We start from the raw sequence: 72,089 nt of genomic DNA on the forward strand, positions 1-72,089 counted from the left end.
GTCAAAGGACCCTTCGCTGAAGAAGATGTATCTTGAATTCATGACGGAATATGTTTCAATGGGCCACATCTCCTCCACCAATGACAAAATTCCGAATACTCCGCACTATTTCATTCCGCACTAACGCGTTCCACGTTCACAAAGTACTTCAACTAAGTTGGAGTAGTTTTCGATGCATCGAGCCGTACTTCCACACAAATAGCGTTTAATGACATCTTGATGGTGGGCCCAACTACTCGACTCTGCTTCGGTTTAGATTGCATATGTTTGCCCTTGCGGACGACGTCAAAAAGTATCTATAAGTAATGGTGGACGAAGCTGACCGAAACTTCCAGCTCATAGTATGGAGACGAGATCCTTCTGAGTCCCTGAAAATCCTAAAGCTAAACACCGTTACATATGGAACTTCGCCAGCACCCTTTTTGGCGATTCGGTGTTTAATGCGGCTAAGAGAAATGGCACAAGCAACTCATCCAAAAGCAGCAAAGGTTATTCAGAATGATTTTTATGTTGACGATTTGTTAACTGTCGCCGGATGCGTTGAGGACCTGCAAAGCCCTTATGACGAAGTTTTCAAGAGGCAGGCTTTGAATTATCAAAGTGGTTTTCAAACTGCCCAGAGTTATCCGCATCTGATAGCGCTGTAATGCCACTTAAGGCAGACTCAGACGTAACTAAGACCCTTGGCGTGGTTTGGTTACCGGTTAAAAATTAGTTTCAATTTCGGTGGGATGACTCTTTCCTGGATTTTCGCGCGACAAAGCGAAATATTTTGTCGGTGATGCTCGACTTTTCGACACACTTGGCTTCTTGTGTCCTTTGGTCACAAAGGCAAAGATTTTGTTGCAGGAACTGTGGCTTCGAAAATTAGATTGGGACATTGGGGCAGTTGCTTACGTCATAGGAGACGTTTAAAGCGACGCTTCTGCAGCTGCCGAAAAATAAGGTTTCGCGACTCGTCAACACAGATCCACAAGTCCCGATTCAAATACATGGTTTCGCTGACGCTTCCATGCGAGCGTATGGAGCGTGCATCTACATTCGGACTCAAACTGCTGAAGGTTTGAAAGTATCTTTATTGACCGCCAAATCGAAAGTAGCTTTCCTCAAGACGAAAACTTTGCCTCGCCTTGAGCTGTGTGCAGCTCACCTTTTAGCAGATCTCTATAATCGTGTCAGGCCCTTGCTAAATTGTCCCACTGAGAATGTTTTCCTGTGGAAATCACTATACACTGGATTAAAACCCATCCCTCGTCGTTGCCGGTTTTTGTTTCGAACCGGGCTGCAGAAATTCAGGAGTGGTCGGAGAAAGCAATTTGGAAACACGTTCCCACGAAAGTCAACCCAGCAGACATAGTGTCCCGAGGATGTGACGTAGAGGAGCTTACAACGTCCAATTGGCCTCTAAATAAACACTTGGAACTGCCGGCTGATGTAATGTCGATGGAGCTACGCAAATCGGCAATAGCTCTCGTAGTCAGCCCAGAGCCAAATTATGTGCTTCAGAAAATAGAGTCCTTTTCGTCGCACCTGAAGTTTTTGAGAGTGTTCGTTGGGTTTTTCGTTTTATTCAAAGGTGCAAAAAGCCCTTTGAAAAAAGTATTTCGCCAAGAGAACTGAATTTCGCTTTTGAGAAAATTGTCGAAGCTATCCAATTTCACAAATTCAGGGACGACATAGTAAAATTCGAAAAAATAAACCGGTAGCAACGAATATTCAAAAGTTAAACCCTTTTCTTCAGGAAAATAAATTATATTGGTGTTCCTCGACAATGTTGGGGGTCGGTTATTGAATGTTCCTATCCCGTACGAAGCCAAATTCCCGTTGTTGCTGTTTAAAAGCTCACAGTTCGTCAGATCCTATGTGACATAGCTTAAGACGTCTGCCGACAAACAGTTCGGCTGAAGGACGTCGTCACTTCAGAGAGGGCGATGTTAGCGCACGTGGCGCTTATATTTGAAGTCACTAGTTGTGGGGCCCCGTCTCTCGCCACCTTAGCATAAGTTAGGTTCTAAGAGAAATTATTTAAATTTATTATTTAGTGATCAATCGAACTTCAGCGTAACCACTTCCATTCGTCGCCGTACTTTCGCAAGAGTTTTTTCACAAGTTACCGCAAAATAAATCATCTCAAACCTCCTGCAGTCACAAGTGCGCGTTTCTTAATACAAAAAGTATTAAATTTTCAACTTCCTTCCTCACACGGCCCTTCGCTGCTCGCTTATATGGCCGTTTCTCTCTGACTCTCCCTGTCCTTGTCTGGTGCTCAGGGCACCACTATCTCTCGCTGCACCTTTACTATGTGCGAATTCGGTGCGTAACTGGTAACTGGTAGGTCACCGCTTGCATGCGTTTATTCTGCTTGATTTTTAACTTGTGGGGAGTAATTCAACTCCTCACACAGCTTTATGATATCTTCTTCCTAATTAAATAATGTTAAATGCGTAAACCTTAACTATTAAACCATTACTATGTACAAAAGAACTAAAAAAAAAATTTAAATTAGGGAAGATACAATTTTATTTTCATTTTTTTTCAGTTTTTCGATATGACCGATTTTGATCAAATTTTAACCGTAATTCCAAAATAATAAGCCATAACAATATACCGAAGAGTTAAAAAAAAAATTGAAAACATCAGTCATAATTTTTTTTTTATTTTTTTCTTATTGTTTCTATATCAGCTTTTGATATAGTTCCGACTTATGGGTTACCTGCAATAGAAAGACAAATTTTGGGAAATACTGCGAGCGATCGAATAAAAACAAATTTTACTACTGCTTATATCCAAATTCTATGAATTCTATGACACCGTCAGCCACTAAGTGCACTGCCAACACAGGCTGGAGGACGCAGAGGCAGAGGAGGCCACTGCATCAACAGCAGCTGCAGGTGCAGCAGCAGCCACCGCAGGAGCAGCAACAACGCCTCCACGCGCACCGAACAGTGAACGGTTACACAGATGTAGACATGTCAAATTATTACAACGAAAACGATAACAATAAGGCAACAAGGATGGCAATACTGGACCCCACTAACGATAAATGCGATCGGGACGTGTTCAGTAGAGTAGCCAGACGAAGGGGATAGGATTGGAGGTTTCAAACATGGGGAAATGTATGGGCGGGAATTTCAAAATCCACGTGGGAAAGTGTCGGGGGAACGAGATGAAATTTTGGGAAAGTTGAAATCTTTCGGGGTCCTGTCCGGGAATCAGGCTAATGCGGCTCGGCCCTGGGAAATTTAGAGGACTTTCAGGACGCTGTCAGGGGGAAGTCTTACAGGAACCGTTTAAGGAAAGTTGAAGACTTTCGGGGAACTATCTGGTGATCACGATGAGAACGAAATCTTCATTTTCATCACGTTTCCGAAGAAAGGGGGAAATGTTAGTCTTGAAACTCCCAACTAATCCGGATGCAGGAGGAGTCAAGGGCAACAGGGTCAAATTGTGAACAATGGACCTTGGACCCGGGCAAAACAGAGACACTGTGAATAACGCTGAACATTAGACGGCAAGGGTAACAAGGTCGAACGGTCAATTGGCGGACTGCGGTCCTGCACAAAGAGATGCACCGTAGGCTAACGATGCGGCAGTGGACCCTGGACCCGATCACTCGATCTGGAGAAGAGGTAAAACGGGACCATCACAGGCTATAAAAGCTCAGCACGAATTACATTAATACTCAATACATTACAGTCGAACAATTAAAATTTTCATATGGTCGCAAGGTATCCTCTTTTTAAATATCTGTTCCTCCAAAGCTTTTAATGTTTTAAATAATACAAGAATTTGTTACTAACAAACAAAAAAATAATAATTGATCGTCTTCGAAAAATAATGCAACTTAGCAATTGTTTCATCGGAGACAGTATATTTACAACAACAAGTGCAATGTCGCCGCCCGCTACTGAGATAACTCGGTCTCCTTTGCCAGCACTATCTTAAGCTGCGCTGCTCCAACGCAGTCATGGAGTTCGCAATACCCTTACCCTTCACCCGACTACATCAGCTTGTGCGCTCACTAATACGGTGCCCTCAATAACAACTGTCGTATCGACTACAACAACAACAACTTCAACATCGACCAACGTGTGGCCGATTTTGGCATCGCGAGCAATACTCGCTACTGCTGCAGAGCTCTCACAATCTACGCTTGTACAGACTGGGATCGATAGGAATGTACAAATAAAAAGAAAACTTAGTCCGCAAAGAGCTAAACAAGAAAATTTGCCTAAACTTACGAAAACTTCAAAAAATACCACTAAGGCAACTTCTGAAAACAAATTTGCCAGCGAGCTCGAAAAAGATGAGGGTCAACCACCCCAAGCCAATAAAATTGTAAAGCCATCACCTATGTACATTAGAGATCAAAATTGTTCAGATCTAATTAATAAACTTAAGCAAAAAATAGGGAAAAACAAGAGGTAAAAAGAGGTAATATATCTGAAATCAAACTCGCATCCTTTTTTTGATGCGAATGTTTCGTTACCGCCCCCCTGCTCCTCGAGACGGGCTCGGAACTCTCTCATGTGGCGATCTGCGCCGACGAAATTGGTGGCGTTGTCGCACCACACCTTCTCCGGAATCCCGCGACGACTCACGAACCATTGAAATGCCAACAAGAACGCATCAGTGGTTAGGTCACACACTAACTCTAAGTGGACCGCTTTGGACGCAGAACAGACGAACAAGGCCAAGTACGACTTGTACGGTGCCTTGCCACGGATACAATACGTTGTGCTGAAGGGACCACAAAAATCAACGCCACAAATATTGAACGGGCGGAGAGCTCGAAGTCTATCTGCTGGCAAGTTCCCCATAATTTGCGTCAAGAGTTGGCGCTTACAGCGAAATCAGCGCATGCACGACCGAACTGTTCGTCGGCAGACTTCTTGAGCATTAACTAGCCATATTTTTTCGAGCAGACGACTTACGAGAGGTCGTGGGCCAGAGTGACAGTTCGTAACGTGCAGGTATGACACATAGGATCTGACGAACTGTGAGGTTTTAGACAGCAACAACGGGAATTTGGCTTCGTACGGGATAGGAGCATTCAATAACCGACTCGTAGCAATGTCGAGGAGCACCGATCTAATTTATTTTCCTGAAGAAAAAGGTTTAACTTTTGAATATTCATTCGGATAATTTTTCCGAATTTTACTTATGTCGTCCCTGAATTCGTGAAATTGGATAGCTTCGACAATTTTATCAAAAGCGAAATCCAGTTCTCTTGGCGAAATACTTTTTTCAAAGGGCTTCGACACCTTTCTGCACCTTTGAATAAAACGAAAAACCCACACGAAAACTCTCAGAAGCTTCAGGTGCGACGAAAAAGACTCTATTTTCTGAAGCACATAATTTGGCTCTGGGCTGACTACGAGAGCTATTGCCGATTTGCGTAGCTCCATCGACATTACATCAGCCGGCAGTTCGAAATGTTTATTTACAGGCCAATTATTTTCTGAGTCTAGCAAGAACGAAGGCCCACCGAACCAAATGGACGTTGTAAGCTCCTCTACGTCACATCCTCGGGACACTATATCTGCTGGGTTGACTTTCGTGGGAACGCGTCTCCAAATTGCTTTCTCCGACCACTCCTGAATTTCTGCAACCCGGTTCGAAACAAAAACCGACAACGACGAGGGATGGGTTTTAATCCAGTGTAAAGTGATCTCGGAGTCTGTCCACAGGAAAACATTCTCAATGGGAGAATTTAGCAATGGCCTGACACGATTATAGAGATCTGCTAAAAGGTGAGCTGCACACAGCTCAAGGCGAGGCAAAGTTTTCGTCTTGAGGGGAGCTACTTTCGATTTGGCGGTCAATAAAGACACTTTCAAACCTTCAGCAGTTTGAGTCCGAATGTAGATGCACGCTCCATACGCTCGCATGGAAGCGTCAGCGAAACCATGTATTTGAATCGGGACTTGTGGATCTGTGTTGACGAATCGCGATACCTTAATTTTAGGCAGCTGCAGAAGCGTCGCTTTAAACGTCTCCCACGACGTGAGCAACTGCATCGGTAGCGACTCGTCCCAATCTAATTTTCGAAGCCACAGTTCCTGCAACATCTTTGCCTTTGCGACCAAAGGACACAAGAGGCCAAGTGTGTCGAAAAGTCGAGCAGTCACTGACAAAAAATTTCACTTTGACGCGCGAAGATCTAGGAAACAGTCATCCAACCAAAATTGAAAGTAATCTTCAACCGGTAACCAAACCACGCCAAGGGTCTTGGTTACGTGTGAGTCTGCCATAAGTGGCATTACAGCGCTATCAGATGCGGATAACTCTGGGCAATTTGAAAACCACTTTGCCTATTCAAAGCCTGCCTCTTGAAAGACCTGAGAAACTTTGTCTCGAAGGCTTTGCAGGTCCTCAACGCATCCGGCGCCAGTCAACAAATCGTCAACATAAAAATCATTCTGAATAACCTTTGCGGCTTTTGGATGAGTTGCTTGCGCCATCTCTCCTAGCCGCATTAAACACCGAATCGCCAAAAAGGGTGCTGGCGAAGTTCCATATGTAACGGTGTTCAACTTAAAGATTTTCAGGGACTCAGAAGGATCTCGTCTCCATACTATGAGCTGGAAGTTACGATCAGCTTCGTCCACCATCACTTGGCGCTACATCTTTTTGACGTCGGCCGCAAGGGCAAACTTATGCAATCTAAACCGAAGCAGAGTCGAGTACAGCTCCTCTTGAATAGTTGGGCCTACCATCAAGATGTCATTCAACGCTACCTGCGTAGAAGTACGGCTCGATGCATCGAAAACTACTCTCAACTTAGTTGAAGTACTTTGTGGCCGTAAAACGCATTGGTGCGGAATGAAATAGTGCGGAGTATTCGGAATTTTGTCATTGGTGGAAGACATGTGGCCCAGTGAAACATATTCCTCCATGAATTCAATATACATCTTCTTCAGCGAAGGGTCCTTTGACAATTTCCTTTCTAGCGACAAAAATCTACGTTTCGCAACTTCGTATGACGAACCAAGAGTATTTGGGTCAGATTTAAACGGCAAACGAACCGAAAATCTACCGGACGACAATCTTTGAGTATTTTTCTCAAAGTGTTGTTGACAGAGTTGTTGCTCAGGAGTATGGACTTTAGCCTTGGGCGGCAAGTCCTCCACAGACCAAAATTTCTGCAGGGTTGTGTCAATTGACTCCAACGCTTCCTCCTGGCAGCTGAGATGTACCATTTTTTCAGCGTTTTTATTATTTTCAGAGGCACATCTGCCTGACACTATCCAGCCGAGAACTGTCTTTTGTAGGATGGGGAATTCAGGCCCCTGCTTTATCTGGCCAATAGATAAAAGTTCAAAGAATGTTTCAGCGCCGATAAGCATATCTATTTTTTGGGGCTTGAAGAAGAATGGATCTGCCAACTGAATATTTTCAGGCACCCTCCACCCGCTGGTGTTCACCGCTTGATCCGGATGATAACCAGAAATATTTTTCATAATCCAAAAATCGGACGACAATTGGCTGTTCCCTATTCGCGACTTCACAATCGTGTGTATTTTTTTTGTGGCTTGGGCATTAGTTCCACCAATGCCTCGCAAGCTCATGCACACGTCCTCTCTTGTAATTTTGATCCTCTGAGCGAGCTCGTCGGTTACAAAGTTTAATTGTGAACCAGAGTCGAGCAACGCTCGAGCTAATACAAACTCGCCGCTTTTTGTTTGGACGCTCACAACAGCAGTTGCAAGAATGACTCGATCCGATGCATTCGCATGCAAAACATGCGAAGTGGATGGAGACTCCTCCATGAGCGTGGGCTGAGAAGGAGGTGGCAACGCGAGATTTGTGTTTGGGGCATATATATGTAGCAAAGTGTGATGTGAGGAATTGCACACTCTACATCTGTTCGATTTGCATTTTTTGACCGTGTGACCCTTTCTTAAACAGTTAATGCATAAGGGTGCTCTTTTAGCGAAATCGAATCTTTGCTGAACTGTCAGGGCTGCGAAGGAAGCGCAGTTTCCAATCTGATGTTCAGCTGAGTTGCAATACATGCATTGAACAGAGTCGTTCCTGGCAGCGACAAACGAAAAACTCCTATTTCCATTCTTCTTAGGGTTAGATTGGGCCTGCTGAACAGTTTTGGGCTTGGAAGCCTCTTCTGCTACCATGTGTTGGTATCGCCTGTTGAGGGCCGCCTCACATTCGCTCCAAAGTGGAAGCGAAGTATAATCTAACTGTTTCTTCCCATTTTCTTTTAGTTCCTGCATCGACCTTGCTCATTACCAGATGTATTAAAATGGCATTAGTAATGCGTCTATCATCCCCAATAGACAGCAAGGAGTCATACAAGGCTGTGACCGTGTCGATGAGGGTTCTCAAGGCTGTAGCTGAAGGCTGGGAAATTTTTTGCAAATTAAAAAGTGTCGATATGTTGTCAAAAAAAATAAGACAATCATTATCGTACACCCGCTTCAGGCTAGCAAGGGCTTTGGGATAATTTTCCGCAGTGACTTGGAAGGCCCTAACTGTTCCTAAAGCGTCTCCAGCTAAACACGAAATTAAATGATTGAATTTTTCAATATCGTGTAAAGTGTCATCTTTGTCAACGAAAGTTTCGAAAAGGCTTATAAAATTTTTAAATTCGGAGTGTTTTCCGCTAAAAGTTGGGAGTGCAACGCTCGGCAGACGGCATTGAGGCGGGCGATTTGCTGGCGGAGCGGATTTCTCGATATTATTTTGTTTGGACTTATTTAAAATTGAAATCAGCAATGACTTTGTCATTACGGCCCTCTCTTCCAACTCTTCGCGGTATACATCTTTTGTATCTTTCACTTCTATTTGGTTTTGCAAAAGTGAAGCATTTTCAATGTGCGTATTTAGAATCTCTAATCGACACTCAAGCTCGACCGGATTTATAGATAATTTAGCTTCTTTTAAGTGGCGATAAGTTCGGTTAATACTTTTCATGCAAACATCTCGTTGATGTTTAAGCTCTTCGATATCCTTAGTTGCCATTGCGTTTATTTGTATTTATTTAGTTGGTATCGAAGAGGTGTTAAATATTTATTTTTATTAAATTATTTATTTTTTTTTTTTTGTTAAATAATAAAATAATATCAACGATCGCACACGGTGTAAGGGAGCTAAGTGCCGAGAGAATTACAGCGAAAAATCTAAATAGGGTTTTTATATTTTTTTTTTATATAAACCCTGCGACAGTATATGCCGCACGCACGCACTGTAGGGGAGTTACCGCTCAAGCTCAAGCGTACCGACAAAACGAACAAACGTTTAGGCAGACCGAAAATTGCACTGCTGCAGCGATCGAGAACAAAAACGACAAAAGATAACTCGAAATAGCGGCAGCGGTGTCGGTGTGCGTGTGTATGTGTACGCGGCTAGCGGTTCTTCCTATGCAGATGCTAACGGAGAATGATACACTGACCGATAACTAAGGGCAACGAATATATAAGCCTGATGCCAAAATGCGCGCAAAATTATGAAAAGCGCGGAAAATTGGAAAAGCGCGGGAAAATTCTGAAAAGCGCGGGAAATGTTCGTACAAACTGCAGCGAAAGTTATTGCCGCTAATTTTCTGAGAGCTTCAATTTTTACAATTTGCACTTTTTTTTTTTTTCAGCTATTTTTATTTATACCCTAAATTGGTGCTCACTACGACGAAAGTTGGGGGAATTAAGTTCGCACTAATTGGGTCGACGACGAGTATTTTATTGCTTGTTCTTTGGCCAAAGCGATTCACATATAATTCGAAATAGATTATGTTTATTGTAGAATTTTGGTTGTTAGTACATGCAAATTTTTATTTCTTGGTTAGAATGCTCACTATCTACCGATTTTTACACGAATGCAAAAAGTTGAAAGATGGGCCAAAACACAATTGACAAAACGCCACAGATTAACTTTCAACTTTTGGCACTCTATACCTGGATGGCCGACTTGATAATTGCAACTTCCTTTTTGTCTTCCATTTGGCGGCAGCAGCAAATTGAGCAATTAAAATTGCCGAAACGTCAGGCGCAACTTCAAGAACGGCAGAAAATTTCCAGCGACGAAATTTTTGAATTTAATTTGTTGGCCGAACCGACACGAATAAATTGGTTGTTGTTGGTATTGTTTATAGTTTTCACCGACAAAAAAAATTAAAACTCGCGAACTCTACTGCTGATCACGTCGGGGTCACCATGAAAAATTTAATACTATTTTGTATTAACAACGCGAAAACTTTGTGAACGCAGTAGTTCGAGACGATTTTAATTTGCGAAAAATTGTGAAACTATGTCGAAAGCGCGACGAAAAGGAGTGGCTACGATGATGTTCGATTGATCACTGACTATTATATTTCAATAATTTCTCTTAGAACCTAACTTATGCTACGGTGGCGAGAGACGGGGCGAATTCGCAAGAGCGAACAGACGAAAGCTTTATTGGCTCCCGCTCTCGCCCTACAACTAGTGATTTAAATACAAGCGCTGAGTGCGCAAACACTCACGGAGGGACCGAAACCCTTATCAAACAGCACATTAGGCATCACCTTCTGGAGGCGTTTGCCTTCAACCACCTACAGGCCACATCCCTACGAATCAACATAACCAGCGGTCCAGTCACCCTATCGGCTGTGTATTGTCCCCCACGATTTAATATATCAGAGAGTGAATTATTTGGCTTTTACAACTCATTGGGTAACTGTATTATAGCTGCAGGTGACTATAATGCGAAACACCACTACTGGGGCTCTCGCCTTATTAACCCCAAAGGATGCCAATTATACAATGCTATTATCAAACCCAGTAATAAGCTAGATTTTTATTCACCAGGTACTCCTACATAGATTTTGCTGTAACTAGGAGAGTGCCATCCAGGCTGATACATGTTGAAACCCTGGCGGAACTGTCATCTGACCACTCGCCTGTTTTACTCTGTCTATCTGAACATCCAAAATTTCTAACATCCAATACAACAAACTGGCTAAAGTATAAAAAATATATAAGCTCACACTTTGAAATCGAACCTAAAATCTCCTGTGAAGCTGATATTGAAAACTCACTCAAACATGTAATGGATGTAAAGTCCTCTGCTGCCAAGCACTCTTCCCCCGAACTTTCAGGCTCATTCCCCCCAAAAACTACACGTACAACTATACAGATCCGGTCGCTCCTTCAAGAAAAGCTGCCACTTCGCCGAGACTGGCAGGCACACCGCTCCCCAGCCACTAAACAAAGGTTTAAAGAAGCTTGTCGAAAGTTGTCTAAAACTTTACTAACTGAAAAGAATCAGACTCAACGTGCGCAACTTTCGCCCACAAGCAACAAATTTCCACTCTGGAGAGCGCACCCAAACATTTAACCACCAATAGAACCCGATTTTCCAATTCGACCACCAAAAGGTGGGTGGGCCCGTAGTGACGAGGAAAAGAACTCTATTCGCCTCTTACTTAAAAAATTTCTTCCAACCGCATCCGCCGACAAACCAATTCGCTTTACCAAACATCTCACCAGCGGAGCCTTCCTCCTCAATAATTCTTGAAACAAGCACAATCATAAAAACCATTGCAGAACAGATGAATCCAAAAAAAGCCCCTGGCCATGATTTAATTTCGCTTAAAATGATAATTGAATTGCCTCTATGCGCAGTCAAAAGCATAACCACCATATTCAACTCAATTCTTAAATGGGGCTATTTTCCCACACAATGGAAAAAGTCTGTTATTACAATGATACCAAAACCAGGCAAAGACAAATCCCAACCTTCGTCCTACAGGCCTTCCGTGCCTATCAAAGCTATTTGAAAAACTGCTTTTGTGCCACCTCAGAACACACCTCCAAAATGACAGAGCGATCCTCCTACATCAGTTCGGCTTCAGGGAAATGCACGGAACTATCGAACAGGTAAACCGCATAACAGCTGAAATACGCACAGCGTTTGAATGCAGGGAATACTGCAATGCCTTATTCCCAGACGTATCTCAAGCCTTCGACCGCGTTTGGATTGACGGTCTGGTTCATAAAATCAAGACTGTCCTACCACAAAACACCCACAAATTACTTTAATCTTACCTTAAAGACAGAGTATTTAATGTCAGATGCAAACACTTCTTCAACGCCAACCACAATATCGAAGCTAGAGTACCCCAAGGAAGTGTGCTCGGACCAATCTTGTATGTACTATACACGGCCGACATTTCCACAAGCAGTCAGACAACTCTATCCACCTTTGCAGATGACACAGCTATAACCAGTCGTTCAAAATGTCCAAAAACAGCAAAAGCGTATTTAAAAAACCACCTGGGGGCCGTAGAAAAATGGCTAGCAGTTTGGCGGATACAAGTAAACGAACTAAAATGCAAAGACATTACGTTTACACTCAATCGGGCAACCTGCCCACATCAAACAACAAAACAAAGTCACATACCTGGGCATCCACTTAGACAGGGCATCCACTCAAAATGTCCAAAAACAGCAACAGCGTATTTAAAAAACCACCTGAAGGCCGTAGAAAAATGGCTAGCAGATTGGCGCATACAAGTAAACGACCAAAAATGCAAAGACATTACGTTTACACTCAATCGGGCAACCTGCCCACATCAAACAACAAAACGAAGTCATATACCTGGGCATCGACTTGACAGGCGGCTTACCTGGAGAAAGCACATTGAAGCGAAGAAGATTTCCATAAAACTCAAGGCCAACAGTTTCCACTGCCTCATCAATTCCCGCTCACCCCTGCCACTGGAACTCATTGTAGTTATTTACAACTCTTGTTTAAAGCCAACTTGGATGAACAGGTCTGAACTCTGGAGAAACGCAAGCAGTAGCAACATAGAAATCATCCAACGAATACAGTCGAAGATACTGCGAACAATAACTGGGGCCCCCTGGTATATTCGCAACGCAAATATCCACAGGGACCTGGATATAAAACCCGTTAAAGAAGAAATTGATGGTAAAGTCTCGAAGTACGAAGCTAGACTATCAATACATCCAAACCAACTAGCAAGGCAGCTCAGGCGGCTCAGTAACCACTCTCGGTTACAGCGCAACGACCGCCCACTCCTGCCCAACTTAGGGCCATTAACCAATTAACAATTACAATACAGTATAGGTTAAGATTTGAATACTTATTGTAAGTCTCTTCTAGAGAAGATTCAATAAACAAATAAAACGTAAAAAAAAAAAAAAATTTCGTAAACTGAATTTGATGGTGCTGAGGGACTGCTTTCCCGTTCCGGTAATCTTTGAAGTGCTGGAAAAGCTGCAAAAAGCGAGATATTTTACAGTGATAAACTTGGAGAATGGCTTCTTCCACGTTGCTATTGAAGAGGACAGCAAGAATTACACAGCATTTATCACCAAATCAGGACTCTACGAATTCAATAAAACACCTTTTGGATTTCGGAACTCGCCGGCTGTTTTATTCACTATGGAAACCACGTATTTCAAGAGCTGATGAACAAGGATGTTCTTTATTTATATATGGATGATATAATAATTCACGCCGAAACTGCAGAACATTGTTTGGAAAAGATGACACTAATTTTCAAAACAGCTGGAGCGTTTGGCTTAAAGATCAAGTGGCAAAAATGTCACTTCTTGCAGGAAAGGATTTACAACATTGGCCACAACATTGGAAATGGAAACCTATGGCCTGGGCAAGAGAAGACGGCAGCAGTCAGTAAATTTCCGGTGCCGAAGAATGTCAGAGTAGTCCAAGCTTGTCTGGGGTTGACTGGATTTTTCCGGAATTTTGTCTTGAACTACTCCCAGATTGCTGACCTGCTGCGAAATTAAGGAATATACCAGAAATCCCGAACGCCAGAAAAAGGGAGCGTGGGGAAGGTGGTAGTTCACCGATCGAGTTGGCGGTCTCTTATGTCGGAATGGTAAGACGGGACGGACGTGTCTCCCGCAGTAATTTTTCGTGTAATCCGAGTAACGCCTCGACCGCGCGACGGCACACGGCAAGTTAATAAGTGGGCTGATCAGTGTTTTGAGGTTAGTATACATAATATTCCTCTCCGGTGTTGCGGACTCGTAGGAGCAAATTAGATAAATAAAATAATCTAGAAAAAAATAAAGAGAAGTGAAAGTGAAATCCCTCGTTTGTGCTTTTTCTATTCGTAGTCGATCAATAGCTTCTCTCCTCGTAGTATTTGTGACCTGTACGAGGACACCGATCGGACTCCAGCCCGCCATTGAGGGATTCACCCAGGATCGACGCACGGCACCTGGATGCCGCCAGTAGACGCCCGCTTACCCGCCGATCTACAAGGGCGAGACACACGGAGCAGCACGGCTCCCACTCAGCATCTGCTCCCCGATGTTGACTCTCATCGCCTGGATAAATCCAGAGGACGTACCACGCGCTGTCCGAGATCTTGGAGGGCCCAGCGGCACGGTGGTTTCGCACGAGCCACCTACAGTCGGCCTCATGGGGAAATTTCTGGAGGGAATTCCTCGACTCCTTCCTACCACCTCGATATTTCGAGCGGTTGGAAACTTTCAAAACTTACTTGATCGAGCTCAGAACCAAGATGCAGCAAGCCGGCTATCGAGAAGAGGAAGAATTGTACCGAGCATACGAAAATATGGCTCCAGAACACCGGCTATACATTAAACGCAGTGAATTCGTGACTTTGACACAGTTGACCCATAAGGCCACGGAATATGAGAGTGTCAAACAACTCGAGACGACTCGACGCGAGCCAAGAGCAACCATGGACAGGAACCAAGAAGAACCTCAACTTCACCGATCGCCGAACCCATTCCGGAATCCGGTGAATACAACGCAGACAGGACACGTGACCCACCAGATGGTCGGTCAAGGAACCTCTCGAGTGGACATACGGCGGGCCTGTAATCGCTGTGGAGAGAACGGACATCACCAAAGGGACTGCCCCAACCGACGTCGGGATTTCTGTTGGGACTGTGGGCGACCAGGAGTTTTAACTATAGAACGCCTCCGCCGGAACCCGGGTGCGGCGGAGACGAACGGAGAAGCAACCCGACCCCAGTACCAAGCATACGAAAATATGGCTCCAGAACACCGGCTATACATTAAACGCAGTGAATTCGTGACTTTGACACATTTGACCCAAATGGCCACAGAATATGAGAGTGTCAAACAACTCGGGTGCTGCGGAGACGTACGGAGCAGCAACCCGACCCCAGTAAATCCCCCGTTAAGGTTACATGGCGGGCTCATCACAGCAGCAATAGAAGTCGGAGGACAACAGGTGGACGCCACCATTGATACAGGGGCATCGAGGAGTTTCGCCAGCGAAAGTTTTTCTCGCCTGGCCGCATGTGCAGGCGAGTTACGGGATGTTGTCACTAGAATAGTGTTGGCCGACCGGTCATGTCTGGATGTGACGAAGCTCTGGCGAACCTCGGTTGCGTTGGCCGGCACTACGGTACTCTTACCTATGTTGGTAATGCATAATACTTGGGATGGACTACCTCAAAGTAGCGGGAACTCAGGTGCGATGTGGGCGAGCTACCCTCGACTTGCAATATAAATCCCAAGCGGTAGGAGACCCTCTTTTACTTATAAAGACGTGAGGCAGCGAGGAGGAAACGGTACGCTCTGTTGAGGTTGGGGCCCATTTGGGAACTGCCAGGCCAGAAGAAGCAGAGGTGCTCAGTCCTATTCCTACGCGGGCTACGACCCCCAACATCGACGCCGGCGCGCCCATTAGGACGGGGACGGTAGAACACGACGAGCAGCGACAGAGCGCACCATTAAGCCCGGCCCATCATCGACCGGGAATTGGCCTTATTCGAGAGGCTGCACGGGGTGTCTCACTAACGTCATGCGCGGCGATAAGCCCGTAAAACAAAGGTATTATCCCGGAACCCCGCGGTGCAACATGTCATCGATTCCCAAGTAGACGAACTGCTCCGTGACGGGGCCATCGAACCTTCCAGAAGCCCGCACAGCGCTCTCATAGTATTGGTCAAGAAGAAGACTGGCGATTGTGTGTAGACGCAGTTAAACGCACACTCAGTGCCCGACGCCTACCCAGTCCCGAGAATCAATCACATTCTGGAGAAATTACGCCACGCTCGATATATCTCCACGTTGGACTTGAAGCACGGCTATTGGCAAATTCCCATGGCTAGGGATAGTCGCTAATATACAGCGTTCACGGTCCCTGGGAGAGGATTGTATCAATGGAAAGTCATGCCCTTTGGGCTGCATTCTGCCAATGCCACGTTTCAACGCGGTTTGAATAGCGTAATCGGTGTGGAGATGGAACCGGTTGCCTTCGCTTACCTAGACGATATTATTATCATAAGCGCAACAGAAGAACAGCACTTCACTCATCTCTCGAATTTAAGGATAAATCCAAAGAAGTGTTGCTTCTTCAAGCAGAAACTCGTTTACCTCGGCCACGTCATCAGCAGTGACGGAATTCAGACTGATCCCGAGAAGGTGTCTGCGATCAACGGGCTGAAGGCCCCCTCTAACTTAAAGGAACTCCGTCAAGGGATGGCCTCGTGGTATCGGAGATTTGTCCCTAGCTTCTCGACTATCGTGCAACCGATGACTGCGCTACTAAAGATAGGACGGAAGTGGACCTGGGGACCAGAACATCAAGCCGCCTTGGAAGAAATTTAAAGATGCCTGACTACTGTCCCCGTATTAGGTTGTCCGGATTTCGACCAGAAGTTCATTTTGCAAACAGACGCGAGTGACGTCGGCTTGGGCGTAGTTTTATCACAGGGCTCCGAAAGTCAAGAAAAGGTCATTGCATACGCTAGCCGGCGACCAACCCCCGCGGAACAGAACTACACTACCACGGAGAAAGAGTGTCTGGCCATAATCTGGGCAATCAGGAAGATGGGGTGCTACCTGGAAGGGGACCGATTCAAGGTCGTTACCGACCATCTAGGTCTCAAGTGGGTAAATTCTATTGAGAGCCCATCCGGACTACTACCCGTGGAAGCTCTGTGTGCCCCCTTCCCGTAGAGGCCTACGTCTTATATGAGTGCCACGATTCCCCAACCCCAGGACACTTGGGAGTCCGAAAAATGATCACTCGTCTGACGCAGAGGTTTTTCTGGCCAGGTATGTATCGCGACGCGAACCGCCATGTTCGCCATTGCGAATCTTGTCAAAAGTTTAAGACGGTACAGACCAAAGCGGCAGGTAAGATGGTAAACCGTGTCGTCAGTGAACCTTTCAACATTCTGTGTGCGGACTTTGTCGGAAATTCTTTGCTTCTGGTGTTTCACGACGTATTCTCGAAATGGGTAGAATTGATCCCACTCCGGAAAGCCACCGCAGCTCAAGTGCAGAAAGCGTTTCGGGAGCGCATACTTTCGCGAGTGGGCATCCAACGGAAGTTCATTTGCGACAATGGAGCCGTGTCCTAAAGGACTATTTCACCAAGCTCGGCGTAGAAATCCAGTACACGGCTCCATATTGCCCACAGGAGAATCCCACAGAAAGGACCAATCGCACTGTGAAGACGCTGATATCCCAGCTGTCGGAAGGCGACCAGAGCTCGTGGGATAATATGTTGCCAGAGATATCCTTCGCGATCAATAGCAGTATATCGGATTCTACGGGGTATAGCCGAGCATTCTTAACTCAAGGACGGGAACCACGCTTGCCTGCGATGCCTCCAAGGAATCTTCGACATCGTACGAGCAAATCTTCAACGAGCGTCTCATGACCAGGCGAGACATTACAACCTACGAAGGCGAGAATGGAGACCAACGCTCGGCAGTTGAGTCTGGCTGCGACAGCATCCCTTATCGAAAGCAGCCGAGGGATTCGCTGCCAAACTTGCTCCCAAGTATGACGGCCCTTACACTGTTACGAAGTTCACATCTCCGAATTTGGTACGCCTGCAGCGCCCCGGAGATCGACGGCGGTGGATCGCCAACATATCCCAGCTCAAACCATACTACGCAGAAGCCACTCCAGACAGGATCGACGACAGCGTCGCCGGACTGAGTAACCCGAAATAGTAAGCAGCATGCAGTCGCAGATAAATTTAATAACCATTGTATAACCACCGTATAACCATTGTATAACCATTGTATAAGACTCGTATAACCATTGTAATAGAAATCAGTAGAGCAGTAAAGCAGCAGCAGAAATGTATAGAACGCGTTATGGATTATTTGGATGATGGAAGAATGGGCAGTTCTAGAAGGAGGAATTCAGCAGACGCAGAGAGAAAAAGTGACGCCGTAGGAAAAAAGCCAAAAAAAAGCGGACAAAGAGAAACATTTGTATTTTTTTTTCATATTTTTTTATATAAACATAATAATAATAAAAGGCAAGTTGAGATTAACCATCTCAGCTCACATATTATGATATTATAAATAAAACGAGAACGAAATCTAACCTCGGCAAGCCAATTTTTAATACCCTTGCAGACATTGCCGGAATTGCTAAACTGTTAAACTCAGCTTACAAACGGTATTAAAAGAGAAGAACAGACGATCATGGCTTTATCGACTCCCCTATATATATAAGTTAAATTGTAATTATATAAAAAAACGAGGACAGAAGATAACTTCTGCAAGCCGAAGTTTAATTAATGCATAGGTAGCGAGAAGAATAACACAAGTGTAACAATTATTCCTATGGAAGCAATAATATATATTCGCCTGATCACGCTGATCAAGGTATGCACAAAAAAATAAGGTACAAAATAAAATTAACGTTAAAATAATGTCAATTGCTTGTATACTGCGCAAAATATCATGAAAAGTATAAAGTTTAAAGCGATTTCACCCTAATGTTTCCATGGGAGCTAAAGGATATAGACGTCCGATCGGCACGCGCTTTTACCCTGATTCTTCTTATCTTCATTTCTTCCAATTAATATCCGATTGTTCCTATTAGAGCTATGGGATATAAACGTCCGATCGGGGCGCTTATCAAACTTGATCTGCGTGCACATGTTTTAGGACTACGGTAAATGTTTCAGATCACTAGCTTTAAAACTGAGCTCTGAGGTCTTCCAGCCCAGACGTGCGATACAAATTTTCAAAATTAGTTTACTCACAGTTTCTTGTAGTTCACCATAAAAAAGACTTGCAAAAATTGATGTCAATAGCTTTTACACAGCGCAAAATAAAAATTCAATATTATGTAATTATAAATAAAACGAGAACAAAACCTAACTTCGGCAAACCGATTTTTAATACCCTTGCAGACATGGCCGAAATTGCTAAAATTGCATAGGTAACGATTCCAGCGCTTACACATCCCAACGGGTTGATGGTCGTTAAGAGAAGATAGAAGTAGAACTGGCTTATTATTAAACCATATGACACAAACAATATTGTTGTTGATCTCAGCGCTGAAAACGCAGGGCTGTTATCCAGCTTTGTTCTTCTCGCTACATTTGTCGCGTTATCTATTCAGCTGAGCTACAGCGAAAACATGTACAAAAATATGAAGTCAAGCTTTTGGCAAGTCAGTTATACAAAATCGCTGCAACTCCGAGCACAGCTAATAAAATCAAGAAATAATTTCAATTGAACCTATTGTGCGTTTAATTTATATTTCTAAACTAAAGGGTGGCATTTCGGTTGTTTTCCCTGATTACTGATTACTGATTACGTCTGCTACTAACTCAAACCATCCAATTTGCCTATTTTGCGATGCTAGAGATCATTATTTGCCAAAATGCTCCCGATTTTTAAGCTTGAGTCCCAATCTTCGATATAGGGAATCAAAGAAAAATGCACCTTTGCCTCAACTGTTTACGCAAAGGCCATAGCTTGCACCAATGTAAGTCAACTCATTGTAAACATTGTCGCATGAAGCACCATTCATTACTGCACATTATCCCAGAGCCATCCATACCATCGACCTCAGTTTCATCTCCATCATCCGACCCATCTATAAGCTCTCAGCCATTACCATCGACTTCATCATCACTAGTGTTATGCTCATCTCCATTATTACAACCTAATCACCATTTAACGCACTCTCCATTACAAACCTTAAATACAATGCCAATGAATTACGTGCTGCTCCCAACTGCTACAATCTACGTAAAAAATAGAGTTGGTGCATTTATGCCTTGCCGAGCAAATATTAGATTCAGTTTCTCAGTTAAACTTTATTACTACGCGCCTAGCTAGCCAACTTAATTTGAAAATTAGACATTCGCACACACTAATTTCTGGGATAGGGGAATCTTCCATGAACTCTGATAAGGCAGTCGATATTCTGGCGCAATCACGGGATGCAAGCTATCGTGCGTCATTCGCAGCTGTTGTAACCCATAGTATTACTGATTACCAGCCAAATTTCAATATAAATACTACAGGATGGAAGATGCCACAAAACATTTCGCTAGCTGACCCTCATTTCAACCAGTCACAACGTATTGATCTTTTAATTGGCGCTGGTCTGTTCTTCGAAATAATAGCTAAAGGGAAAATTAATTTGGATAGCACCTTGCCCACGCTTTAAAACACCAAGCTTGGTTGGATAGTTTCTGGAGGGATGTCAAGTATGCTAAATCGCAAATCTGTCTTGTCTGCCGTTGTCAAGGATCCTGCTGATCTTTCCGATGATGACACACTTGCTGCCGTAGTAAAGCGGTTTTGGGAGATTGAAGACATTAGTTCAGAAAAACCATCGATGCTGGCCGAGGACTTATGATGCGAGCAGCATTTCAAAGAAAATTGCATTAAGCTGGAGAATGGTCAATATTCGGTTCGCCTTTTATCCACTTTAGGATTCGAATCTTTAGGTGACTCCTACTGTCTGGCCCGTCGTCGTTTTAAAAGATTGGAATCAAAACTAATCTGAAAGCGCAGTATTCGGCATTTTTACAGGAATACCTCAACTTAGGCCAAATGTCTCTCGCATTAAGGGATCCAGCAGTGCCAAAATTTTTCTCGTCTCACCATTCTGTTCAGAAGCTTGAAAGCACTACCACTAAACTTCGTGTCGTCTTTGATGGTTCTGCAAAAACTACATCTGGGATAGCTCTAAACGACTTGCATCTAGCAGGACCAACAACTCAGCAAAAAATCTTTAATATTTTGCTTCGGCTTAGATTTTTTAAAGTAGCTCATTGTGGAGACATCTGCAAGATGTACCGCTGCGTTCGTGTTTCGTACCCTGATGACTTTTTGCAATGTATCATTTGGCGAGAGAACTCCACAGATAAATTGAGTGTTTATAAACTAAACACAGTAACTTATGGCTGCCTTCTTGGCTATAAGAGCCATGCATCAGCTCTCTTATGATGAAGAGGAATCATTTCCAGTTGGAGCTAAAATCGTTGGTAGAGATTTCTATGTGGACGATCTAATCTCTGGTGGCGATTCAGTTGAAGAGGTGAAAGAAATTCGTCATCAGGTAAAGGAGCTACTGGCGCGCGGACACTTTCCGATCCGAAAATGGTTTTCGAATGAAGCAAGCGCTCTCGAAGGAGAGTCTGATCGCGATAAAGAGCAATTGATTAAATTCCACGACGGATCAGCTATCGCCAAAGCTTTGGGGTTGGTCTGGGATCCATCTTCGGATAATCTTCTCTTGAACTTTGCACAAATTGTATCAAGTCAACGAGCAACAAAACAAATTGTGTTGTCAACAATTGCGAAATTTTATGATCCGCTTGGTTTAATAGCACCCATTGTTACAAAATCCAAAAGTTTTTTGCAAAAGCTATGGAGCACTAACATGTATTGGGACGACACACTGCCAGAGCCCCTTCTTTCGTCATGGGGGGAGTTGACTTCTCAGTTGTCGATCGTCCAGAACCTAAAATTTCCACGATTCGTAATGCAATCACAGGCTTCCGTCGAGATGCACGGATTCTGTGATGCTAGCACAGCAGCTTATGGCGCGTGCTTATATTTGCGGTCGGAGGCCAATGGCAACGCTGAAGCACATCTACTCTGCGCCAAGTCTAGAGTAGCTCCCTTAAAAGCTTTAACAATACCAAGATTAGAACTTTTAGCAGCGTGTTTATTGGCTGAGCTTATTGTAAACGTTTAGGAAACCATAGGTTTTGATTGCAGCTTTCACTGCTGGTCGGACTCGTCTATTGTGTTGGCTTGGATTCGGCAGCCTCCGAGGGAGTTCAACGTATTTGTGTCTAACAGAATCGCGAAAATCCAGGAAATGACGAAAGGAATGGCTTGGTATCATGTTCCGACAGACTTTAATCCGACGGATGTGGTATCGCGCGGATGTACCCCCAAAGAATTGCTGGAGCACTCCCTTTGGGCAAGTGGATCTCCATTTCTGCTTCTAAGAAGAATTCAACAGGTTCACATATCGGTGGAGTATGAGGTTCTTAGCCAAGGCAAGCCTTGTCCTCCGAAGAGCAAGTTGATGTCTCGGTGGCCAATACTTAGCTCTGATGGTTTACTTCGCGTTGGTGGAAGGCTTCAAAATGCGAGCTTGGACTGCGAGGCTAGGCATCCGATATTGTTGCCCAAGGATCATCCGGTCACCAGAGCGATTATCGTCTATTATCATGAGAAATATTTCCACGCAGGGCCTCAGGCGTTGCTCGCTGCTTTACGGCTAAGCTATTGGCCACTTGGACGCCGAAAGTTCGTGGCTAGCGTCATCAACAAATGCGTCAGATGCTTTCGGATGAAGCCTGTGGCTTGAGAACACTTGATGGGTAGCCTGCCAGCAGATCGAGTTCAGCCTAACCCAGCTTTTTACACCACAGGAGTGGACTATTGTGGACCGTTCTATCACAAGTCAGAGGCCCGGAACAAAGCACCCCACAAGTGCTACATCGCCGTCTTTGTCTGCTTTTCGACGAAGGCTGCGCACTTGGAAGTCGTCCAGGATCTCACAACGGATTTTTTCATTGCAGCTTTCAGAAGATTCATTAGCCTCAGAGGCAGTCCACGTACTATTTGGAGTGATAATGCGATAAACTTTGTTGGCGCTAAAAGAGAGCTAGCGGAACTGAAGGAGTTATTTTTGAGCAAACCGCACACGGCTTCGATAACTTCTTCCTGCTTAGCGAATGGGATTGATTGAAAGTTCATACCCCCGCGTGCCCCACATTTCGGTGGTCTATGGGAGGCGGCTGTAAAATTGGCAAAATTTCACTTCTACCGAGTTGTCGGTGCAGCCATCTTAGCCCTTGATGAATTATGAACTCTTGCATATGAAATTTCTGCCATTTCAGAAAACGCTGAAAATTTTGAGGTGCTAACGCCAGCGCATTTCCTCAAAGGTTCCAGCTACACAAGGTTTCCTGAGCCTGACGTTACTCATCTTCGCGAAGGCCGGTTAAGCAGTTGGCAAAGAATAACACAAATGCAGCAGCACTTCTGGAAAAGATGGAGCAGAGAGTACTTGTCCCTGTTACAAGAACGAAGCAAATGGCGGATCAAAACATCCAACATCCAAATCGGTCGTGTTGTACTGCTTCAGGAGGACAACTTTCCACCGATGAAATGGCAGCTTGGGTGCATCCATGAAGTCATACCCGGAAAGGACGGCGTCGTCAGAGTAGCTGTGGTCCGGACAGCTACAGGTCTTACCAAAAGGGCCGTCACCAAACTAGCCGCTCTGCTTATCGAATCCCATTTGGTTGGAACCGTTCCTCTTCCAACAGGGGTGTATGTTTAGAGCAGACCGCCAGCACCTAGTCAAATGCTCATAGGTGTGCGCTGCAAACGCAGGGCTGTTTTCGGTTTTCTTATCTCGCTACATTTGTCGCGTTATCTATTCAGCTGAGCTACAACGAAACATGTACAAAAATTTGAAGTCAAGCTTTTGGCAAGTCAGTTATACAAAATCGCTGCAACTTTGAGCACAGCTAATAAAATCAAGAAATAATTTCAATTGAACCTATCGTGCGTTTAATTTATATTTCTAAACTTAAGGGTGGCATTTTGGTTGTTTTCCCCATAAACAATCTGCTTGATCGCTAGCTTTTATACTGAGCTCGCAAACGGTATTAAAACAGACGATCATGGCTTTATCGACTCCCCTTTATATATAATTATATAAAAAACAAGGACAGAAGCTAACTTCGGCAAGCCGAAGTTTTAATACCCTTGCAGACTTCGACGAAATTGCTAAAAATGCATAAGTAGCGAAAAGAACAACAAAAGTGTAACAATTATTCCTATGGAAGCTATATTATATAGTCGTCTGATCGGTACGCCTCTTTACGCTGATCAAGGCATGCATAAAAAATAAGATAAAAAATAAGATTAACATTAAAATAATGTCTAATAGTCTTTATCTGCGCGAAATATCCTGAAAAGTATAACATTTTAAACGGGGTCACCCTAGCGTAGGGTTGAGGTAGGTGTCCAACCAATTTACTTCGTGTGTATGGTACAAGCAAGAAAATTCCTATCAACATGTTTAGAGATAAATGTAAATATAAGAGAATGACCATGAGTGTTTATATTAAACATATTCTGCGCGTTTAAAGCACGATTTCGAATCTCATTATCTAGATGCAATATCAAAGACAGTGGAGCAACCTTGTGGATTGGCCGTCCGAAAACTCCCTTATAGGTTTTTGTATCCGCCACACGGCTATCGACTATCGTGGCCACGAATCGTGGAGACGATCCGAGACAGCTTCCAGCTTTTTTAACAAGTAATACCTTACTTAGCTCTGATGGTTTACTTCGCGTTGGTGGAAGGCTTAAAAATGCGAGCTTGGACTGCGAGGCTAGGCATCCGATATTGTTGCCCAAGGATCATCCGGTCACCAGAGCAATTATCGTCTATTATCATGAGAAATATTTCCACGCAGGGCCTCAGGCGTTGCTCGCTGCTTTACGGCTAAGCTATTGGCCACTTGGACGCCGAAAGTTCGTGGCTAGCGTCATCAACAAATCAGATGCTTTCGGATGAAGCCTGTGGCTTGAGAACACTTGATGGGTAGCCTGCCAGCAGATCGAGTTCAGCCTAACCCAGCTTTTTACACCACAGGAGTGGACTATTGTGGACCGTTCTATCACATGAGCTGTCGTATTAACTTCACCATCATCTGGATCTTCGGATAGTTCTGTAAGTGGTCTGTAGTTCAAAATTTCCTCAACGACGGTTTTTAACATCTCAAAGGTTAAAATTAACTCTGCAGCTTTTTTAACAAGTAATATCTTCATCGATTTGACGGCAGCTCCCATAGGCAGCAAATGAGGTGCTCGAGGTGGATAAAAATGAATTCGCATCCCATTTTCGTGCAATGGCGTTCAGTTTCAATGACTGAGGCTTGAGTAAAAAAAAAGTTCTTAGGCTATTTAGCTGTGCTTTTGTGCCAAGGACAGAAGCTAACTTCGGCAAGCCGAAGTTTTAATACCCTTGCAGACTTCGACGAAATTGCTAAAAATGCATAAGTAGCGAAAAGAACAACAAAAGTGTAACAATTATTTCTATGGAAGCTATATTATATAGTCGTCTGATCGGTACGCCCCTTTACGCTGATCAAGATAAAAAATTAGATTAACATTAAAATAATGTCTAATAGTCTTTATCTGCGCGAAATATCCTGAAAAGTATAACATTTTAAACGGGGTCACCCTAGCGTAGGGTTGAGGTAGGTGTCCAACCAATTTACTTCGTGTGTATGGTACAAGCAAGAAAATTCCTATCAACATGTTTAGAGATAAATTTAAATAGAATATAAGAGAATGACCATGAGTGTTTATATTAAACATATTCTGCGCGTTGAAAGCACGATTTCGAATCTCATTATCTAGATGCAATGTCAAAGACAGTGGAGCAACCTTGTGGATTGGCCGTCCGAAAACTCCCTTATAGGTTTTTGTATCCACCACACGGCTATCGACTATCGTGGCCACGAATCGTGGAGACGATCCGAGACAGCTTCCAGTGCTGGAGAGATCAATTTCCTCATGAAACAGCATGAAACAGGACTAATTGGCCAGCTTGCATACCTACTTCCGGTTTGAGCCATTTCGATCGAAGCTGAAGTTCATGCAAGTAGTTGCAGGTCAAAAGATCCCACATTCGCTGCTTCAAAAAGATTTCTTCCTTTCCTCCATATTTTGATCTGGAAGTGCCTGTAAGGAGGAACTAACAAAAAAATGAGCTGTCGTATTAACTTCACCATCATCTGGATCTTCGGATAGTTCTGTAAGTGGTCTGTAGTTCAAAATTTCCTCAACGACGGTTTTTAACATCTCAAAGGTTAAAATTAACTCTGCAGCTTTTTTAACAAGTAATATCTTCATCGATTTGACGGCAGCTCCCATAGGCAGCAAATGAGGTGCTCGAGGTGGATAAAAATGAATTCGCATCCCATTTTCGTGCAATGGCGTTCAGTTTCAATGACTGAGGCTTGAGTAAAAAAAAAGTTCTTAGGCCATTTAGCTGTGCTTTTGTGCCAAAAAAATTTATTGCGTTTTGATGATATAATCGCATAGGCATGCTACAAATCGTTTTAAGCAGAGAAGAAATGAGTTTGTTGATAAGTCAGATAGCAATTCAGCATGGACTGCTTTTATACGGTGCTCTTCCTTGATTTCTATGTGCAGTACAAAACAGTCCACATAAATTTATTTCAGATAGATAGAAATAAATAGGAATAGAGCCAGTTTGTGTTTGTATTTTGGAAAGAAAGGGAGTTAATCTTTAAAGTTTGGGGTTAAGAATTTAACTGCTGGATCAGAAAAGCGAGACCAGGAAAGGTTTCTTTTGTTTCGGGTGGTGGTAAGGACTTGACATCACCACTTATTAATTTTCGCTAACTTCGACTCTTCTGAGATGAGAAAATATGGTTCTTTGAACCAAATTGTTTCTGGAGATCAGCTGCCTTGTACGCGACATGCTTCCAAGTTAATCCAAGAGAGATTTTGAGAGAGATTTTTTTTGCAGCTCGGCCATACTATTACCATAGAAGCAGTTTAATGTGGAAGAATGCATACCCATCCACTGTAAGACAAAACGAGAGTCTGTCCAGAAAACAACGACAATGGAAAGAGGACTAAATAAATGCTTCATTTTGTTCCATGTTTTGCACAGTAAAACTGCTGCGCACCACTTAAATCGCGATAGATATTCTGTGTTTGGTCCGATTCTGTCCGATTCTATTTGTCGCTAACTGGTTGTAAGTTCATCCGTAATTGGATCATTTCAGCCTAGGCGTTGAAGATGCAATACTTACAGTAAAATTTTGAACTTGATTTTCATTTTCCAATAATCCAGCTTTCTCTAAAAGAGAACTGACTTCATCAGCCTTGCGCTCAGGTTCAATCAGATTAGTTCCACCTGTCAATAAATCATCAACTTACATATCTGAGCGCAAGATTTCAGCTCCGATGGGATACCCAGCTTGATGGGTTTCTGATAAATATAACGGACTTCTAATGTCCAAATAGGGGACACTTGAAAGTCCATAGGTTACTGAATTTAACTTAAACAATTGAATGGGATCTGTAGTATTATTCCTCCACAGAATCATCTGGAAGCCACGATCTATTGGTTGAACTAATCGTTGTCTGTACATCTTAGACTAATCTGCTGTTAGTGCTATGATAAAGTTTGCCGAACCATCAAATAAACGCGAAGATTCGTTGTTGGGCTTTGGGGACGAAGGATACAATGGTGTGGAATAATATAAAAAGACAAAAAGGACTTTGTATTTATCCATAAATGCTATATAAAATTTGTAATGATGGGTTGCGATTTAATCTAGATTCCAGTTGCAGATAACAACGGTTAGCAATACTGAAGGGCAGTCGAACTTGTACTCTACCTTAGTCAGAAAGTCTCGTACGCTCTGCAAAATGATCTTCGCAGACAATGTTATCTTTTCTTTAAAGTTTTTTTTTGTGCAATGTTCAACTTCCCAAAACCTATTCAACAGGTCTTCTTGTCCATGCGTGCTAGCAAAATTTCTCACCACCAACAACCCAACCTAACTGGGTGTTAATCAGGAATGGCAGTTCAAGGCCCAACGATAATTTAAAATCCATTAAAAGTTGAAAGAAGTGCCACGGATTTGTCAGTAAGTCGACGCGCTGAGGCTTAAAAAAGAAAAACCAGTCTGAACTTTTTATCCAGTCTTCAGCATGCTGGACAGACCGCTGGTTGCTGCTGAGAAGGTGCGTTGACCCTTATGTAGGATTTTATATAACACATTCTGCATCGCGGTTTTGAATTACACCTTGCTACCATGTGGCCATGTCTCAAACAATTCAAAAAGAGGGCAAAATCTTTTACAAAGTAAACGCAATCCTCAACTGAGAGAGCTAAATATGAGTGTATGATCAAAGCCCCAGCAGCGTGGGCAACTTTTGGCAGCTTGCGTGTTTACAAATGATCCAGATGGTTTACGCCAGTTGGAGGCTGATCTGCTATCTTTCATGGGATGGGAATCGTATTCTTCACTGAGTTACAAACTTCAGACCAAAATTATAACACTCTGCAAGGGTATACAAAGATTTGTTATATCTTATCAGTTTAATGTTTAATGTATTATATAGTTGTCTTATTAGCAAGAACTTTTACTTTGAGCAAGGTATACATATCAATATCGTTTAATCTGAAAAATGTCATATTAAAATAGAAAGAAGAGTAGTAAAGCAGCATCGTCTGGAAGGTGCAAGTGACTACGCCGTCCCGAGGTGTCTCAGATAAAATAAAACAAACAAGGACAGAAGCTAACTTCGGCAAGCCGAAGTTTTAATACCCTTGCAGACTTCGACGAAATTGCTAAAATTGCATAAGTAGCGAAAAGAACAACAAAAGTGTAACAATTATTCCTATAAGCTATATTATATTGTCGTCTGATCGGTACGCCCCTTTACGCTGATCAAGGCATGCATAAAAAATAAGATAAAAAATAAGATTAACATTAAAATAATGTCAATAGTTTTTATCTGCGCGAAATATCCTGAAAAGTATAACATTTTAAACGGGGTCACCCTAGCGTAGGGTTGAGGTAGGTGTCCAACCAATTTACTTCGTGTGTATGGTACAAGCAAGAAAATTCCTATCAACATGTTTAGAGATAAATTTAAATAGAATATAAGAGAATGACCATGAGTGTTTATATTAAACATATTCTGCGCGTTGAAAGCACGATTTCGAATCTCATTATCTAGATGCAATGTCAAAGACAGTAGAGCAACCTTGTGGATTGGCCGTCCGAAAACTCCCTTATAGGTTTTTGTATCCACCACACGGCTATCGACTATCGTGGCCACGAATCGTGGAGACGATCCGAGACAGCTTCCAGTGCTGGAGAGATCAATTTCCTCATGAAACAGGACTAATTGGCCAGTTTGCATACCTGCTTCCGGTTTGGGCCATTTCGATCGAAGCTGAAGTTCATGCAAGTAGTTGCAGGTCAAAAGATCCCACATTCGCTGCTTCAAAAAGATTTCTTCCTTTCCTCCATATTTTGATCTGGAAGTGCCTGTAAGGAGGAACTAACAAAAAATGAGCTGTCGTATTGGCTTCACCATCATTTGGATCTTCGGATAGTTCTGTAAGTGGTCTGTAGTTCGAAATTGCCTCAACGACTCTTTTTAACTTCTCAAAGGTTAAAATTAATTCTTTAGCTTTTTAACAATTAACATATTCCTCGATTTGACGGCAGCTAACCATAATCCCCAAGTATGTGGTGCTCGAGATGGTTAAAAATTAATTCCAACCCCATTTTCGTGACAAGGCTATCAGTTTCAATGACTTAGGCTTTAGTAAAAAAAAAATTCTTGATCGAATTAGCTGTGCTTTTGTGTTGATAAGTCAGATAGCAATTCAGCATGGACTGCTATTGTCGCAAAGGAGACGAACATTGCGAAGTATGTTTTATACGGTGCTCCTCTTTGAATTATATATGTAGTACAAAACCGTCCACATAAATCTTCTCCAGATATAAGAAAGAACGTCGATCAAGAAAGCGATAAGAAGGAATAGAGCCCATTATTTGTGTCAACAATTTTGGCTTTTAGTGAAAGCAATGCACAAACTTTCGAACTACATGGCGAAGTAATGTTAGGGAATTAAAACCCCAGGCTTCTAGTCTAATAATTCCAATTTAACTTTTAGGCGCAGCGTGTAAATGTTCGGCAAAAAGTCACGTAAATCTATGAATTTTGGGAAGAAAGATCGGAAATCCTGCATTGACTCTGATTGGTGGCTCTAATAGGCGTCCTCCAACAGGTATTAGATTGAAAATTCCAGCTCGTGTTACTGTTTTGGAAATAAAAATGGTTTATCTTTGAAATTCGGGGCTCAGAATTTTACCGCTGGATCAGAAAGGCGAGACCAAGAAATGTTCCAAATGGGTGAACAGTAAGGAGATTTAGATTTTATAATTATTCAATCATTTCATTTACTTGTTTATTGACCTCCTCATCAAAAGTTTGAGGATACTTACAATATACTGGGTCCTCATGTTTTGTTTGTGTTGAATGCTTAATAGTACTGGAAAAAGTAAAATTTTCACTTTCTTTGTACTGAATATCTTTAAAATCAAACAAACTTTCCTTTTTTCATCGTTCAAATGTTCTAAATATATTATTTAAATATTAGTGATTAATTATTATTATTAAATTTAGTGATCATTTAAACCTGATCGTAACTACTCCCTTTCGTCGTCGCATTTTCGCACAGTGTTTTTCACAAGTTATCGCAAACAAATTATCTCAAATCCTACTACAATCACACAATATTACTAAGTTATCATGGTGACGCCGACGTGATCGCAGTAGAGTTCAAGATTTGTTTACCAATTTTTTTTCGGTGAAAAACTTTAACAATTCGAGTCGGTTCGGATAAAAAATTAAATTCCGAAATAAATTTCGTCGCTGGAAATTTTCTTTCGTTCCTTGTGTTGCCCAATACGTTTCTTCCGCCGCTGCAACTTTAATTCTTTAATTTGCTGCTGCCGCTGGAACATGGATGTAAAAAAGGAAGTTGCAATTATCAAGTCGGCCAACCAGGTATAGAGTGTTAAAGGTTGAAAATTTGACTCGTCGTCGACCCAATTAGTGCAAACTTAATTCCCCCAATTTTCGTCGAAGTGAGCACCAATTTAGGGTATAAATAAAACACCTGGAAAAAAGTGCAAATGGTGTGTAAGGACCCTGTTTTGGGAAGCGGTATAGCTCGCCGTGGCCAGGGTTCGAGACAGAATTTTATTTCCTCTTTTGATCTTTTCCTCTCTTTCCCCAAAGAATAACACAAATCGAACGCTACAGAGTATGGTTATATTTTAATAGTACGATTGATTAAGACTACGTTTTCTAACTATAATTATATCGAGCGTGATCCCGCTTAATAAGTGCCGTCGACGCCGCTGAAGAGCCAAATGTGGTACTGCTTGTTGATATCGACGCTGCGGAACGGCCGAGTATATCGCAGCTCGTTGAGTACGGCACTGCTTTGTGTGCTGGATCGGCGCTACGGAAGGGCCGTATGTTACACTGCTTGCTGCTGACACTGCACAATGCTTCGATGAACTGCTTGGCGTTGCCGACGTGTGATGGCTGAGTGTACTGCTTGTCGTCGACACTGCAAGGTAGCTACATGCACTGCTTGGTGTCTACGCTGCGCGGTGGCTGGGTGCACTGCTTGGTGTCGGCGCTTCGGAAGGCCCGATTGTGCATTGCTTGGTGTCGTCGTGTCTCGTCGTTCAAGTACGTCGGGTTCGTAGTGCTCAGGGTCGTTTTAAAGGAACAACTAAGATTTTCTAGTGGGATGTGGGCATCGTATGGCATCGTTAGTTTCGATCTGCCGTTTTATTCCGTATCGTTTCCGGGTCGGAAGCCGGGAACGTGACTTCTGGTAGGAACTAACTGAGATGGGCCGGAGTTACGAAAACCGTGCCGGGCTCAGCGATAACGACCGGGCCTGGGTGCGTATTCCTAAACCACACCGGGCGTCGGTGATCCTCACCAGGTCGTAGAGCCCAATTTAAACCGAACTCTTACGGATCCACCACCACTACCAAGACTAAATGCCAGAACACCCGGGTATTCCTCCTAGTTGATGTTTCCTCGAGAATCGTCGGAACGCAAGTGACTGGTCTGGGGCTGTGTCTCCGCTTATATAGGCGCTGCTTAGTGTGACCAGATCGGACGATGATGATAATCCCGCTTTGGGTAATCGGGTTTGTTGGGCGATGATTATCGGCAATCGATAACTTCGTTAACTTCGCTTTGGGCGCGCGTTTGAATAATAAAAGGCCAGTATTTGGAATGTTCTTTTTAAGCTTTAATGTGAAAGTTGAATTTTATATATTTGTGACGGTGTTGTCGTTCCCATGCGAGATATCCTACTTTGGGTCTCTAGTCTCTTTTCGGTAGGTATGACCTGGCTTGGTCTTGTGCTGCTTTTCTCATGTTCCGATGTGCTAGTTTGCTCGTTTCCATCATGCGTTGCAACCTTGCCTCTATCGTTTCCTTTACCATTCCGGATCCAGGTGTGGTTTCGTTGTACAGGCTCCCAGCCCGACGCCGGGCTGTATCCTGTTGATTCTGACCTGCTGCTATTGATGGCCATTGCTATTTCGGGTAGCCAGTCGTCCCGTGTGTGTTCGGTTCTGGAGAATTGAGCTATCACAGTTTTTATTGTCCTATTTACCCTCTCGGCTGGGTTCTCTTGCGGGTTGTATGGCGCTGTTAACTGGTGGACGATTCCCCATTTCTGTAACTGTGCCTTAAACTTATTACTCGTAAACTGTACCCCGTTGTCCGAGATGAGTTTTTTCGGTGTACCATATCGTGTGAGGATCTGTTCCCGTAAAACTTTTAATACACTTTCTGTTGTTGCTTTGACGGCTGCTAGCTCCACGCACTTGGAGAACTTGTCGAACATCACTAGAAGCATATTATTGCCGTGACTAGACTCGGTAATGGACCAACGAAGTCTATGCAGAGTGTTTCCCAGGGTGCTTTTGCTATTTCTGTTAGCATTTTTCCTGCTGGATGCTGATGTGAGGTCTGGTACCGTTAGCATGTTTCACAGCGACGTACGTACTGTTGTATGTCTCTGTGCATCCCTTGCCAGTAGTACGATGCTATTACCCGATGCTTCTTTTTTCTAACCCCTAGGTGGCAATGCCCATCTGGAAATCCGTCCTGAAGGGCTCTCGATCGAGTTAAGCCATTTAAGTGCTTGGTGGTCCGTGATAACCGTACCCTTCCAGCTACATCCTCATTTTCTGGATGCCCCAGTGTATTGCCAAGCAATCTTTTTCGGTAGCCGAGTAATTTTGTTCTGTTTTTGTAAGCTTCCGACTGGCATAACGTGTTCTCCGTTTTCGTACTTTTGGGTCAGTACTGCTCATAGTCCGTAATTACTGGCGTCCGTCTGAAGTACAAAGGTTTTTCAAAAGTCCGGACAAGCCAGGACCGGTGCTTCGGTTAGTGCTTTCTTTAGGTTTTTGGTCACCTCTTCTGTCTCCTCGGTCCATTTGAACTTTGTCCCCTTCTTGACCAGGTTGTACAGCGGTTGCGCTAGTTCAGTGAAGTTCGGGACGAATCTTCTGTACCAGGAGGCCACCCCTAGGAAGCTGTGTACTTGCTTCGTCGTCTGTGGGCTTGGCATGTTAAGGATCGCGGTTATCTTTTCTAGATCGGTGTGTATACCTCTTACGCTGATTACGTGTCCTAGGTATTTCAGTTCTTCCTTAAAGAAGTGGCATTTCTCTGTGTTGATCTTTAGATTTGCCTTGCGGAGTCGCCTCATTACCTCCTGTAGCTTCTCCAGGTGTTCCCGTTTCGTGCGTCCGATTGCCACTATGTCATCCAGGTATGCGAACGCGAATGGTTCCATCTCTGGTCCGATGACTGAGTGGAACGTCGCTTTTTGGAACGTCGCTGGTGCTGTGTGTAATCCGAAGGGCATTACTTTCCGTAAAGGCAGTGTACTGTTTACTGCCTTCGTCCATCGGTATCTGCCAGTAGCCACTTTTCAGATCCAGTGTGCTTATGTATTTTGCCTCGCGGAGTTGGTTGAGAATGTGATCCATTCGTGGTACTGGGTATGCGTCTCGCTCAGAGTGCTCGTTCAGTTTCCTATAGTCTATGCAAAGCCGCCATTCCTTGTTTTTCTTCTCCACGATTACCACTGGCGAACTGTAGGCGGAGTGTGAGGGTTCTATAAGGTTCTGAGCTATGAGTTCGTCGACTTGTTTGTCTATTATTGACTGCATTGCTGTGTTTGAGGGTAATACCTCTGTTTAATTGGGCGGTCGTGCTGCATGAAGATTTTGTGGCTTGCAATGTGACTTACTCCTTTGATTTGGCTCATCATCTCTAACTCCCTTTTGAGGGTCTTTTGGATCTGTGCGTCTGTTAAATCCCCTGTTTCTATTGATCCGATGCCATGTCTCTTGTGTTTCTTGCTTCTGCGTTGGTTCCTTTTCTTCTTTTTAATTTTCGCTGTGATGCCTCCGTATTCTAGTTGCATTGTTCTAAGAAGTCTATTCCCAAGAGTAGATCTCCGATGACCTCGTCGAGGACTAATAGTGTTATTGTGTTTGTGTCCCGAGCTGTATTGGTACTTCTAGTGCCTCTGTGACCGTTCTGTTTGTTCCGTCTGCCAGTCTTACGACTTCAATTACTTGTTTTTTTTTTCCATGTCTAGTTATTCTGCTGGCTAGTTCTTGGCCGATAAAACTGCGTGTTTCTCCTGTGTCAATTGCACCGCGAATTCTTGTGCTGCCTATGATGACTTGTGCTAGTAGACGTCGACCGTTGAATTTATTTATGTTGCGGGTCTGGTGTGTGCGCTGGGTGCCCGTCTTCCGTTTCCCGTCGTTTCATTCCTGCGGCAGCAATGAATGGTTCGTATTCCATCCTGGTTCGTATTCCATCCTGCATACCAAGCAAAACAGTCTTGGTTGGTTATTGCATCCGCGTGCTATGTGTCCCATTTGGCATTCTCCACGTTTAGCATATCGCTTGAACTCCACTCGACTGTTTCGGTACACCCACTCCAGTTTTTTTCTTCTGTAAGCGTAGTGAATCGCATGATTTTCCTGAGTTCTAGCGCGTATTCCTTCGCTGGCTCGTTCTCGCCCTGGTGTCTATGTGTGATGCTTTCCATAGCTTTCTCGTCACGTGGGCTTAGATCCAGGTTTTCCTTCGACAAACTCCGTCGGGTTTGGCACTTGCAGATATTTATGTTTTTCCTCGATGTGTTCCTCTGTGTCGGTTTTCCCACTAATGCCTTTCGGTTGGTTTCCTGTTCCGTTAGGTGCTGGTGATGGGCTTCTTGCGTGTTTCTGAGCCAGTTCTAAAAGGCGTTTGATAGTTTCCTCGCCGTGGTTGCCGTTCTTTATAAAATCTGACATTTGTCTTCGCATTTCCTCGCACAGTGTTTCTGGTTCGACCTCGAATTCTATTAGATAGGCTTCCAGTTGGGCTTTATTGGCATTGCTTATCCAGCCTCGAGTTAACTTGTCTGCCATTGTATTATTTTGTGTTGTGTTGAGGAAGAGGGTAAACGATCTTTGGTGTTTCTATTTGAGGGTACTGTCTTTTTGTGTTCAATTTTCTCGGGCGCCACTGTAACGACCCTGTTTCGGGAGGCGGTGTAACTCGCCGTGGCCAGGGTTTGAGACAGAAATTTATTTCCTCTTTTGATCGGATTACCTCCCTTTCCCCAAAGAATAACACAAATCGAACGCTACAGAGTATGGTTATATTTTAATAGTACGATTGATTAAGACTGCGTTTTCTAACTAAAATTATATCGAGCGTGATCCTGCTTGATAAGTGGAGTCGACGCCGCTGAAGAGCCGAATGTGGTACTGCTTGTTGATATCGACGCTGCGGAACGGCCGAGTATATCGCAGCTCGTTGAGTATCGCACTGCTTTGTGTCCTGGATCGGCGCTACGGAAGGGCCGTATGTTGCACTGCTTGCTGCTGACACTGCACAATGCTTCGATGAACTGCTTGGCGTTGCCGACGTGTGATGGCTGAGTGTACTGCTTGTCGTCGACACTGCAAGGTAGCTACATGCACTGCTTGGTGTCTACGCTGCGCGGTGGCTGGGTGCACTGCTTGGTTTCGGCGCTTCGGAAAGCCCGATTGTGCACTGCTTGATGTCGTCGTGTCTCGTCGTTCAAGTATGTCGGGTCCGTAGTGCTCTGGGTCGTTTTAGAGGAACAACTTGGATTTTCTAGTGGGATGTGGGCATCGTTAGTTTCGAGCTGCCGTGCATCGTTAGTTTCGATCTGCCGTTTTATTCCGTATCGTTTCCGGTAGGAAACTAACTGAAATGGGCCGGAGTTACGAAAACCGTGCCGGGCTCAGCGATCACGACCGGGCCTGGGTGCGTATTCCTATACCACACCGGGCGTCGGTGATCCTCACCAGGTCGTAGAGCCGAATTTAAACCGAACTCCTACGGATCCACCACCACTACCAAGACTAAATACCAGAACACTTACCCGGGTATTCCTCCTAGTTGATGTTTCCTCGAGAATCGTCGGAACGCAAATGGCTGGTCTGGGGCTGTGTCTCCGCTTATATAGGCGCTGCTTAGTGTGACCAGATCGGACGATGATGATAATCCCGCTTTGGGTAATCGGGTTTGTTGGGCGATGATTATCGGCAATCGATAACTTCGTCGAATAAATGTGACAGGGTGCTGTTGGCTTTGGGCGCGCTTTTGAATAATAAAAGGCCAGTATTTGGAATGTTCTTTTTAAGCTTTAATGTGAAAGTTAAATTTTATATATTTGTGACGGTGGGTCGTCTCTGTAACTTCTGTAACTGTGCCTTAAACTTATTACTCGTAAACTGTACCCCGTTGTCCGAGATGAGTTTTTTCGGTGTACCATATCGTGTGAGGATCTGTTCCCGTAAAACTTTTAATACACTTTCTGTTGTTGCTTTGACGGCTGCTAGCTCCACCCACTTGGAGAACTTGTCGAACATCACTAGAAGCATATTATTGCCGTGACTAGACTCAGTAATGGACCAACGAAGTCTATGCAGAGTGTTTCCCAGGGTGCTTTTGCTATTTCTGTTAGCATTTTCCCTGCTGGATGCTGTTGTGAGGTCTTGTACCGTTGGCATGTTTAACAACGACGTACGTACTGTTGTATGTCTCTGTGCATCCCTTGCCAGTAGTACGATGCTATTACCCGATGCTTCTTTTTTCTAACCCCTAGGTGGCCTGCTGTAGTTTCGTTGTGGTTTTCTCGTAGCACTCGTTCTCTTTGGTTCTTTGCCACGCATAACTTCCACGGTTGTGTATCCTCGTCTGCGGCCCATGACGGTAGATGTATAGTTTTCCTTCTGTTTCTGGTTCTTTTTCTATTGCAAGGAGTTTCTGTTTTATCCACTCGTCCTCCTCTACTTCGGCTCCGTGCATTTCTTCCTCGAGCATTCGGGATAATGCGTCTGCCACGACGTTAAGCTTGCCTTGCGATAGCGTACCTCGAATGAGTACAGCTGCATTGCCAATGCCCATCTGGCAATCCGTCCTGAAGGGCTCTCGATTGAGTTAAGCCATTTAAGTGCTTGGTGGTCCGTGATAACGACGAAGTGGTACCCTTCCAGCTACATCCTCATTTTCTGGATGTCCCAGTGTATTGCCAGGCACTCTTTTTCGGTAGCCGATTAGTTTTGTTCTGTTTTTGTAAGCTTCCGGCTGGCATATGAAATAACGTGTTCTCCGTTTTCGTACTTTTGGGTCAGTACTGCTCCTAGTCCGTAATTACTGGCGTCCGTCTGAAGTACAAAGGTTTTTCAAAAGTCCGGACAGGCCAGGACCTGTGCTTCGCTTAGTGGTTTCTTTAGGTTTTTGGTCACCTCTTCTGTCTCCTCGGTCCATTTGAACTTTGTCCCCTTCTTGACCAGGTTGTACAGCGGTTGCGCTAGTTCAGTGAAGTTCGAGACGAATCTTCTGTACGAGGAGGCCACCCCTAGGAAGCTGTGTACTTGCTTCGTCGTCTGTGGGCTTGGCATGTTAAGGATCGCGGTTATCTTTTCTAGATCGGTGTGTATACCTCTTACGCTGATTACGTGTCCTAGGTATTTCAGTTCTTCCTTAAAGAAGTGGCATTTCTCTGTGTTGATCTTTAGATTTGCCTTGCGGAGTCCCCTCATTACCTCCTGTAGCTTCTCCAGGTGTTCCCGTTTCGTGCGTCCGATTGCCACTATGTCATCCAGGTATGCGAACGCGAATGGTTCCATCTCTGGTCCGATGACTGAGTGTAGCGCTTTTTGGAACGTCGCTGGTGCTGTGTGTAATCCGAAGGGCATTACTTTCCGTAAAGGCAGTGTACTGTTTACTGTCTTCGTCCATCGGTATCTGCCAGTAGCCACTTTTCAGATCCAGTGTGCTTATGTATTTTGCCTCGCGGAGTTGGTTGAGAATGTGATCCATTCGTGGTACTGGGTATGCGTCTCGCTCAGAGTGTTCGTTCAGTTTCCTATAGTCTATGCAAAGCCGCCATTCCTTGTTTTTCTTGAGGGTTCTATAAGGTTCTGAGCTATGAGTTCGTCGACTTGTTTGTCTATTATTGACTGCATTGCTGTGTTTGAGGGTAATACCTCTGTTTAATTGGGCGGTCGTGCTGCATGAAGATTTTGTGGCTTGCAATGTGACTTACTCCTTTGATTTGGCTCATCATCTCTTACTCCCTTTTGAGGGTCTCTTGGATCTGTGCGTCTGTTAAATCCCCTGTTTCTATTGATCCGATGCCATGTCTCTTGTGTTTCTTGCTTTCTAGCGAACTGTAGGCGGAGTGTGAAGGTTCTATGAGGTTTAATTGGGCGGCCATTCCTTGTTTTTCTTGAGGGTTCTATAAGGTTCTGAGCTATGAGTTCGTCGACTTGTTTGTCTATTATTGACTGCATTGCTGTGTTTGAGGGTAATACCTCTGTTTAATTGGGCGGTCGTGCTGCATGAAGATTTTGTGGCTTGCAATGTGACTTACTCCTTTGACTTGGCTCATCATCTCTAGCTCTCTTTTGAGGGTCTCTTGGATCTGTGCGTCTGTTAAATCCCCTGTTTCTATTGATCCGATGCCGTGTCTCTTGTGTTTCTTGCTTCTGCGTTGGTTCCTTTTCTTCCTTTTAATTTTCGCTGTGATGCCTCCGTATTCTAGTTGCATTGTTCTAAGAAGTCTATTCCCAAGAGTAGATCTGCGATGACCTCGTCGAGGATTAATAGTGTTATTGTGTTTGTGTCCCGAGCTGTATTGGTACTTCTAGTGCCTCTGTGACCGTTCTGTTTGTTCCGTCTGCCAGTCTTATGGCTTCAATTACTTGTTTTTTTTTTCCATGTCTAGTTATTCTGCTGGCTAGTTCTTGGCCGATAAAACTCCGTGTGGCTCCTGTGTCAATTGCACCGCGAATTCTTGTGCTGCCTATGATGACTTGTGCTAGTAGACGTCGACCGTTGAATTTATTTATGTTGCGGGTCTGGTGTGTGCGCTGGGTGCCCGTCTTCCGTTTCCCGTCGTTTCATTCCTGCGGCAGCAATGAATGGTTCGTATTCCATCCTGTTCGCATACCAAGCAAAACAGTCTTGGTTGGTTATTGCATCCGCGTGCTATGTGTCCCATTTGGCATTCTCCACGTTTAGCATATCGCTTGAACTCCACTCTACTGTTTAGGTACACCCACTCCATTTTTTTCTTCTGTAAGCGTAGTGAATCGCATGATTTTCCTGAGTTCTAGCGCGTATTCCTTCGCTGGCTCGTTCTCGCCCTGGTGTCTATGTGTGATGCTTTCCATAGCTTTCTCGTCACGTGGGCTTAGATCCAGGTTTTCCTTCGACAAACTCCGTCGGGTTTGGCACTTGCAGATATTTATGTTTTTCCTCGATGTGTTCCTCTGAGTCGGTTGTCCCACTAATGCCTTTCGGTTGGTTTCCTGTTCCGTTAGGTGCTGGTGATGGGCTTTTTGCGTGTTTCTGAGCCAGTTCTAAAAGGCGTTTGATAGTTTCCTCGCCGTGGTTGCCGTTCCTTATAAAATCTGACATTTGTCTTCGCATTTCCTCGCACAGTGTTTCTGGTTTGACCTCGAATTCTATTAGATAGGCTTCCAGTTGGGCTTTATTGGCATTGCTTATCCAGCCTCGAGTTAACTTGTCTGCCATTGTATTATTTTGTGTTGTGTTGAGGAAGAGGGTAAACGATCTTTGGTGTTTCTATTTGAGGGTACTGTCTTTTTGTGTTCAATTTTCTCGGGCGCCACTGTAACGACCCTGTTTCGGGAGGCGGTGTAACTCGCCGTGGCCAGGGTTTGAGACAGAAATTTATTTCCTCTTTTGATCGGTTTACCTCCCTTTCCCCAAAGAATAACACAAATCGAACGCTAAAGAGTATGGTTATATTTTAATAGTACGATTGACTAAGACTACGTTTTCTAGCCTGCTTGAAAAGTGGCGTCGACGCCGCTGAAGGGCCGAATGTGGTACTGCTTGCTGATATCGACGCTGCGGAAGGGCCGAGTATATCGCTGCTCGTTGAGTATCGCACTGCTTTGTGTGCGGGATCGGCGCTACGGAAGGGCCGTATGTTGCACTGCTTGCTGCCGGCACTACGCAATGCTTCGATGAACTGCTTGGCGTTGCCGATGTGTGATGGCTGAGTGGCTTGCTTGTTTTCTGCACGGTAGCTGGATGCACTGCTTGGTATCGGCGCTTCGGAAGGGCCGATTGTGCACTTGGTGTCGTCGAATCTCGTCGTTCGAGTACGTCGGGTTCGTAGTGTTCTGGGTTGTTTTAGAGGAACGAACTACTTGGATTTTCTAGTGGGATGTGGGAATGTGGGGCATCGTTAGTTTCGATCTGCCGGGCATCGTTAGTTTCGATCTGCCGTTTTATTCCGTATCGTTTCCGGGTCGGAAGCCGGAAACGTGACTTCTGGTAGAAACTCACTGAGATGGGCCGGAGTTACGAAAACTGTGTCGGGCTCAGCGATCCCGACCGGGCCTGGGTGCGTATTCCTAAACCACACCGGGCGTCGGTGATCCTCACCAGGTCGTAGAGCCGAATTCAAACCGAACTCTTATGGATCCACCACCACTACCAAGACTAGCTACCAGAAAACTTACCTGAGTATTCCTCCTAGTGCAAACAAAATAATATCGAGAAATCCGCTTCGCCAGCAAATCACCCGCCTCAATGCCGCCTGCCGAGCGTTGCTCTCCCAATTTTTAGCGGAAAACACTCCGAATTTAAAAATTTTATAAGCCTTTTTGAAACTTTTGTTGACAAAGACGACACCCTACACGATATTCAAAAATTCTTTCAAGTCAGTGCGGAAAATTATCCCAAAGACCTTGCTAGCCTGAAGCGGGTGTACGATAATGATTGTGTTATTTTTTTTTTTGACAACATATCGACACTGTTTAATTTACAAAAAATTTCCCAGCCTTAAGCTACAGCCTTGAGAACCCTCATCGACACGGTCACAGCCTTGTATGACTCCTTGCTGTCTATTGGGGATGATAGACGCATTACTAATGCTATTTTACTACATTTGGTAATGAGCAAGGTCGATGCAGGAACTAAAAGAAGCTAAATTATCAGTAAATCCGGTCGAGCTTGAGTGTCGATTAGAGATTCTAAACACGCACATTGAAAATGCTTCACTTTTGCAAAACCAAATGGAAGTCAAAGATATAAAAGATGTATACCGCGAAGAGTTGGAAGAGAGGGCCGTAATGACAAAGTCATTGCTGATTTCGATTTCAGATAAATGCAAACAAAATAATATCGAGAAATCCGCTCCTCCAGCAAATCGCCCGCCTCAATGCCGTCTACCGAGCGTTGCTCTCCCAACTTTTAGCGGAAAACACTCCGAATTTAAAAATTTTATAAGCGTTTTCGAAACTTTTATTGACAAAGACGACACCTTACACGATATTCAAAAATGCTTTCAAGTCAGTGCGGAAAATTATCACAAAGCCCTTGTTAGCCTGAAGCGGGTGTACGATAATGATTGTGTTATTTTTTTTGACAACATATCGACACTGTTTAGTTTACAAAAAATTTCCCAGCCTCAAGATACAGCCTTGAGAACCATCATCAACACGGTCACAGCCTTGTACGATGATAGACGCATTACTAATGCTATTTTAATACATTTGGTAATAAGCAAGGTCGATGCAGGAACTAAAGGAAGCTAAAATATCAGTAAATCCGGTCGAGCTTGAGTGTCGATTAGAGATTCTAAATACGCACATTGAAAATGCTTCACTTTTGTTTGCATTTATTTAAAATCGAAATCAGCAATGACTTTGTCAATACGGCCTTTTCTTTCAACTCTTCGCGGTATACATCTTTTGTATCGCACGCGGTGTAGGGGAGCTAAGTGCCGAATGAAATACCGCAAAAAATATTTAAACAAAGTTTTTAATATGCCGCACGCACGCACTTTAGGGGAGCTAACGCTCAAGCTCAAGCATACCGAAAAAACAAACATACGTTTAAGCAGACCGAAAAACGACAAAAGATAACTCGAAATAGAGGCAGCGGTGTCGGTGTGCGTTTGTATGTGTACGCAGCTAGCGGCTCTTTCTAGGCAACTGCTAACGGAGAAAGATAAACTGACCGATAACTAAGGGCAACGAATATAAATGTCTGATGCCGAAAGGCATGATAAAAAAGACCGGGAAAAATTTTAAAGAGCGAGGGAAAATGTTCAGAAAAACTGCGGCGAAAGTTAATTTTTGAGAACTACACTTTTCACAATTTGCACTTTTTCCAGCTGTTTTATTTATACCCTGAAAATGGTGCTCACTACGACGAAAATTAGTGAATTTAAGTTTGCACTAATTGGGTCGACGACGAGTTTTTTATTTGCTTGTTTATGGGCCGAAGCGATTCACATATAATTCGAAATATATTATGTTTAATGCAGAATTTTGACTGGTAGTACATGCAAATTTTTATTTCTTGGTTAGAATCACTATATAGCGATTTTTACACGAATGCAAAAAGTTGAAAGATGGGCCAAACCACAATTAACAAAACACCACAGATTAACTTTCAACTTTTAGCACTCGACAATTGCAACTTCCTTTTTTTACTCCATGTTCCAGCGGCAGCAGCAAATTAAACAATTAAAGTTACAGCGACGAAATTTATTTCAAAAGATTACTTGTTAATTTTTAAACGAACGCGAAACTTGCGTGACTGCAATAGAATTCGGATAATTTGCTTGCGATAATAACTTGTGTAAAACTTGTGCGAAAATGCGACGACGAAAGGGATTGGTTTCGATGAAGTTTAAATGATCAGTAAATTTAATGTACCAATAATTTCTCTTAGAACCTAACTTTTGCTAAGGTGGCGAATTCGCAAGAGCGAACGCACGAAAGCTTTATTGACTCTCGCCCTACAACTAGTGACTTAAATTTAAATAAACGCGCCAAGTACGCAAACAATAAACATCCGTGATGGGTACCCGCTTCCCCTCATAGATGACTGTTTAGATTAGAAGGAAATCAATACTTAGTAGCAAAAAGTTCAGTGCAATGTACAGTTTTGTAACACCCACCACTCAAGAATGCACCCGTAGTACTCATTAGATTTGTAAATTTTATTCTGCAACCTTCGATTCGCGACGGAAATGTAGTAGTTTACTTAGAAGATATTGCTATAGGTTCGAAGACATTGAATGAACATTTTACGACGGCAGGCAGAGTATTAAGAATTTTAGCAGATTTGAAACTAAAATAAATTAATGCCAATTCGCTTACAAAAGCATTGAATTTTTAGGTTAGATAGCCATGAAATGCAAATATGCCTAGGACTGTAATCTTACTTTAGAAGATTTATTCCGGCATACTCAAAAATAGCGAAGCCATTGCAGGAGCTTATAAAATCAAATGTGAAGGAAGAGCTCAATGAGGATTGCATCAATACTTTTAAATATCTTCGTGAGAAATTAATTTGTTTTCCTATATTATCTTTGTGCAATCCAAATCGAGAAACGAAATTATACTGCGAATGGTGAAATCTTATTAAAAAAAACAGGATGATAACAAGTTCCACACAATCGCTTATTTTTTCACAAAGAGCAACCAAACTAGAAGCAAGACCAGGTGTAGATGTAGCTTACTCATTTCGAAAATTTAGACTATACCCAGAAGGAATTCCATTTAAAATAGTAACAGTAAGGACGCCATAAGTCAAATATTGCCAGATGGGCTTAAGAATTGGCCAGTTATATTTATACCCTTAAGCATCGTAGTAGAAAATATTGAACCAATATTTCAGTGCATTCAACGACAAAGGAATTACCATTAGTATTATTATTTGGAGTTCAGCAGAGAAATTGTAATATCGAAGCATTAACAAAATATTAAGATGATAGAAATGATAGACCGCAGTGCGATTTAGGAAATGTCCTTAAATACTCTTCAGATAAAATGTCAGAAAAGCAAGGAATATTATCAGAAAAATCACATAAGTCATGTAGAATTCGAAGAAAGCGGTTTTGTTGTAATGAGAAACGTTGGCACTACAATTGGTACAAATAAAAAATTTGTACCGAAGAACAAACGACCAAATTAGCCAAATTCCCACGATCGAGGACGATTTAATTGTCAGGAGCTGTAAGGTATTGATTAGATTCGATAGAACGAAGTGACAAACATACCTATAACTATATCTAGGTAATATTATTTAAGTACTTATTTCCACATTTATGTACCATTCCCGCTTTTCCGAGAACGGACACGCTGCGACATATAAGAGAGAAGAGCGCACACATGGTAAAAAGCACGCTAACATAATGGAACAATCGAACAAGTTATCAGAAATCAGAAATAAGCATATCCTTCAAACATCGGGAATACTGCAGGGCCATATTCCTCGATGTATCTCAAGCTTTCGACCGAGTCTGGCTCCATGGCCTCATGTATAAAATCAAAACAATCTTGCCTATATACACAGTAAGGTGCAACTATAATTTCTATGTTGCTACTGCTTGCGTTTCCCCAGAGCTCAGATCCCTACATCCAGGTTGGCTTTAAACAAAAGTTGTAAAAAAGTAATTTGAGCTCCAGTGGCAGGGGTGAGCGGGAATTGATGAGCCAGTGGAAACTGTTGGCCTTGAGTTTTAGTGAAATCTTCTTCGTTTCGATGTGCTTTCTCCAGGTAAGCCGCCTGTCTAAGTGGATGCCCAGGTATGAGACTTCGTCGACTTGGGGGATTAGTTTGTTGTGTAGGGGAAGTGGTGGGTAGGCTGCCCGATTAAGTGTAAACGTAATATGTTTGCATTTTTGTTCGTTTCTGCTAGCCATTTTTCTACGGCCCGAAGGTGTTTTTTTAAATACGCTGTTGCTGTTTTTTGACAGTTTGAACGACTGGTTATAGCTGAGTCATCAGCAAAGGGGGATAGAGTTGTCTGACTGCTTGTGGGAATTTCAGCCGTGTATAGTACATACAAGATCGGTCCGAGCACACTTCCTTGGGGTACTCCAGCTCGATTTTGTGGTTGGCCAAGAAGAAATTTTCTCATCTGACAGTAAACACTCTGTCTCTAAGGTAAAATTCAAGTAATTTGTGAATCTGTGTATTTGAACGTGTAGTTTTTGGGGGGATGTGGCTGATAGTTCGGGTGTAGAGTGTTCGGCAACAGAGGACATTACATCCGTTATATGCTTAAGTGAGTCTTCAATATCAGCTTCACAGGAAATTTTAGGTTCGATTTCAAAGTGTGAGCTTATATATTTTTTATACTTCAGCCAGTATGTTGTATTGGATGGACAGTATGTGGGAGTACCTGGTGAAACAAAATCTAGCTGCTTACCGGGTTTGATAATAGCGTTGTATAATTGGCGCCCTTTGGGGTTAATAAGACGAGAGCCCCAGTAGATTCGCATTATAGTCACCGGCAGCTATAAAACAGTTACCAAATGAGTTGTAAAAACCTAAAAATTCATTCTCTAAAATATTATATGCTTAAGTGTGTCTTCAATATCAGCTTCACAGGAGATTTTAGGTTCGATTTCAAAGTGTGACTTATAAATTTTTTATACTTCAACCAGTTTGTTGTATTGAATGTCAGAAGTTGTGGTCGTTCTACAAACTGTGGATGTTCAGATAGACAGAGTAAAACAGGCGAGAGGTCAGATGACAGTTCCGCCAGGGTTTCAACATGTATCAGCCTGGACGGCTCTCTCCTAGTTACAGCAAAATCGATAATGTCTTGTTTTTGTTCGGATCTGCTGGACAGTATGTGGGAGTACCTGGTGAAACTAAATATAGTTGATTACCGGGTTTGATAATAGCGTTGTATAATTGGCGTCCTTTGGGGTTAATAAGACGAGAGCCTCAGTAGATTCGCATTATAGTCACCGACATCTATAAAACAGTTACTCAATGAGTTGTAAAAGCCTAAAAATTCATTCTCTGAAATATTAAATCGTGGGAGACAATACAAAGGGTGACTGGACCGCTGTTTATGTTGATTCGTAGGGATGTGGTCTGTATGTGGTTGTAAGCAAACGCCTCCAGAGGGTGATGCCTAATGCGCTGTTTGATAAGGATTCCGGTCCCTCCGTGAGCTTTGCCGTCTGGGTGGTTGCTCGCATAGAAGATGTAGCCAGTGAAATAGAAATGGTTTTTATTGGTTAAGTGCGTTTCTGAGAGGAGCATGATACCAATGTCCTGGGTGTTAAAGAACTGTAGAAGTTCAAGTCTGTGCGGCGAAACACCGTTAGCGTTCCAAAAGCATATTCTTAAAGGATCCATTTAAGTTGACTTTTGTTTAATTAGAAGTTCCATAAGGTGGTTCTGGTTTCGCACTATTTTCTGGAGGGTACCTTGCATTGAAAGCATAATGTTCTTGAGTGTAGATTAACTAGCTTCGATGCTATTTGTATTTGTGGAGTGTAAGTCTGGTTTTGTTGGTTATAAGGTTGATTTGGTCTTAGAGCGTTTTGCACTGGAAGCGGAGTATATTTTGGTTTTGTAAGCGGTTATTGTACGCAAAAATAACTCCAGGAGTGGTTTGCGAATTAAAGTAAAAATTTGGCTGAGCAACCTGTTAGGCGGAGGTTGGTTGTTGGTGCCTCTGGTTGAGCCGACTCTTGATCTCTTTATAGACGGGGCATCCCCTGTAATTAGCAGTGTGGTTTCCACCACAGTTGCTACATATTCTCAGTGCTGGGTCTTCTTTGTTACCTTTGCAAGACAGACTGGTCGCAAAGTGCAATAACTTATTGTGTTCCCAAACTCCTGGCAGTTTGTACACTGTACCGGGCCGTTTTGTTTATGCGGCTCCTCTTCGATATTCTTCGATGGAGTACGTATTGCAGTTAATGTATGGGGTGCACTGCGTTTTTCTTCAGAGTAGTCGCGTCTGGTTTGAGTTGCTTGTTGTTTTCGTAAGTTAAGGCAAATTTGTTTCTCTAGCTTTTTGTGGGCATTGCGAACTCCATGACTGTGTTGGAGCAGCGCAGCTTAAGTTGGTAAAAAGACGACTTTGACTCACTGGCTTGCTGTTGGCACTTTTCAAATCGGTACCCGCAGGCATTGTTATTTACCTTAATTTATTTAAATCTTTGTATTTGTTATTAGATTTGTTAGGGAAGAGAGCCCTTGTTGTTTGGCATTGCTGCATTCTTGCAGTAAAAGATGAAATAGACAAACACAAAGCGTCCTGCAATAAAAAAGTCTCTGTCCACTTTCATCCCGAAAGAGCGACGAACAAACCCGCCTACAACGCAACGACCTCCCAATCCAGCAATAATTTTCAGGCTCCATAACTCAGCCATACGACTGTTAGTTAAGTTATTCCCATAAGATTTGGTAAACTTATTGTTAGTATTTGCAAGGAAAAGATTTAATAAATAAATAGCAAAGCAAATAAAAAAAATTAAATTTAGTTTGTGAAAAGGAATTTTTCAACTCCAAGTCTGAATATTTATAATAGGTTTCTATCGGTACCTAGCTCATCCGCCCCTCTAACTGGAGATGTTGTAGAGCAGCCCGGTGGATCAAACGCCTTACAGCCAGCTGTTTCTAATGGTACTTCGTGCTCTGGAGTACTGTCTTTACCAGAAAGTCGGATTAAAGGGTTCCGACTCTTGATCTCTTTATAGACGTTTCATCCCCTGTAATTAGCAGTGTGGTTTCCACCGCCGTTGCTACATTTTCTCAGTGCTGGGTCTTCTATGTTACCCGTGCTTCTATACAGTGCAGGTCGCCACAGGCAACACAGACTGGTCGCAAGGTGCAAGAGCTTTTTGTGTTTAAGAACTGTAGAAGTTCAAGTCTGTGCGGCGAAACACCGTTAGCGTTCCAAAAGCATATTCTTAAAGGATCCATTTAAGTTGACTTTTGTTTAATTAGAAGTTCCATAAAGTGGTTCTGGTTTCGCACTATTTTCTGGAGGGTACCTTGCATTGAAAGCATGATGTGTAGATTAACTAGCTCCGATGCTATTTGTATTTGTGGAGTGTAAGTCTGGTTTTGTGGGTTATAAGGTTGATTTGGTCTTTGAGCGTTTTGCACTGGAAGCGGAGTATATTTTGGTTTTGTAAGCGGTTATTGTACGCAAAAATAACTCCAGGAATGTTTTGCGAAGTAAAGTAAAAATTTGGCTGAGCAACCTGTTAGGCGGAGGTTGGTTGTTGGTGCCTCTGGTTGAGCCGACTCTTGATCTCTTTATAGACGGGGCATCCCCTGTAATTAGCAGTGTGGTTTCCACCACAGTTGCTACATATTCTCAGTGCTGGGTCTTCTTTGTTACCTTTGCAAGACAGACTGGTCGCAAAGTGCAATAACTTATTGTGTTCCCAAACTCCTGGCAGTTTGTACACTGTACCGGGCCGTTTCGTTTATGCGGCTCCTCTTCGATATTCTTCGATGGAGTACGTATTGCAGTTAATGTATGGGGTGCACTACGTTTTTCTTCAGAGTAGTCGCGTCTGGTTTGAGTTGCTTGTTGTTTTCGTAAGTTTAGGCAAATTTGTTTCTCTAGCTTTTTGTGGGCATTGCGAACTCCATGACTGTGTTGGAGCAGCGCAGCTTAAGTTGGTAAAAAGACGACTTTGACTCACTGGCTTGCTGTTGGCACTTTTCAAATCGGTACCCGCAGGCATTGTTATTTACCTTAATTTATTTAAATCTTTGTATTTGTTATTAGATTTGTTAGGGAAGAGAGCCCTTGTTGTTTGGCATTGCTGCATTCTTGCAGTAAAAGATGAAATAGACAAACACAAAGCGACCTGCAATAAAAAAGTCTCTGTCCACTTTCATCCCGAAAGAGCGACGAACGAACCCGCCTACAACGCAACGACCTCCCAATCCAGCAATAATTTTCAGGCTCCATAACTCAGCCATACGACTGTTAGTTAAGTTATTCCCATAAGATTTGATAAACTTATTGTTAGTATTTGCAAGGAAAAGATTTAATAAATAAATAGCAGAGCAAATAAAAAAAATTAAATTTAGTTTGTGAAAAGGAATTTTTCAACTCCAAGTCTGAATATTTATAATAGGTTTCTATCGGCACCTAGCTCATCCGCCCCTCTAACTGGAGATGTTGTAGAGCAGCCCGGTGGATCAAAAGCCTTACAGCCAGCTGTTTCTAATGGTACTTCGTGCTCTGGAGTACTGTCTTTACCAGAAAGTCGGATTGAAAATGTTCCAGGTGTTCAAGGTGTAAAAACCAATTATTAATTGAATTTAGAGTCTGTTCCAAAAAAAACGAACACTTCTACATTTCTAGTATATCAAAATTGTAAGGACTTTATAGGAAGATACCTAAGCTGTGCGCTGAGTCCTCTGACCATATTTAAGTCTTCATAGAAACTTGGCTGAAACTGGAGATATCAAACTCCAAAAATCCCACATTCGCTCCTTCAAAAAGGTGATTCTCTAAAATTATGTTAAGGTTGCCCTTTCTTCCATACTTTGACCAGGAAGTGCCTGTAAGGAGGAACCAATTAAAAAATAAGCTGTCGTATTGGCTTCACCATCATTTGGATCTTCGGATAGTTCTGTGAGCGGTCTGTAGTTCGAAATTTCCTCAACGACGGTTTTTAACACCTCAAAGGTTAAAATTAATTCTGCAGCTTTTTTAACAAGTAATATCTTCATCGATTTGACGGCAGCTCCCAAAGGCAGCAAATGAGGTGCTCGACGTGGATAAAAATGAATTCGCATCCCATTTTCGTGCAATGGCTTTCAGTTTCAATGACTGAGGCTTTAGTAAAAAAAATAGTTCTTAGGCGATTTAGCTGTGCTTTTGTGCCAACGAAATTTATTGCGTTTTGTGGATATAATCGCATAGGCATGCTACAAATCGTTTTAAGCAGAGAAGAAATGAGTTTGTTGATAAGTCAGATAGCAATTCAGCATGGACTGCTTTTATACGGTGCTCTTCCTTGATTTCTATGTGCAGTACAAAACAGTCCACATAAATTTATTTCAGATAGATAGAAATAAATAGGAATAGAGCCCATTATTTGTGTCAACAATTATGGCATGTTGTGAAATCAACGCACAAACTTTTAAACTACCTGGCGAAGTAATGTTAGGGCATTAAAAACCCAGGCTTATAGTCTAATAATTCCAGTTGAACCCTTAAGCGCAACGTGTAAGTGTTCGGCAAAAAGTCACGTAAATCTAGACATTTTTGAAGAATGATCGGAAATCCTGCATTGACTCTGATTGGTGCCTCTAACAGGCGTCCTCCAATACGTATTAGATTGAAAGTTCCAGTTTGTGTTTCTATTTTGGAAAGAAAGGGAGTTAATCTTTAAAGTATGGGGTTAAGAATTTAACTGCTGGATCAGAAAAGCGAGACCAGGAAAGGTTTCTTTTGTTTCGGGAGGTAATAAGGACTTGACATCACCACTTGTTAATTTTCGCTAATTTCGACTCTTCTGAGATGAGGAAATATGGTTCTTTGAACCAAATTGTTTCTGGAGATCAGTTGCCTTGTTCGCGACATGCTTCCAAGTTAATCCAAGAGAGATTTTGAGAGAGATTTTGTTTGCAGCTCGGCCATACTATTACCAAAGAAGCAGTTTAATGTGGAAGAATGCATACCCATCCACTGTATACAAAACGAGAGTCTGTTTAGAAAACAACGTCAATGGAAAGAGGACTAAATAAATGCTTCATTTTGTTCCATGTTTTGCAAAGTAAAACTGCTGCGCACCACTTTAATCGCGATAGATATTCTGTGTTCGGTCCGATTCTGTCCGATTCTATTTGTCGCCAACTGGTTGTAAGTTCAGCCGTAATTGGATCATTTCAGCCTAGGCGTTGAAGATGCAATACTTACGATACAGTAAAATTTTGAACTTGAATTGGGAGTGGAATTGTATTTTAGACGCAGGGGCGAACGAGCGTTTAATATTCAGTGGTGATATTTAGCAACGTAATTTTACTCGTAGTAGACGTGTTTCTGATCGCTCCGCCGAGCGATCAGGAAAACTAACTTATTTAAAAATAAAAACACACCAATAAATAGCGAAAAGACGCTGACAGCTATGCCAAACAACAAGGCTCTCTTCCCTAACAAATCTAATAACAAATACAAAGATTTAAATAAATTAAAGTAAATAACAATGCCTGCGGGTACCGTTTTGAAAAGTGCCAACAGCAAGCCAGTGAGTCAAAGGCGTGTACAACAACAACAACAGCAAGACGCGCGTCGACTGTCTTCGCTTCAACTGTCTTCGTCTTCGAAAAATAATTCATACTTAGCAATAGTCTCATCGGAGACAGTAAATAACAAAACAACAAGTGCAATGTCGCCGCCCGCTACTGAGAGAGCTCGGTCTCTTTCGCCGCAGTCATGGAGTTGGCAATGCCCGCAAAAAGCTAGAGAAACAAATTTGCCTAAACTTACGAAAACTTCAAACCACACCACTACGGCAACTTCTGCAAACAACTTTGCCATACTTGGCGAGCTCGAAAAAGATGACGGTCAACCACCCCAAGCCAATAAAATTGTAAAGCCACCACCTATCTACATTAGAGATCAAAATTGCTCAGATCTAATCAACAAACTCAAGCAAAAAATTGGGCAAAACATTTTTTATATATCTATTTAAAAAAAAAGGTAATATATCTGAAACCAAGCTCCAGATCACCAATGAAGCCAACTACCGCTCTGTAACAAACTTCCTGGTCAGTGAGCGTGTTAATTATTACACCTACCAACTCAAAAGTAGCAAAGGAATTCAAGTTGTAATAAAGGGTATCGAGTCAACCGTCCCGGTAGCAGATATTTAAAGAAAATGGTTTTGACGTTAAAAACGTAATGAACATAACCAACAGGGCAAAAATTTCTCAGCCATCTTCAAGATTGAACTCAAACCAGGCGCGACTACTCTGAAGAAAAACGCAGTGCACCCCATATACAAACTGCAATACCTACTTCATCGAAGAATAACCGTAGAGTAGCCGCATAAACGAAACGGCCCGGTACAGTGTACAAACTGCCAGGAGTTTGGGCACACAGAAAGCTGTTGCACCTTGCGACCAGTCTGTGTTGCCTGTTGCGACCTGCACTGTATAGAAGCTTGCACGGATAACAAAGAAGACCCAGCACTGAGAAAATGTAGCAACTGTGGTGGAAACCACACTGCTAATTACAGGGGATGAACCGTCTATAAAGAGATCAAGAGTCGGCTCAACCAGAGGCGCCAACAACCAACCTCCGCCCAACAGGCTGCTCATAACATTCCTTCGCAAACCACTCCTGGAGTTACGTTTGCGGCTGCACTTCGATACCCTGGATTATCGCCTACAAGACACGCTCAGCCCGAAGCATTACAGCCCCACCCGCCTATACCAAACCCGAAATATCCTCCGCTTCCAGAGCAAAACGCTCAAAGACCAACTCAACCTTATAACCAACAAAACCAGACTCACGTGCCCATATAGCGCAACTTTCGCCCACCAGCAACAAATTTCCACTCTGGAGAGCGCACCCAAACATTCAACCACCAATAGAATCCGACTTTCCAAATCGATCACCAACAGGTGGGTGGGCCCGTAGTGACGAGGAAAAGGCCAACATATTCGCCTCCTACTTAAAAAATGTCTTCCAGCCTCATCCGCCGACAAACCAATTCACTTTACCAAACATCTCACCAGCGGAGCCTTTCTCCTCAAAAATTCTTGAAACAAGCACAATCATAAAAACCATTGCAGAACAGATGAATCCAAAAAAAGCCCCTGGTCATGATTTAATTTCGCCTAAAATGATAATTGAATTGCCTCTATGCGCAGTCAAATGCATAACCATTATATTCAACTCAATTCTTAAATGGGGCTATTTTCCCACACAATGGATAAAGTCTCAACCTTCGTCCTACAGACCGATTAGCCTCCTTCCGTGCCTATCAAAGCTATTTGAAAAACTGCTTCTGTGCCACCTCAGAACACACCTTCAAATTGACAGAGCGATCCCCCTACATCAGTTCGGCTTCAGGGAAAAGCACGGCTTCAGGATAGCAAACTATCGAACAGGTAAATCGCATAACAGCTGAAATACGCACAGCGCTTGAATGCAGGGAATACTGCAGTGCCTTATTCCCAGACGTATCTCAAGCCTTCGACCTCGTTTGGATTGACGGTCTGTTTCATAAAATCAATACTATCCTTGATAGTAAAATCTCGAAGTACGAAGCTTGACTATCAATACATCCAAACCAACTAGCAAGGCAGCTCAGGCGGCTCAGTAACCACTCTCGGTTACAGCGCAACGACCGCCCACTCCTGCCCAACTTAGGGCCATTAACCAATTAACAATTATAATACAGTATAGGTTAAGATTTGAATACTTGTTGTAAGTCTTTTCAAGAGAAGATTCAATAAACAAATAAAACACATTTTGGAAAGCGATTGCATCCTCACAACTAACCATCAAATAAAATAAAAATTTTGAATAAAAAGATTTGATAATATTTTATTGGCTCTTTTTTCTAATCCTTAAAACCTTACTTGTCTTTGACCATATAATCGGCTGCGAGTAGAAGCGTATCCAGCTTATTTTCAGCAAATAAATTATCTTCCATTCAAAGCCAAATTGGCGAAGAAATCCAAATTTTGCTGAGAAACATCAAAAAGGATTCCAGCAAAAGAAAGGAAAAAGCGGCTTATTTCGAACACAGAAAACGCCAAATTGAGGAGTATTGGAAAGAAATTCGACAAAGGAAATAATATTATCCTGGAAATGTTAAATGATACTCCAGTGTCGCATGAATATTTTGAAAAGCAATACTACAATCAAATGAAAACGATTGTGTATCAAGCTACCAAAAAATTCAATACTAAAATTCTTCAATCGGTGGAAACTGAAACATCGTCAGAAGTGGTGAAACAAATACAAAAACTAATAAGACACCAAGCAGCGGTTCTGGAATCTATGTCAAGAACTATAAAACATATAGCTCCAGAAAACAAATTTACCTATAAATCAGTAATTAATAATTTATGGAAACAAATTGAAAGTCTTCATTTTGAAATCCACAAATTGTGCATCGAACCTGAAGAATAAGGTTATAGTATGGAGAGATATATCTCCGCTGAAGAAGCAATGTTACAATTTTGTCAACCATCAACTGAAGCAGTTTTAGTAGGCAGACCACATGTCCAAACAATGCATGTCTAAATATACATGCATAAAATGCAACAAAAAACACAACACATTGCTACATTTAGGTAACGGAAAATCCAGTACCGTACCAAAAACAGCCGCGTCTGCTGCTACAAAAACAGTTGCGAGCAAAAAATACACACTGTTAGCAACGGCTAGAGTCATAGTGCAAGGGGTAAACAATCAAGAAGGAGATTTTCGCGCACTTCTCGATTCCGGATTACAAATAAATTTAATATCTGAAAGACTCGTTAACCGGTTATCGTTGCAACTACAACCAACAAACCTTCGCATTGAGGGAGTTGGAGGCCAGCCGCGAATAAGTAAAGGACGTGTTAGTGTACTAATTAAATCAAAACATAGTGATTTTGGAACAAGAGTCGAAGCGTTTGATCTTCCTCATATTGTGGCAGATCAGCCCACTGAACAAGTAAAAATAAGTGATTTAAAAATCTCAAACAATATTCCGCTTGCTGAAAAAGTTGATTTACTGCTTGGCGCGGAACATCACTTCTCTATCATAAAGCCAGAGCAAATAAAGTCGTATCCAGGCCTTCCGATTCTCCAGAACACCGAATTCGGCTGGATCATTGCTGGAAAAATAAACATGTGCTCAAAAATGCCACAAAAGTGCATGGTAGTTTCCTCAGCCGAGGAAGCAAAATCGTCGTTGGAAAAATTCTGGAAATTGGAAAACATGGAACCAATAAGGAAATAAAGGACAGGAAGAAAGACATTGCGAGAAACATTTTTTGGAAAATCTTCAACATGCACAAGATGGAAGGTTAACAGTCACATTACCTATTTCTGAAGATCCCTCAGCCCTGGGGAAGTCTTGCGATATTGCGACAAGGAGTTTCCTTTCGTTGGAACGAAGAACCAGCCCAGATATTAAAATTTTGTATAACGAATTTATGGCCGAATACGAAAAACTAGGTCATAGTCAAGTCAAATTCGGTCGCGTGTAGACGTGTTTTCTTAACGCTCCGGAAAAACAATAAGCCACTAAGTCGAAAACGTTCGAAAAAAATTTATAAACGCGAGGTTTTGCGATTCGCGATGCTAATTCGCATATCGTAAACTAAAGTTTAAGTTAATTAATTAATTAAATTCGCTCTATCAATAAATGAGTAAGAACGTGGATCAGCGCACTCAACGCCAAAAACAACAAGACGAAGCCCGTGAAAAAATTCAGAGAGAGCAAGACAAACGTCGTCTCTCTTTGGCCCGAAACAGTGCTTATTTCTCGTTCACGAGTGATACTCTAGAACCGAAAGTGCAAGAAAGTGCAAGTTTACTGACCGCCGAAAACCGGAGAGCTAGTTCTTGCTCTCCCGTCCTGCTTTTCACCGCTTAAGCACCATGGAGTGAGCAATGCAAAACTCCAACCGAGCTTCTGCCACCTAGTGCAACAACAACAGCAACTACTACGTCAACTACAACGGTCTCTGTCGCCAAGAATGCAATAACGACTCCACTCTCTTCTTCTGCAGCGGGTAAAGCAACAACACAACCAAGTGCAAAAATCGGCTCAAACGGCAAAAACAAAGCTACGGTAGAAAAAATTACAATTCCGCAAGCAGGTTCGGCCATGCAGACAGGCATGGATCGCTATATTAATATTTCCAAGAGCAAGCTAACCCCCCCAAAAAAATCTGACGGCAATATGCCCAAAATAAACCGTACCAACAAAGGCACTGAAAATCTCGGGCCATTAAATGAAAATAGATTTTCCATTCTGGCGGAGCCTGAAACAGAGTACGAAGAATTAGCCCCAAAGAAACTAAAGCCCCCACCTATCTTTATTCGGGAGAAGATCTCTAACGTCCTAGTAAATAAAATAGTTGAGCTTGTCGGGAAGGATAACTTTCATGTTATTCCGCTTATGAAAGGGAACATAAGCGAAACCAAACTTCAAACCAAAACCGAAGATGATTTCCGAGTAGTGTCGAGGTACCTAAACAATGCCAAAAACAATTACTACACGTACCAGCTGAAAAGTTGCAAGGGCTTACAAGTTGTCCTCAAGGGAATAAACCCGATATGACCCCCTCCGAAATTATAGAGGTTTTAAAAGAAAACGGTTTTTACGCAAAGCATGTTATAAATATTATAAACAAAAACAAGAAGCCGCAACCACTTTTCAAGGTCGAGCTGGAGCCAGACAGCAGAACTTTGAAAAAAAAACGCATTGCACCCAATCTACAAGTTGCAGTACCTCCTGCACCGTAGGATCACAATAGAAGAGCCGCACAAACGGAACGGGCCAGCGCAATGCACAAATTGCCAGGAATACGGACACACCAGGGCTTACTGCACCCTCAGGTCAGTTTGTGTAGCTTGTGGAAAGTGGCACGGCTCCGAAACCTGCCCTGCCAAAAAGGAAGACTCTCTCACTAAAAAATGTGTAAACTGCCAAAGAAACCACACAGCAAACTACAGAGGCTGTCCAGTCTACAAGGAGATAAGAAGTCGTATGCAACGAGCGACAACGGCATGCCAGAACATCTTCATGAGCCCACAAACGACACCGGAAGTTTTCTTCGCAAAAGCAGCCAGGTCATCAATTGGGCCCTCAATTGCCACCAACGGCCTGCTCTAAGATCAGGCACAGCTCACATAGAGCCGAAAATCGATAACTTACAGCAGGCTTGGGGCAGCCACAAATTAACTTGGAAACTTTCACCAACGGTTTGCAAAAAATTATCTGCAAGCTACATCAATAAAATTACAATTGGGCAACTGCAACCTTGCCATTGCCGCTGTCTGCTGCCCACCCCGCTTTGCAGACCAATTCATGGACTTCTACAATTCACTTGGAGAGCGATTCATAGCAGCAGGTGATTACAACGCCAAGCACACACACTGGGAATCCCACCTTGTGACCCCCAAAGGAAGGCAACTATATAATGCACTCATCAAAACATGCACACACTCCAACACAAAACTAGCCTTGAAATCGAACAGCTTGTTTTGGAGAAAAGACGTTTGAGGCGTGCTTGGCAAACCAGCAGATCGCCATCCTCAAAAAATAGTCTTAAGGAAGCTGGTCGCAGACTTACCAGGGCTCTAAGGCACGAAGAAGAAAAAGCACAACGCCAGTACATTGAGAAACTTTCACCCACCAGCACCAAGCATTCCCTGTGGAGGGCCCATCCAAATCTAAGTGCGCCGGCCGAAACAGTAATTCCCGTAAGAGACTCTTCAGGCAGCTGGGCCAGAAGCGACAAAGACAGAGCCTGTACATTTGCTTTACACCTTCGAAATGTTTTTCAGCCAAACCAAATAATTCATTCACACTACCGTCGCCGTCAATTCGAGGTGGAACTGAGACGGCGCCAATTATGTTCCAAACAAACGAAGTTGCAAAAGTCATCAGCGAGCAATTAAAAACAAAAAAGGCCCCAGGCGGTGATCTAATAACTCTTAAGATGCTAATTGAACTCCCAAACTGTGCAGTTGAGGTAATTTGTAAACTATTTAACGGTATTACACGACTTGGCTACTTCCCAAAAAAATGGAAAAAGTCGGTAATCATAATGATCCCAAAGCCAGGAAAAGATCTCACAATACCAGCCTCATATAGACCGATAAGTTTACTCTCGTATCTGTCAAAACTGCTCGAAAAATGCCTTTTGACGCGCATAATACCATATCTGAAAGAGCACAACATTATTCCGGCGCATCGAGAAAGCCATGGATTAATAGAGCAAGTTAACTGCATTCGAGTCTCGGAAATACTGCAGTGCGGTATTCCTTGACGTTGCGCAGGCTTTCGAAAGAGTCTGGCTCGATGGCCTTATGCATAAAATCAGAACGGTACTACCGGAAAACACTCACAGGATACTTGAATCGTACCTTTACAACAGAGCCTTCGCCGTGAGATGCAACACTACAATATCCGACGATTACACGATAGAGGCTGGAGTTCCTCAAGGTCCACCTCTCATGGTCCACCTCTATTTCTCCTTTACACCGCAGATATTCCCACGAACGAGCGGCTTACTACTTCTACATTCGCAGACGATACCGCGATCTTAAGTCGGTCCAAATGCCCAATTCAGGCAACAGCACTACTAGCTGATCATCTCGTGGTAGTGGAGAGGTGGTTATCAGACTGGCGTATAAAAATAAATGCGCAAAAGTGTAAACACATAACGTTTACTCTCAACAGACAAACGTGTCCCCCGCTAACTCTGAATAACACGCCACTTCCACAAGCTGACGATGTAACGTACCTTGGCGTCCACCTTGACAGAAGACTTACATGGCGGAGACATATCGAAGCTAAGAAAATTCATCTAAAACTAAAATCCAATAACCTCCATTGGCTCATAAACGCTCGCTCCCCCCTCTGCCTGGACTTCAAGGTTCTGCTCTACAATTCAACGCTTAAGCCAGTCTGGACTTACGGCTCCCAATTGTGGGTAAACGCTAGCAGCAGTAACATCGACATAATCCAGCGAGCACAATCAAAAATCCTGAGAACTGTCACTGGGGCACCTTGGTATGTTCGGAACGACAACATCCACAGAGATCTTGGCATTCTACCCGTAAAAGATGAAATTTCAAAACAAAAGGCGTCCTACCACACCAAGCTAACTTCTCATCCAAACCAGCTCGCCAGGGGCCTAGCCAGGGTTTCCAACCGGACCCGATTGCAACGAAATGACCTTTCAGCTCAGCAATAGTTATTAGAGCCCTTACATCCCGCGTCAGTCAACTTTACTGTCAGATATAGCTTTTTAATTTAAGATTTTATATACTTATTGTTAGTCTTAATTCAGAGAAGATTCAATAAATAAAATGCATATGTAAAAAAAAAAAAAAATATGAAACAAGTATTGCCTAATCAAATACCAAAGGAACATAACTTTATTCCTCACCACTGTGTTTCTAAGCCGGAAAGTACTACTACAAAATTAAGAGTAGTTTTTGATGCTTCCTGTAAAACATCTACAGGAATTAAATGATGTGCTTTATGCAGGATTCACAAATATGTTTTTACGGCTGATATAGAAAAAATGTATCGGCAAGTTTGGATGAATCCAAAAGACCAATTCAATCAAATGATTGTTTGGCGCTACACTCCGTCTGATGAAATAAAATATTACCGGCTTAAAACTGTGACTTATGGCACAACGTCAGCTCCATTTGGAAAAATGGCAATTGGGATGCACTTAAGAACGACTTCTATGTTGATGACTGCCTATTATTATAGGCTACAAGGATTCAAGGAGAGTTGAACAAAGTCTTGCTGCCTTGTGGATTTACATCTGAGATATGGCCGTTAAGGCCAGTTATGAACACTCGTAGTGCTGTCTTTCTTTGTTTTTCATTAAGTTCAGATGTAATTGGCTTATTCCTCCCATGTGTCATATTGGTTTTGTTAATCAAGAGAGCTAATTTTTTATTTACCAGAATAGATAGTGCCGAAAAGTTTTTTTCACTTCTCCTTTCGTATTGTCCCTTGCTATTTCCGCCGATGCTCCCCAGCTAACATAACTATCTTCATCTCCTTTAAATTCTCAAACCGACTTAATGATTTGATGTTAAGAAGTATCGCACCTTACGTTTGGAATAATATCTTCCATCTTGAATTCCTCAACCTGCTTTATGTTGTGATTTAATTGTGTCTTTAAACTTGCGATTTCATTCCTCAAAGGACTCAATTCATTATTAATTAAATCGCTTACATTAACCGTCTGGCTGCTAGAAGAATTTAGAATTGGTTAGAATTTTTTTAAAGTCGTTGTTTAACTCTTCCACCTTGTTGGTTTATATTTAAATTTTTTGTAGTAACTTCTTATATATATAAAACTATTATTAAACAGCTCACTAATTGTTCTTCTTAGTTTCCTTGAATATGGGATGTCTTCTTTTTGCCTGATGATCCTATTTGGGGTCTTCGTATAGCGAGGGATGGCTCTCAGCTCTTCCTTCAATTTATTTCTCGGCTCTTCCTTTTATTTGTTGAATTTGTATTTGATTTTTGATAATATTTTTACTTATCCTTTTGTTTTTTATATTTGTTTAATATTTGTTTTTGAGAGTAATAGATTTTTTTAGCAGTGTGTTTTTTTGTTACGGTCATTAATTAAAGGATTGTTGTAAGCAAAGGGGGATTATTGCATTTATTGTTTTCCTCCTTTATCTATTTTCACGATGTAAACACTTTTTATAATGTCATCGGTTAGGATTTGAGCGGCGCGAATTCCCTTTTTGTTTTTCAAAACTGTTTTGTTTTAAAACTTATTTCAGGATTTTTTTTTTTTAAATAGCACCACTTAGTGAATTGTTAAATTTCTTATTCACTAGTTTACACAATTGTCATTAATACCGAACTTAATTTACACTGCTCACGATATTCTGTTTGACAATCGGTCATTTCGGATTCAAAAACGGACTGCCTGACTTGGGTTCAATAATCAATATTTAAATCTCGGCTAAGAGATTTATCTTCAAAATCTGATTAAGAGAGTCGGAAAATAGGATGATGAAATTTGTCAATTAAATTTGAAATTGAAATTTTGCAGAATTAAAATTCTGCCGGAAATCGATCTTTACGTTAGCGGACTTGGGGGATAACAATATCGGGTTAAATGTTTACAGAATCATTTTGAAGCGGAAACTTTGAAGGTTTGAAGGAATTAAAAAAACTCTTGGCTCAAAGTTATAAATTGGACTAAAGCCCCTAAGTAATGTGTCACATAACTCTCCCATTCTAAATGGGATCGTCCCGATTCATTGGAACTGATGGGTATAATGAATGTAGCTGATTAGTCAATTCGACAATGATATTTTCTTCTACCGTATTTTCGTTGTTTGGGATATTAGTTTCTGGTTGTGTTTCAATGTGAATTTCCCTTGAATTTTCTGTATTTAACTAGAAGCATGGTAATTAAATATAAAAATGAGTTTGTTTAATTTGAATAAAATGATAATATTATCGAATGAGAGTTCCGAATCATTTGATATAATATATTTGGAAATTATGAAGTCAGTATATTTTCGTGCAGTGATGTATTCCAATATCTCATTGCCTACATTAGTGTAGTATTTATTACTAATTTTAGTGGTGCCATTAAAGGTTAATAAATATGACCCATCTAATGAGTGTCATTAACTGTATTTTCTCCGTTTATAAAAATGGCTCCTTCTTGGATTACATCTACATTTTTATTGTTTTCTCTTATTTTATTACATAAAGATTTTTCTCCATTTAGTAATCTGGTAAAACCAGAATCTTCTGGGTTTAATGTGCTATAGTTGCTAAATAATTCCGTCTTAAAATTAGACATTACATAAAACTTATTTTTACATTTTGCGACATAATTATTGACTAACAATTTTCCATCACTAAGGCGGTTTTAAATTTATCAGATAGAGTTTTTATTTCTTTAAATATTTTGGAATTAATAACGAATTTATCGTTATTGTTTTTTATCATATCATCAATTTTATTTTTAACTAATAATAACTTTATTAAGATGATTTACCTTAACTACCTGTTTTTTATATCTAGAATTAAGCTTATTTCTTTCCCCGTGTTTCTTTTCGTAAATTACTTCTCCCCACGTGATAGTGCTTTTCTTTTCTGTCTTTATTATGAAAATGTAAGATTTTATCCTGTGCTTGCTTTAACAATTGGGGAGTTTTATCGTGTTTGATTTTATTAAGTAATAATAATTAAATAATAATACATACAGGTCGTTGATTGGTAATAGAGTGAATTGATAAGTTGTATTTTTGTGCGGCTCTAATTACTATTTCGGAATAATCAACTAAGTTAAGTTCATCTTTAATGCAACGTGCAATTTCTGTTAAAGTAGGGTGTGCCCTCTTAATTTGTCCGTTGGAAGTACTATGTCGAGGATCTGTATAAAATAAAGATGTCCCGTTTCTGTGTGCAAAAGATTTAAATTGGGATGAAGAAAAACTTTGTTCGTTATCTATCATCAAGGTTTTGGCTAATGGGAATTGTTGCAGAATCTCTGAAATTTTGTTTTCTATATTTAATTTATTTGGAATTTCTTTTACGACTAAAAATTTTGAATACGAATCTATACAAGTGATGAATATAAGATTTTGGGCGTAATAAATGTCAATATGCAAAGTTTCACGTTCTCTATCCGGAATAGGTGCTTGACCGATAGGAATTTGCACTGGATGTCTGTTATATTTTTTCTGATTGCAGATTGTGCAATTCTTAACAAACTCCTTTAGTTTTTGATATAAGTTAGGCCAATAATATAGCCGGTTAATTTTTTTATAATTTTCATCAATCCCTCTGTGTGCTCGACAATGCGTTTCTGTTATTATAAGCGATCTGTCTTCATCGTTTTCTACGTCTTGGACAATTATTCTAGTAAATAAAAATTTATTTATAAAATTATTCTTAAGTGTTTTTTTAATTATATAAATGTCTTCTAAGATAGACTGAATTCCGATTGTTATATTAGGTGGAATATATTCCTTTAAGATAGTTATTAAATTTTAGAGCATAAGGGTATTGCTTACTATAAATAGCCCTATCATTTTCGGTATTTATTTCACCGCGTATGTTAGTCCTAAAAGAAATCTGTATATTTATTTTTGAATGTTCTTTATTAATAATAATTAATATTTTGTCCTCCAAATCTCTTATTTGATATGAGGATGAATTCTGTATATTGTAAATTTTTTGGTTGTAGGATACTTCTACGACGGCGCGTTCAGGATTTTTGTATCCCAAACTTTTATTTTTGTCGGATATTTCGACGACGGCGCGTTCAAAATTTTTATATCCCAAACTTTTTTTTTGTCGGATAATTCAACGACGGCGTTTTCAGGATTTATTGTATGTTTCCCAAACTAAATTCACTTTGATTTCCCTCTTCAGATTCGGATCTGATTTGAGGCTTTTGGTCAAAGTATTTTTTTATTATGAATTCTTTTAACGGAAGAATTCTGTTTTCTTCTGCCAAAGAATGTTGGACTTTTCATTATACTTTATTACCCCTTTTGCTGTATCAATTACAGCTCCGATTTTTTTCAATAGGTTGTAGCCAACAAGTAAATCTGAGTCTAGCCCATCTATTTCGTAAAAAGTATACCGCGTATCGAAAATAGTTATCATATGATAAAACTTAATAATTGAATATCCATTCACTGTGGATACTCTTTTATATATTGTTAGTTCATGTTTTTATAAATTCGGCGGGGCCTAGCCAGGGTTTCCAACCGGACCCGATTACAACGAAATGACCTTCCAGCTCAGCAATAGTTATTAGAGCCCTTTCATCTCGCGTCAGTCATCTAGACTGTCAAATATAGTTTTTACTTAAGATTTTATATACTTATTGTTAGCCATTATTTATATTTTGATTATTTGCTTTATTAAACCTTAAGTTATTGGTATTTATTTGAGTGTTATTATTATTGTTATATTGTCTTGGTTTATTATATGAGTTTTATTGCCCATATAAGTTTGACTCATTAGTCTTGCGTTGTGATAAAATTGTTCGCGAATTGGGCCCTTAAATTGTTGCTATCAAGTTCTTGCACATTTACCATTGCGTTCGGTAAATCGGATGGACTCATTGAAAATATTACATCTGAGATATGGCCGTTAAGGCCAGTTATGAACACTCGTAGTGCTGTCTTTCTATGTTCAGATGTAATTGGCTTACTCCTCCCATGTGTCATAATGGTTTTGTTGATCAAGAGAGTTAATTTTTTATTTACCAGAATAGATAGTGCCGAAAAGTATTTTTCACTTCCCCTTTTATATTGTCCCATTGCTATTTCCGCCGATTCTCTCCAGCTAATATAACTATCTTCATCTCCTTTAAATTCTCAAACCGACTTAATGATTTCATAAGAAGTATCGCACCTTACGTTTGGATCAATATCTTCCACCTTGAATTTCTCAACCTGCTTTATGTTGTGATTTAATTGTGTCTTTAAACATTCGATTTCATTCCTCAAAGGACTCAATTCATTATTAACTATTTGTGCTATTAAATCGACTGGCTGCTAGAAGCCAATGCAGGTAAGGGTGGAGTCATGGTTAGAATTTTTTTAAAGTAGTTGATTAACTCTTCCCCCTTGTTTGTTTTTACTTAAATATTTTGAAGTAACTTCTTAATATATAAAACTATAATTAAACAGCTCACTAATTGTTCTTCTTAGTTTCCTTGGATATGGGATGTCTTCTTTTTGCCTTATGATCCTGTTTGGGGTCCCTTCAATTTATTTCTCGGCTCTTCCTTTTATTTGTTGAACTTGTATTTGATTTTTAATTAATTTTTTATTTATCCGTTTGATTTTTTTATTTTTGTTTAATATTTGTTTTTGAGAGTAATAGTTTTTTTGAGAAGTGTGTTTTTTTTTACGGTCATTAATTTAAAGATTGTTGTAAAAACGGGGGATTATTGCATTTATTGTTTTCCTCCTTTAGCTATTTTCACGATGTTAACACTTTTTATAATGTCATCGGTTGGGTTTTTGAGCGGCGTTAATTACCTTTTTGTTTTCGAAAACTGTTTTGTTTTAAAACTTATTTCAGGATTTTTTTTTTAAATAGCAACTCCCCACGTTGAGCGCCAATTATATAATCACTTAGTGAATTAAAAAAAAAAAATTATTTTTCATTTTTAATTTCTTATTCACTAGTTTACACAATTGTCATTAATACCGAACTTAATTTACACTGCTCACGATATTCTGTTTGACGACCGGTCAGTTCGGATTCAAAAACGGACTGCCTGCCTTTGGTTCAATAAGAGATTTATCTCAAAAATCTGATTAAGAGAGTCATCCAAGAGAGTCTGAAAATAGGATGATGATATTTTTCAATTAAATTTGAAATTGAAATTTTGCAGAATTGAAATACTGCCGGAAATCGATGTTTACGTTAGCGGACTTGGGGCTCCCTTTTTGGGCTCTGGTGTTTACAATATCGGGTTAAATGTTTACAGAATCATTTTGAAGCGGATAGTGTGAAACTGATCTGGGTGTGAATCGATTGGAGGCTTTGTTTAAAAGATTAAAAAAACTCTTGGCTCAAAGTTGTTTATAAATTGGACTGAAGCCCCTAAGTAATGTGTCACATAACTCCCCCCATTCTAAATTGGATCGTCCCGATTCATTGGAACTGATGGGTATAATAAATGTAGCTGATTAGTCAATTCGAAAATGATATTTTCCTCTACCGTGTTTTCATTGTCGGGGATATTAGTTTCTGGTTGTGTTTCAATGTGAATTTGCCGTGGTTTGAATATTAAGAATTTTCTGTATTTAATTAGAATCATAATAATTAAATATAAAAATGCGATTATGATCAACATTAATGTAATTGGTATTTGAGATTGTTTAATTTGAATAAAAGGATTTAATACGTTAATATTATCGAATGAGAGTTCCGAATCATTTGATATAATATATTCGGAAATTATGAAGTCAGTATATTTTCCTGCAGTGATGTATTCCAATATCTCATTGTCTACATAAGTGAAGTATTTATTACTAATTTTAGTGGTGCCATTAAAGGTTAATAAATATGACCCATCTAAATGAGTGTCATTAACTGTATTTTCTCCGTTTATAAAAATGGCTCCTTCTTGGATTACATCTACATTTTTATTGTTTTCTCTTATTTTATTACATAAAGATTTTTCTCCATTTAGTAATCTGGTAAAACAAGAATCTTCTGGGTTTAATGTGCTATAGTTGCTAAATAATTCCGTCTTAAAATTAGACATTACATAAAACTTATTTTTACATTTTGCGACATAATTATTGACTAACAATTTTCCATCACTAAGCGAAATGGATCTTGAGTTGTGAACTTCACAACGGTCGATAATTATAGGGTATTTAATAAATATAATAATAAGATCTTGGTGCAAAGCGATTTTAAATTCAGATATATCTTATAGATCAGTAACAATAACAGGTTTTTGTTCATGTTTATAAATTTGTTGTATGTCATCGTTGTTTAGAATTTTTGTGTTGAAAACATCTATTTTTGCTAATGAAATTGTGTCCATTAAATTCATAAGATCGTAAGTCAGCAAACGAAGGCAGTGTTTTTTGAGTGTAATTTCTTGATCTTTAAAGGCGGTTTTAAATTTATCAGATAGAGTTTTTATTTCTTTAAATATTTTGGAATTAATAACAAATTTATCGTTATTGTTTTTTATCATATCATCAATTTTATTTATTGTTTCTTTTCGTAAATTACTTCTCCCCACGTGATAGTGCTTTTCTTTTCTGTCTTTATTATGAAAATGTAAGATTTTATCCTGTGCTTGCTTTAACAATTGGGGAGTTTTATCGTGTTTGATTTTATTAAGTAATAACAATTAAATAATAATACATACGGTCGTTGATTGGTAATAGAGTGAATTGATAAGTTGTATTTTTGTGCGGCTCTAATTACTATTTCGGAATAATCAACTAAGTTAAGTTCATCTTTAATGCAACGTGCAATTTCTGTTAAAGTAGAGTGTGCCCTCTTAATTTGTCCGTTGGAAGTACTATGTCGAGGATCTGTATAAAATAAAGTTATTTTGGTTTTGATTATTTGCTTTATTAAACCTTAAGTTATTGGTATTTATTTGAGTGTTATTATTATTGTTATATTGTCTTGGTTTATTATATGAGTTTTATTGCCCATATAAGTTTGACTCATTAGTCTTGCGTTGTGATAAAATTGTTCGCGAAATGGGCCCTTTAATTTTTACTATCAAGTTCTTGCACATTTACCATTGCGTTCGGTAAATCGGATGGACTCATTGAAAATATTACATCTGAGATATGGCCGTTAAGGCCAGTTATGAACACTCGTAGTGCTGTCTTTCTATGTTCAGATGTAATTGGCTTACTCCTCCCATGTGTCATAATGGTTTTGTTGATCAAGAGAGTTAATTTTTCACTTCCCCTTTTATATTGTCCCGTTGCTATTTCCGCCGATTCTCTCCAGCTAATATAACTATCTTCATCTCCTTTAAATTCTCAAACCGACTTAATGATTTCATAAGAAGTATCGCACCTTACGTTTGGATCAATATCTTCCACCTTGAATTTCTCAACCTGCTTTATGTTGTGATTTAATTGTGTCTTTAAACATGCGATTTCATTCCTGAAAGGACTCAATTCATTATTAACTATTTGTGCTATTAAATCGACTGGCTGCTAGAAGCCAATGCAGGTAAGGGTGGAGTCATGGTTAGAATTTTTTAAATTAGTTGATTAACTCTTCCCCCTTGTTTGTTTTTACTTAAATATTTTGAAGTAACTTCTTAATATATAAAACTATAATTAAACAGCTCACTAATTGTTCTTCTTAGTTTCCTTGGATATGGGATGTATTCTTTTTGCCTTATGATCCTGTTTGGGGTCCCTTCAATTTATTTCTCGGCTCTTCCTTTTATTTGTTGAACTTGTATTGATTTTTAATTAATTTTTTATTTATCCGTTTGATTTTTTTATTTTTGTTTAATATTTGTTTTTGAGAGTAATAGTTTTTTGAGAAGTGTGTTTTTTTTACGGTCATTAATTTAAAGATTGTTGTAAAACGGGGGATTATTGCATTTATAGTTTTCCTCCTTTAGCTATTTTCACGATGTTAACACTTTTTATAATGTCATCGGTTGTTTTGTTTTAAACTTATTTCAGGATTTTTTTTAAATAGCAACTCCCCACGTTGGGCGCCAATTATATAATCACTTAGTGAATTAAAAAAAATAAATTATTTTTCATTTTTAATTTCTTATTCACTAGTTTACACAATTGTCATTAATACCGAACTTAATTTACACTGCTCACGATATTCTGTTTGACAACCGGTCAATTCGGATTCAAAAACGGACTGCCTGCCTTTGGTTCAATAAGAGATTTATCTCAAAAATCTGATTAAGAGAGTCATCCAAGAGAGTCTGAAAATAGGATGATGATATTTTTCAATTAAATTTGAAATTGAAATTTTGCAGAATTGAAATACTGCCGGAAATCGATGTTTACGTTAGCGGACTTGGGGCTCCCTTTTTGGGCTCTGGTGTTTTACAATATCGGGTTAAATGTTTACAGAATCATTTGAAGCGGATAGTGTGAAACTGATCTGGGTGTGAATCGATTGGAGGCTTTGTTTAAAAGATTAAAAAAACTCTTGGCTCAAAGTTGTTTATAAATTGGACTGAAGCCCCTAAGTAATGTGTCACATAACTCCCCCCATTCTAAATTGGATCGTCCCGATTCATTGGAACTGATGGGTATAATAAATGTAGCTGATTAGTCAATTCGAAAATGATATTTTCCTCTACCGTGTTTTCATTGTCGGGGATATTAGTTTCTGGTTGTGTTTCAATGTGAATTTGCCGTGGTTTGAATATTAAGAATTTTCTGTATTTAATTAGAATCATAATAATTAAATATAAAAATGCGATTATGATCAACATTAATGTAATTGGTATTTGAGATTGTTTAATTTGAATAAAAGGATTTAATACGTTAATATTATCGAATGAGAGTTCCGAATCATTTGATATAATATATTCGGAAATTATGAAGTCAGTATATTTTCGTGCAGTGATGTATTCTAATATCTCATTGTCTACATTAGTGTAGTATTTATTATTAATTTTAGTGGTGCCATAAAAGGTTAATAAATATGACCCATCTAAATGAGTGTCATTAACTGTATTTTCTCCGTTTATAAAAATGGCACCTCCTTGGATTACATCCACATATTTATTTTTTTCTCTTATTTTATTACATAAAGTATTTCCCCATTTAGTAATCTGGTAAAACAAGAATCTTCTGGGTTTAATGTGCAATAGTTGCTAAACAATTCCGTCTTAAAATTGACATTACATAAAACTATTTTACATTTGCGACATGATTATTGATTAAAAATTTTACATTCTCAAAACTACTCTCTGCTGAATGCTGGTTGTTATGATCTGAGACCGACTCGATACTTTCTATTAAGTTATTAATTTGTATCCTAGATAATGCATCTTCAACAACATTTGTTGCTCCTGGCTTATAAATAATTTTCGGAGAATAACTTTCAATGAAAGAATACCATCTTTTCATTTCGATATTAGGGTTTTTCTTTTTGAGAAATTGAAAATGAAAGAGGTTGATAATCTGTGTAAATTTCAATGTTGTTAACTCTATATAAAAAATTTCGTACATTTTTAAAAGCCCAAACATAGCTAAAAGTTCCTTCTTATTAGTAGCATATAATTGTTCAGTTTTTGTGAGAGTTTTGATAAAAAAAAGTAATTGGTTTTCCTTCCTGAGAAAGAACCGCACCAATAGCCAAATCTGACGCAGCGGTTGTTAAAGTAAATTTTTTAATATATTCGGGTTGAACTAACTCTACTTGTGCCTTTTTTTTTGATACTTTGCCATTTTGGCCTTCTAAATATTTCGTGCAATTTTGGCGTAATTTTGAACAAATTTTCTGTAGTATCCTGTAAGGCCTAGGAAGCTTCTAAGCTCTAGATTATTTTTTGGGATGGAAATTTTTTCGGGATCGGTTTTGAACACATTGTGGGAAACAACGTAACCGAGAAAGTTGTTTCCAATTTGAAGAACTTTGATTTTTCAATCAAAATTTTCATATTTGCGTTCTGCAAAATTTTAATTATAACTATTAAATCTTTATAATGCTGTTTAATTTTTTTGAGAAAATAATAATGTAATCCATATAGACATGACACGTTTTTCCAACTTGTTCTCTCAAAATATCATTCATCGCTCTTTGGAATATTCTAGGGGCGTTTGTTAAACCAAATGGCATTCTCACGAATTCGTATTTTCCATTATTTATTGAGAATAAAGTTTTTTGAATATCTGTTTCATTCATGAGAATTTGGTGGAATCCTGATTCCAAATAAATTGTGGAAAAATATTTAGCCCTGCCGAGGTTTGACAAAATTACGGAAGGATCCTGCATTGGATATATATCCGGTATGGTGTTTTCGTTAAGTTTCTTATAATCTATTACTAATCAAAGGGCTTCTGCTTGGCCTTATAATTGTTCTTAAGCATTCTGACGGGTAAGGGTATTGCTTACTATAGATATCCCTATAATTTTCGATATTTATTTCACTGGGTATGTCAGTCCCAAAAGGAATCTGCATATTTATTTTTGAAAGTTCTTTATTAGTAATATTTGATATTTTTTCCTCCAAATCTTTTCTTTGATATGAGGATGAATTCTGTATATTGTTAATTTTTTGGTTGTCGGATACTTCTACGACGGCGCGTTCTGGATTTTTGTATCCCAAACTTTTATTTTTGTCGGATATTTCGACGACGGCGCGGTCAGGATTTTTATATCCCAAACTTTTATTTTGTCGGATAATTCAACGACGGCGTGTTCAGGATTTATGTTTCCCAACTAAATTCAATTTGATTCCCTCTTCAGATTCGGATCTGATTTGAGGCTTTTGATCAAAGTATTTTTTTAGTATGAATTCTTTAATGGAAGAATGCTGTTTTCTTCTGTCAAAGAATGTTGGCTTAAAATACTACCGTTATCGTAATTTTATTTTTTTCTCCTTTCCATTATAATTTATTACCCCTTTTGCGGTATCAATTACAGCTCCGATTTTTTTCAATAGGTTGTAGACAACAATTAAATCTGAGTCTAGCCCATCTATTTCGTAAAAAGTATACCGCCTATCGAAAATAGTTATCATATGATAAAACTTAATTATTGAATATCCATTCACTGTGGTTTTTGGTTTTATAAATTCCTGTTCTAATATAACAAGAAGTTGCCACTGTATCAATTAATATCTTTAATTTTTTATTTGTTTTATTATCATGTCTTATTAGATAGGGTAGCCCTACTCCTGAGTTTGTCCTAAAAAATGGTTCTCTTCAATGTTGTTCAACCTCATAGTCTTGTTAGCAGGTTGGTTAACAGTTCCTATTTGTACTCTTTTATTTTGAGGTTGTTCCTGTTGTGTGTTTTGTGATTCAATTCTTTTAGTTTGATTCCATTTATATTGATTGTAGTTGGTATTTTGATAATTTTTATATCTTTGATTATTACAGTTCTGGGGTCTATTTGGCCTCTGAACTGATTCATCAACATTTATTGGCTCTGGTTTACTTTGTGGTCTAAAAGAGTTCTACTGATTTTGTTGGATATTATTAAATCTTCCCTGATTCCAGCTTTTATTTCTATTTTGATTGAAACTGTTATAATTATTTTTGTTTTGATTATTTGATTGATTAAACCTTAAGTTGTTGGTATTTATTTGAGTATTATTATTATTGTTATATTATCTTGGTTAATTACTTGAGTTTTGTTGCCCATATAAGTTTGAATCATTAGTTTTGCGTTGTGATGATATAAAATTGTTCGCGAATTGGGCCCTCAAATTGTTGCTTTCAAGTTCTTGCACTATTACCATTGCGTTCGGTAAATCGGGTGGGTTCATTGAAAATATTACATCTGAGATATGGCCGTTAAGGCCAGTCATGAACACTCGTAGTACTGTCTTTCTATGTTTTCATTAAGTTCAGATGTAATTGGCTTATTCCTCCCATGTGTCATAATGGTTTTGTTAATCAAGAGAGTTAATTTT

At 40.9% G+C, this 72,089-nt stretch overlaps 1 protein-coding gene across 1 annotated transcript; it reads right to left on the reverse strand.

The window, feature by feature from the left end:
* Positions 1–6,362: 6,362 nt before the first annotated feature.
* Positions 6,363–41,227, reverse strand: LOC128261177 (uncharacterized). Its single transcript, XM_052994725.1, has 2 exons — positions 41,197–41,227; positions 6,363–8,238 (listed from the first exon to the last, which is right to left on the reverse strand). The coding sequence occupies exon 2, from the start codon at positions 8,232–8,234 to the stop codon at positions 6,624–6,626; it is 1,611 nt and encodes a 536-aa protein (XP_052850685.1). The 5' UTR covers positions 8,235–8,238; positions 41,197–41,227; the 3' UTR covers positions 6,363–6,623.
* Between the last annotated feature and the right edge of the window lie 30,862 nt (positions 41,228–72,089).

The sequence above is a fragment of the Drosophila gunungcola genome (genome assembly GCF_025200985.1).
Source record: "Drosophila gunungcola strain Sukarami chromosome Y unlocalized genomic scaffold, Dgunungcola_SK_2 000041F, whole genome shotgun sequence".
In the NCBI taxonomy this organism is placed as follows: domain Eukaryota; kingdom Metazoa; phylum Arthropoda; class Insecta; order Diptera; family Drosophilidae; genus Drosophila; species Drosophila gunungcola.

Coding starts and splice junctions, on each gene's coding strand:
- LOC128261177 (XM_052994725.1), bottom strand. CDS start 8,234: ATGCAGGAACTAAAAGAAAATGGGAAGAAACAGTTAGATTATACTTCG.